General features: G+C 45.3%; 3 protein-coding genes across 4 annotated transcripts; 1 reads left to right on the top strand and 2 right to left on the bottom strand.

The window, feature by feature from the left end:
• Positions 1 to 13,901: 13,901 nt before the first annotated feature.
• LOC128399500 (keratin, type I cytoskeletal 10-like) lies at positions 13,902 to 22,554 on the bottom strand. 2 transcript variants are annotated; one of them, XM_053361033.1, is made up of 8 exons: positions 21,787 to 22,554; positions 20,225 to 20,307; positions 19,423 to 19,579; positions 18,552 to 18,713; positions 17,662 to 17,787; positions 16,405 to 16,628; positions 15,058 to 15,416; positions 13,902 to 14,162 (listed from the first exon to the last, which is right to left on the bottom strand). In XM_053361033.1, exons 1-8 carry the CDS (start codon positions 22,456 to 22,458, stop codon positions 14,137 to 14,139), a joined length of 1,809 nt encoding a protein of 602 aa, XP_053217008.1. In that variant the 5' UTR covers positions 22,459 to 22,554; the 3' UTR covers positions 13,902 to 14,136. The 2 variants fall into 2 exon arrangements, with proteins under 2 accessions (XP_053217008.1, XP_053217009.1); XM_053361034.1 differs by having other exon boundaries at positions 15,058 to 15,413.
• A 16,073-nt stretch (positions 22,555 to 38,627) lies between these two features.
• Positions 38,628 to 50,961, bottom strand: LOC128399505 (keratin, type I cytoskeletal 10-like). Its single transcript, XM_053361038.1, has 9 exons — positions 50,437 to 50,961; positions 48,651 to 48,733; positions 46,868 to 47,024; positions 45,435 to 45,596; positions 43,376 to 43,501; positions 42,529 to 42,752; positions 40,637 to 40,923; positions 39,761 to 40,318; positions 38,628 to 39,047 (listed from the first exon to the last, which is right to left on the bottom strand). Exons 1-9 carry the CDS (start codon positions 50,905 to 50,907, stop codon positions 39,028 to 39,030), a joined length of 2,088 nt encoding a protein of 695 aa, XP_053217013.1. The 5' UTR covers positions 50,908 to 50,961; the 3' UTR covers positions 38,628 to 39,027.
• Positions 50,962 to 58,469: 7,508 nt separating this feature from the next.
• On the top strand, positions 58,470 to 68,423 carry LOC128399501 (interleukin-13 receptor subunit alpha-1-like). Its single transcript, XM_053361035.1, has 2 exons — positions 58,470 to 58,880; positions 67,055 to 68,423. The coding sequence occupies exons 1-2, from the start codon at positions 58,620 to 58,622 to the stop codon at positions 68,282 to 68,284; spliced, it is 1,491 nt and encodes a 496-aa protein (XP_053217010.1). The 5' UTR covers positions 58,470 to 58,619; the 3' UTR covers positions 68,285 to 68,423.
• The last annotated feature ends 2,626 nt before the right edge of the window (positions 68,424 to 71,049 follow it).

Genomic DNA, 71,049 nt, shown 5'->3' with positions numbered 1-71,049 from the left:
CCCTTGCCCTCTGGGCAAAAGATATAGATGTAACCCAAGGAAGGGGGAGCACCTATGGAGGTATGGCAGCAACTGCAGAGCACAGTGGTCAGTTGGGCATGGAGGGCATAAGGAGGTGATCTTGTAGGTATTCTGATTCCAAGCTTTATACACCAATACTTTGTGCCTCCTGAACCTGGCTGTTACATGGGACACAGGTGGCGCTGTGGTCTAAACCACTGAGCCTCTTGGGCTTGCCGATCAGAAGGTTGGTGGTTTGAATCCTGACGACGGGGTGAGCTCCCGTTGCTCTGTCCCAGCTCCTGCCAACCTAGAAGTTTGAAAGCACACCAGTGCAAGTAGATAAATAGGTACCGCTGTGACGAGAAGGTTAACGGCGTTTCCGTGCACTCTGGTTTCCGTCATGGTGTCCCGTTGTGCCAGAAGTGGTTTAGTCATGCTGGCCACATGACCCAGAAAGCTGTCAGTGGACAAACACCGGCTCCCTTGGCCTGAAAGTAAGATGAGCGCCGCAACCCCATAGCTGCCTTTGACTGGACTTAACCGTCCAGAGGTCCTTTACCTTTTCCTTTATTACTTGATTAAAAATGGAAAATAGATTAAGCTTGCAAAGTGTGATGAGGCAGAAAGACAAAAGCGAGCATGCTTTGAAACCCAGCCGGATGGATGGGGTATAAATAATAAACTTACTATTCTGATTATTAGAGCTGCTGGGGGACAGGAGGACAGCCTGATCCCTGCAGCACCTGCATAGCTCCAGATCAGATATGTGCCCTGTAAAATCCCAAAAGGGATATGTTGAGACTAGTGATCATAATTAGGTGCCAAATTTTGAAAACAAGGGAACTATTCTGTCCCACACAGTCATGTTTGAACAAGCTCCTTGCAGAGGGGCACCGGTTGCCAAAGAGGTTTTTTCCCGCCTGTCTCACGCTACAGGGAATCCAGTAACACCTTTGCATATTGCTGGGGACAGATATAGATCAGCTCTGAATCAATTAGCAGCCAAAGCTAGAAGTCAGGTAACTTGGGAAACAGCCTGTGGGGCATTTTCCTCTCTGGCTCTCTGTTATCAGCCCAAGGAGGCACCATGATAATTGCGTCCTTGCAACATTTGTCTTTTTGTAACCACAGCTACACCGAGTCTACAGCTGTAGGGTTCAAGCCCTCAAGGCCCAAGAACCTATGGCCTAACTCAGGAAGCAGTTGAGCCCATCTGCCACCGCCAACTACTGGCAAAAGGAAGGAACTGCACCCACCAGAACATGCTCAGCCACAGTTCAAAGCAGGCGGGGGCTGGTGCAAAACCCTGCAAACTTTTGCCAAAGTTTGGCACCAGTTTGGAGTGAATCGGACAAGGTTGGGTTTTTGGTTACCCTTTGACCTCCTGGTTTGAGTGGCTATTGCTCCATTTGTGGGGTGCTGCAAAACGCAGTGTTTTTGCTGCAAAACACTGCAAAACCATTGCCAAAAATATTGCATTTGGGGGCATTAACTATGAACCCGGGTTTGCTTTATCAATTACTCCATTTGTGGAGTGCTGCAAAATGACTGCAAAGTTTTGGCACCAGTTTTGAGGGGGGTCCCAGATTTTGGAGTTCATAGTTAATGAAGCCCATCTTTTGCACACATTCCTTGTTTGGAGAACTGCGTTGCAAAATTCAAAGAATCCAAATTATGAAGGATGGCTGTGTTTTAGACTGGGCATTGTTTCTGGAAATGCAAATCAGGTCCACCTTGAACAGTGAACGGAACTGAATTTCTCCCACATCCCATGTCTCACACTCTTGGAAAGTGAACAATTCGTAGAATGCAATCCCGCAATACTGTCAGAACCACCTATACAAAGTCAAGGGTGGGGGGGGGAGCCCAAGGAGTGAGAAATGGGGAATCCGAGACCTTAACCCCACTTACCGTTAGGAAGCCAGTGGCAGTTAGAGGCAAGTGAAACACACAACAGTTGTTTAAAAAAACCACAGTCAGAAACCCCCAAACTATAAAAAAAATGTAAAACATTAGACTTTAAAAATTTCCCGATACAGGGTTGCCTTCAGACATTTTCTGAAAGTCAGGTAGTTGTTTATTTCCTTGACATCTGATGGGAGGGCATTCTACAGGGCGGGTGCCACCACCGAGAAGGCCCTCTGCCTCGTTCCCTGTAACCTCACTTCTCACGATGAGGGAAGCGCCACAAGGCCCTCGGAGCTGGACCTCGGTGTCCGGGCTGAAGGATGCTTGTGCACCTTCCAAATGAATGAAAATAGCAAGAATCCATTCCAGATCTTTCACAAAAGTCAGGGTTTTTTATTTTTTGTTTTTAGCAGAAGAAAAAGCTGGGATTTTGTGGTACATTATTCCTTAATGCTAACCAAATAATAAAGGCATGCGAAGAATTCCTCGGAAAACCCCAGGAACTATGCCACGATAAACAGTGCCATAAATAGCCACTTGTGTATCTTCTTAACATGGCAATATTATTCTTGTTTAACTGTTTCACAGCCCACTCGAGTGCATCTTTCCTTGGAACTAATCCCCAGTGTCCCTGGGGCTTGCAACCCAAATTGATCATTGTTCTTCTCCTTAAAGCCTTTTCGAGGAAAGACAGGATAGCATTTCAAATAAATAAACAGGACATCTGTCTTGGAAGCTTGCTCTCAGATTTGCTCTCTTTCCAATGGTATTTATGGCTTCATTTTGGCAAACCTCCCTCCCCCCCACCGCGTCCTACTGTGCCACTGGAATAAAAGGAGGTTTCTATGGGAATCTTTTGAGCGTGCAGATTGATGCGACTCGAGGAGGTTTGCAAAGCACTGCTTTCTGACAACAGCTGGTACTATGCTACGTACAACTTGCAGTACATTCCAGGCGAAAGGTGTTCCCCGCAGCCAGCCACCCTTACGTGCCCCTGAGCACTGGTTCCTGAATTATGAGGTTTTAGAAATAATTGCAGAGCAATCAACACCTTAGCAGCATCAGGCCAGAATAATTAAACACAGAGACATCCCTGCAGTTTATAGCCCAGGGGTGAGGAAACTGAGGCCTGGGAGATGAATGTGGCCCTCCATCCTTTTCTATCCGGCCCTCAGACCTCTCCCCAGGCCACCCCCCGATGGTCCTGCTTTGCACCTCAAGTGGTGGGGTGGTTTTTTTTTGCCAGGCTGGAATGTGTTCTTGAACTCAGAGAATGCCTCCAGTTTGTCATGATGGAGGGCAGAGAGGAGCATGTGAGTGTGGGGAGAGACTAGCCTACTGCACAAAGGGGGAAATGTGCATATGTTGCCCCATCCACTTTTGACTCTGTCCCCTCGCACCACTGACACGTTGACTTCAGAAGGTTATCAAGAAGGAAATGTGCCCCAGGGACACGGGTGGTGCTGTGGGTTAAACCACAGAGCCTAGGACTTGCTGATCAGAAGGTCGGCGGTTCGAATCCCCGCAACGGAATGAGCTCCCGTTGCTTGGTCCCTGCTCCTGTCAACCTAGCAGTTCGAAAGCACGTCAAAGTGCAAGTAGATAAATAGCGGGAAGGTAAACAGTGTTTCTGTGTGCTGCTCTGGTTCGCCAGAAGCGGCTTAGTCATGCTGGCCACATGACCCGGAAGCTGTACGCCGGCTCCCTTGGCCAATAAAGCGAGATGAGTGCAGTGACCCCAGAGTCGGTCATGACTGGACCTAATGGTCAGGGGTCCCTTTACCTTTATGTGAGAAGCAGCCTCTAGAAGTGAACTTTAGTTGTCAGCATAGCATTGTGTTTAATTCCAGCAGAATAGTAAAACAACTGGAAAGGGGAATCCTTAGTCTATTTGGGGAACATTTATTACAAGGGAATTCGTACCAACCTCCAAAGCCATGCCCAATGAGGAGTCATTTGTCTCCCAAAGCTTATGTGTTAACTACAAATTTCCTTGCACTGACTCGCCACAGGGCCGCCTGCAGCTGGAAGTTCTGGGCTTCTCTGCCTTGCCTTTCTGATAAAATGTTGCATTGATGCCTGTGCCAAACCACCCCATTGCTAAATTTACCCAATTTCCCTCCTTCTGGCGCCGCCATCTGCAAAACTATTTCACTAATCCTAGAAGTCTCTGGCACCAAATACACTGCACACATATTAACAATCTTGGTCTATTGCCTAGATTTCAAACAACATTATATTTGCCATTTGTTTTGTTTAATCCTCCAGTCTTTTAAATATCTATTGAGCTGGATGGGGAAGGGGTTTTTATCGGACAAAAGAGCAGGTGTTACAAGCAGGAGCTGCAACAATATGTTGCAATGCCAGGTGCTCCTAGTGTTCCATTCCGTTAGACTAGACCTCCTTCATGACACTCCATTCAATTTCCCTTCACACCACTTTACCACCCTGCCCTCTCTTCCATGACCACGAAACACACTCAGGCAATATCCGCCCCATACATTTAAAGCAGTACCACGTGACTTCATGCAGTTATGGCTCCCCCCCCCAAAGAATTCTGGGAGCTGTAGTTCACTAAGTGTGCTGAGAGCTGTTAGGAGACCCCTGTTCCCCTCACAGAGCAACAATTCCCAGAGTTCCCTGGGAAGAGGGATTGAGTGTTCAAACACTCAGGGAATTGTAGCTCAGGGAGAGGAATAAAGGACCTCCTAATAACAGCCACCCTGTGAAATTCACAGGTCTCTAAATCTTGCAGCACAGTTCTCCAGCCAAGGAACATGTGCAAAATTGCACATACTAGGGCAAAGTGTGCATAAAATGGCGTATATTTTTTTTTAAAAAAGCATACACAACAAATGTGTATTAAAACTGTTCTGTGATATGTCTGTATTGGAGAAAACGGCAAACAAGCATGGGTATCTTAGGAGAATTTTTCCCTCAGATGCTGATGATTTTCTTGAGGACATTTTTAGATATCGCAAACTGATGTGGAAATATGGAGATCGGAAAAAATGAGACACTGAGTGAAACAAAAAAAAAAAAGACAGGTTCACCCACTCTGCCCTGTAAACCACCTAAGGTACAATCATGGTGGCAGACAAATGCAAAGTAGTCTTTCCATCCATCCCCCCAACCCACTAGTCCTGCGGTTCTCAACCTGTGGGTCCCCAGATGTTGTTGGACTACAACTCCCATCATCCCTAGCTAGCAAGGCCAGAGCTCAGGGATGATGGGAGTTGTAGTCCAACAACATCTGGGGACCCAGGATGAGAACCGCTGTGCTAGTCCCTCTTGATGGGTGGATGGTCTAACCATCTCTAATTGGTTGCTGGGTCAGCAAGAGGCTGGTCATAACATGCTCTGGCCCAGGATTTGTTTGGTTTTCTTTGGTTATGGTATTGTACTTCCACCGGCCATGCCATGGGACCCAACCATTGGAAGCTACCCATTGGCCTATCTAGATCAATATTGCCTATACTGATCGGAAGTGCCTGTCCAGGGTTTCAAGCAGGGAATACTTCCAGCCCTAACTGGGAGATGCCGGGGATTGAACCTGGGACCTTTCGTCTGCAAGGCGGAAGCTCTACAACTGAGCCACCACCCCTCCCTGTAACAGTACTGCTCTTATTAGTGGGAGTGGTTTCAGCCCTGCAGAACAGGTTAGCAGAACTCTTTCCCCTATTTTCTCCTGCCCATTCCCCATCTTTGACCTTTACATCTCTAGGAAGAAAAAAAAAATAGCTTCTATTTTACTATTAGTGACCAAACAGTCATATTAATTTTATTTTACCTTCTTCCTGCTTCTCAGTGCCCAACAGAACCCCCACACCTCTCCAGTGTATTAAGAAAATCCTTATTCAAACGTCTGAATAGTTCTGGACTCACCTGTCAGAGGGACAGGGAAATCAGGGGTGGGGAGGGAGAGAGGAAGTGTGGTGGGTGCAAGGGAGAGCAAAGAAACTTTCGGAAATGTAAATGTCAGGGAACTCAATGCCCAGAAGAAGGGGGACTTCTTTAAACTTCTAATGTTTGATCTTGGGTGTTTGGTTGCATTGTAGCATTGGGTGTGATTTATGATATTCAGAGTACAAAAGAGAATCTAACAAAATTCTGCAGCTTGCTTTTTTTATTTTAGGAAAGCAATAATTTGTGACTGCGGGACGCGGGTGGCGCTGTGGGTTAAACCACAGAGCCTAGGACTTGCCACTCAGAAGGTCGGCGGTTCAAATATCCCCAGACGGGGTGAGCTCCTGTTGCTCGGTCCGTGCTCCTGCCGACCTAGCAGTTCAAAAGCACATGAAAAAGTGCAAGTAGATAAATAGGTACCACTCTGGCGGGAAGGTAAACGGCGTTTCCGTACGTTGCTCTGGTTCGCCAGAAGCGGATTAGTCATGCTGGCCACATGACCCAGAAGCTGTACGCCGGCTCCCTCGGCCAATAAAGCGAGATGAGCGCCGCAACCCCAGAGTCAGTCATGACTGGACCTAATGGTCAGGGGTCCCTTTACCTTTACCTAATTTGTGACTGCATAATGCTCTGTATGAGATGCTGAGATGTTTCTTTGCCTAAACAGCAGGGGAAATCATGCTGACGAGTTTTCTAGTAGACTGCTAGGTGGAGATTTCTCCAGATCAGACATTTGTGGGTTAAATTCATGGCCCTTACAGCTAGGGATGGGAGAGAAAACAGATTAGGCAACCTCAGCTAATTCACCCTTTGTGAAAGAATGCATGAACCAAACCTCAGCCATTCTTTGAAATTTGCACTTTTCCGAATTTTGCAACACAGTTCTCCAGCCCTGGGATGTGAGCAAAGAGAGGCATATACTAGGTAAAGTGTGTGTAACGATGTATACGTTATTGCAAATATCAGGAAAAAATGCATTCTATCAAGGAAAATTGCTTTGCAAAAAAAATGTGTAAACTGGGGGCAGGGATTGAGCCAAAATGCAAACAAAGTTTCATGAGCGCTTTTAAACTTGCAAACTGGTGTGGAAATGTGGAGAAATGAAGTTAAGGATTTAAAATGAGAGAGAGATAAATGGAGGGAGGTGGGGGTTGACAGATCTGCCCATCCCTGCTGGAAACCAATTCCTGGGGTTAAGTTCTCTCATTCCTGAAACTATTTCCTTCGATAGCAGTTTGCCAGCAGCACTTCATTAAATTCCGTGCTGCGAAGGAGGAGCAGCCTAGCCTTGGACTGAACTCTGTTTGAACCTCAGGATGGGCTCTTTGCTAGAGCTCATTGTGTTCCCAGCCTGCCCAGTATGCCCCAGTAGGTGATGGGTGATCGCATTCCACATGAGTGGCTTCATCAACTTCTCCGCATACCTCCCTGGCACAAGCTTAAGTTATTAATTCCCTGATTTAAGAGAAAACAAACATGCCTATGGACTTAAGCTGCAGGCTGTTGCTCTTAGAGATGGAATCAATCACACGACGGCAGAGCAAAAGTTTCTCCCTCCCCACCCGGAGAAGAATCACAACCCCATCTGTGCACAGCCCTTATGACTCACAGTCCTTTAGGTCAGTGCCAACCCAAGTTGTTTTGCAACTTAAGGAGAAGGGCAAGGTGGCCGCTAAATCTGCTCTGTATATTTAAAGCAGTACCACTTTAAATATTCATGGCCTCCCCTGAAGAATCTTGGGAACTGTAGTTTTAAAAGGGTACTGGGAGTTGTAAGGAGACCTCTATCATCCTTACAGAGCTACAGGTCCCAGAGTTCCCCACGAAGAGGGATTGAATATTAAACCAATCTGTGAAAGGAATGTTGTTGTTGTTGTTTAGTCGTTTAGTCGTGCCCAACTCTTCGTGACCCCCTGGACCAGAGCACGCCAGGCACTCCTGTCTTCCACTGCCTCCCGCAGTTTGGTCAAACTCATGCTGGTAACTTCGAGAACACCATCCAACCATCTCGTCCTCTGTCGTCCCCTTCTCCTTGTGCCCTCCATCTTTCCCAACATCAGGGTCTTTTCCAGGGAGTCTTCTCTTCTCATGAGGTGGCCAAAGTATTGGAGCCTCAGCTTCACAATCTGTCCTTCCAGTGAGCACTCAGGGCTGATTTCCTTAAGAATGGATAGGTTTGATCTTCTTGCAGTCCATGGGACTCTCAAGAGTGAAAGGAATAGGGTTCTCCTAACAACTCTCCGCATCCATAGCAAGCTACAGCTCCCAGAACCCTTTTTCTAAAAGTTTTTATTTATACTTTTCAAGTTTATACATCTCATTAGTTTTACCATTAATTTAACATTTCAAAGCCTGACTTCCTTCCCCCTCTTTCTGCGGTTCCTTCAATTTATTTTTTAATATCTTCTGCATATCCAGATTCATTTAATTTGCTCATTTCATTATCTACTTTCAGTATATACTCTTATGAAACTGCAGGTTATTTCAACAATCTTGCTAATGTTTTTATCCGTTTGCAATTTATCTGTAAATATTCAGTAAACCATTTCCATTCTTTTGTTTAAAAGTTTGTTATCTTGGTTTCTTATTCTTCCGGTAAGTTTCGCCATTTCTGCCTATTCCATAAGTTTTTGTATCCATTCTTCCTTTGCTGGCACTTCTGCTTCTTTCCACTTTACTGCTGTGGTAGCATACATAAATAAATTTCTATACAATTTAGGTAGTTCTGTCCCTTTAATTCCTCCTAGAATTCTTTGGGGGAAAGCCATGACTATTTAAAATGGCATCATAGTGTTTTTAAATGTAAGGTGTGGATGTGGCCCTGGATGAAAACCATTCCCCCAAACAATGGGCCATAAGAGGCCAAACTCTTTTGAGGCTAGGACTCTCATCTCACTCCACGCTACAGATGCCAAGCCCAGGCAGTTTGAGGGTAGCACGACTGGTTTGGCCATGCTGGGCACCGCACTGCAGCGGTTGCTGAAATAATGCTCCAGAATGAACTACAAGCGGCAGGGGGCATCCAATGTTAGCGTTGCACAGAGCAGTGCTGAAATTTGATAGCCCAAAGTCTGCCACTCTTCTTCCCATAAGGCCCCTCATTCATTTGCCACCATTTGCCTAACTTGGAGACAACAGAGAGGTGAAAGATCATCATCACGGTGCTCGTCTTTGGAAGCAGAGGAGGAGAGAATAATAATAATAATAATAATTTATAATAATTTGTTATTTCTACCTTGCCCATCTGGCTGGGTTTCCCCAGCCACTATGGGCAGCTTTCAACAGAACATTAAAAACAGAATACAGTGGTACCTCGGGTTAAGTACTTAATTCGTTCCAGAGCTCCGTTCTTAACCTGAAACTGTTCTTAACCTGAAGCACCACTTTAGCTAATGGGGCCTCCTGCTGCCACCGCGCCACCGGAGCACGATTTCTGTTCTCATCCTGAAGCAAAGTTCTTAACCTGAAGCACTATTTCTGGGTTAGCGGAGTTTGTAACCTGAAGTGTATGTAACCTGAGGTACCACTGTAAAGCTTCAAACATTAAAAACTTCCCTAAACAGGGCTGCCTTCAGATGTCTTCTAAAAGTGGGATAGTTGTTTATTTCCTTGACATCTGATGGGAAGGTGTTCCACAGGGTGGGCGCCACTACTGAGAAGGCCTTCTGCCTGGCTCCCTGTAAGCTCACTTCTTGCAGTGAGGGAACCACCAGAAGGCCCTCGGAGCTGGACCTCAGTGTCCAGGCTGAACGATGGGGGTGGAGATGCTCTTTCAGGTATACTGGACCGAGGCTGTTTAGGGCTTTAAAGGTCAGCGCCAACACTTTGAATTGTGCTCAGAAATGTACTGGGAGCCAATGTAGGTCTTTCAAGACCGGTGATATATGGTCTCGGCAGCCACTCCCAGTCACCAGTCTAGCTGCCGCATTCTGGGTTAGTTGCTGTTTCCGGGTCACCTTCAAAGGTAGCCCCACGTAGAACACATTGCAATAGTCCAGACAGGAGATAACGAGATCATTCACCACTCTGGTGAGACAGTCTGCACACAGGTAGGGTCTCAGCCTGTGTACCAGATGGAGCTGATGGACAGTTGCCCTGGACACAGAATTGACCTGTGCCTCCATAGATAGTCCAAAATAACTCCTAGGCTGCACCCTGCTACTTCAGGGGCACAGTTGCCCCATTCAGGACCAGGGAGTCCCCACACCCGACTGCCCCCTATCCCCCAAAAACAGTACTTCTGCCTTGTCAGGATTCAGCCTCAACCTGTTAGCCGCCATCCATCCTCCAACTGCCTCCAGGCACTCACACAGAACCTTCACAACATTCACTGGTTCTGATTATAAAGAGAGGTAGAGCTGGGTATCATATGCATACTGATGAACAACCAGCCCAAACCCCCTGATGATCTCTCCCAGTGGCTGCATGTAGATGTTGAAAAGCATTGGGGAGAGGACGGAACCCTGAGGCACCGCGCAAGTGAGAGCCCAGGGGTCTGAACACTCATCCTCCAACACTACTTTCTAGACACAGGCCAAGAGAGAAGAGGAAGTTGGAGAGATGGTCCTGGATCCAGAGTCAGATTCACACCGGTGTTGGCTCCAGGTTTTGGGGGAGTGGACCCCCTTTTCTTCCAACCCCCCTATTCCTCTCCAAGGCATTGCTGCCCTAGTCTTCTCCCTCTGTGCCCAGTCTGCCCAGGTGTTGCCAAGTCTCTTCACTCTTGCCACTCCATACAGGAGAAGAAGCAGGACTGGGCTGCTGTGAGTAAAGGGATGGGGGGCGTCAAATGTGGGCCAGTTTGGTCCTCCAAGCATCTCTATCCAACCCTCAAAACTCTCCCATCATTATTCTGACTCCACACATCCATTAAGGGCTTTTGCCTGACTGAGAAGTATTCTTGAACTGTGATAACTTGAATTTTGCTCATCTGGATGGAGGGATATACGTACATGGTGTGTACATGTGTATAAGGGGAAAAAACCTCTGCCTTTTGCATGGCTGGAATGTTCCCTCTTAATTGTTGCATATGTTGCCCCTCCCATTATTTGCCTCTGGCCCCGCCCACCCGAGTTGCATACATTGCCCCTCCCATTATTTGCCTCTGGCCCCGCCCACCCGAGTTGCATACATTGCCCCTCCCATTAATTGCTTCTGGCCCTGCCCACCCGAGTTGCATGCATTGCCCCGCCCATTAATTGCCTCTAGCCCTGCCCAACTGTGGCATACAGCCCTTGGGAAGGTAGCCCATGAGATAATGCAGCCCTCAGAATTAAAACGGTTCCACACCTCTGCTCAAAAGGACAAGTGGTCCCTCTGTAGGTCTATCGATCTTGGTAGAAGCCCAGCAATGGCTGCGCTTGCACAACCGTTTGTTCCATGTTCATGCTGTTTCCCTGGCTGTTAATTTCCACATTATATTTGAACCTTCACAAAATGTAAATGCCACTTCTAGAAATATAGCGGAATACAGCGCATGTTTTGCACATATTTCCATATTATTTGCAAACGGGCTTTGTCTGGAAGCAAACAACACAGAAATGAGAGCTAAAATTGCACCGTATTCCCCCTATATTTCTGAAAGCAGCTTTCACGTCGTGTGAAAGCTCAAATATAATGCAGGAATTAACAGTTAGGGAAACGTTGGGGAAACAGAATAAACTGCCTCGTGAATGTAGTAAATTCAGTGCCTTCCTTTGTGGGCGCCCTTTGCGGGGCCGCGCTAAGCACCTAGGCCCACTTGGGACCCACCAACTGGTTGGGCTGGCCCACCTCCTTGTGCTACTCATTGGAGGTTCCTGCCAAACCTCAGTTAGCCAATCAGCCCTGCAGGGAGGTGGGGCCAGACTGCTTAAATAGGAGGCGCTGTTCAGCAGGCGCTGCTACGGTCTTTTGATGGTTGCTGTTGAAGAGTCGGGAAGGAATTTCCCTGCACTGGCAGGTTTTGCCTTCCCCGTGGCAATTCGTCACAACTTTGGTGGTTTTAAGCCTCGGGCTAAAGGTTTTAAGCCTTTAGTCTATCTTCCCTAAATGGGGGCATGGGGTGTGAAGTGGTGACTCACCCCCCCACCCCCCCGCGGTGGTGATTCCAGGGTCCCCTCTTAAAGGGGCTTGTATATGGGAGTCACTGGCCATACACTGAAAGGTTGTGGGGATATAGGGTGGGCTGCCAGTGCACACAAGCGTCTTGCTGTGCACCCTCCTATATCCCATTCACCCTGAGGAGCCCCAGTTCCCCCCAGCTTTGGGGCTGGGAGGGATACACACCCAATGCCTAAGCCAAGGTCTTCCTGCATCTGAAAGGTTTAATAAAGTTGTCGCCAATTTTAAATTCCATAACATGTAGGCACGAGTCCTTATTCCTTCTGGTGGGTCTCTCGGGGCTGGGCTTTCCCCCCCGGTTCCAGCCCTATCACATGCCGATGATATTTTGAACTCGCTGACAAGCTGCCGCCACTTTGTTTCCAAAGCATTGAGAGATTATTGCTGCTTTCATTAGTATATGAAGTGATAAACTCGGGGTTGTAGCCAGCTTGATCATACTCAGAGGAGACACACTGAAATACAGTGGAACCTCGGGTTAAGTACTTAATTTGTTTCGGAGGTCCGTTCTTAACCTGAAACTGTTCTTAACCTGAAACTGTTCTTAACCTGAAGCACCACTTTAGCTAATGGGGCCTCCCGCTGCCGCTGCGTCACCACCACACGATTTCTGTTCTCATCCTGAAGCAAAGTTCTTAACCTGAGGTAATATTTCTGGGTTAGTGGAGTCTGTAACCTGAAGTGTATTTAACCTGAAGTGTATGTAACCCGAGGTACTACTGTACATGGGCTCAAGTTAGACATGGCTAACTGAAGTCCACTGACTTCCATGGGTCTGCTGTAAAGATGACTTAGTAGGGATGAGACCCACAGTGTACATGCTTATGTGAAACGAGCCAACCAGAAGCAGTGTGTTTGAATGCAGACGGGAATAAACAGAACATTCAAGCAAGACCAGCAGTGACAAAATGTTGCACACCAGTCCAGATTTTAGCCACTCCCATTGGCCCGCCCCTCCTGTTTTCCATCGTGTCCAGGAACCAATCATCATTCTGTAGCCACTGTGTGTGTGTGTGTACACAAATGGCACGATGCGAGAGTGCATGCCATGCCACCTGGTGGAGAACTACTTCATGCGCAGCTCTAAATCGTCACTGGGCACTTGTACATATGGAAGAGAAGTTTCGTGCCCGCCTCGTCCGCCTGACAACCAGCAGAAAGAAACTTCCTTCGCTACATGCCACGGGGTTTATGAAAGAGGCTTTACCTGCTAAGTCCTGAAGGTGTCACTCTTTATGTGTTTTTTGTATTATCTACCATATGCTGCGGCTCCAGCTGAGCTGGATGAACTGTCCCACTATTATTTCTTTACTTACAGTATTTATATCCCACCTCAAGTACAGGGTTCACATGCTCCTCATTTAATCCCCACAACAACCCTGTTAAGTAGGCCAAGTTGAGGGGTGGTGACTGGCCCAGGGTCACTCAATGAGCTTCATGGCTGAGTGGGGATTTGAACCCTGGTCTCCCAGGCCCTAGTCCAACACTCTTGCCTACCCTTCCTTTACATATCAGTTAAGTACCATCTTTATTGTCTTTTTGGTACCTGTTGACAACCAACCTCTCCCAGCAAGCCTTCCGAGCGGAGATTTTTATCCCACCCTTTATCTGTACAGTGGAACCTCGGGTTAAGAACTTAATTCATTCTGGAGGTCCATTCTTAACCCGAAACTGTTCTTAACCTGAAGCACCAATTTAGCTAATAGGGCCTCCTGCTGCCACCGCGCCATCGGAGCACGTTTTCTGTTCTCATCCTGAAGCAAAGTTCTTAACCCAAGGTAATATTTCTGGGTTAGCGGAGTCTGTAACCTGAAGCATATGTAACCTGAAGCGTATGTAACCCGAGGTACCACTATATAAGAAATGGACTATTTCAAATGTCACCATGTAAGCCTGGTATAATCGACCATTAGCTAAGACTGTGTACATTTGGAGGCACACATCAAATGCTTGCTTGGCGCAATTAACAAGGAGACACAAAGTTGTTGTTTTTTCTGATTGCATCAAGCAGCAATGGAGCTTTATTAGACAACCCTCATCAATGACACAAGTCACGTATTGGCCACTAACAAGCTAAAGCAAGACACATCCTGCAAGGAAGACCTCTGAAGAACGGAACAAGCAAGCAGAAAGGGGCACAGGGGCAGGTGTGCGCTTCCTATATCAGCGGGACCAGTTGGTGGGTTTGAAGTTGGAGCGACGACAAAGGACAAATGGTTAGTCATAGGATTTCCTGCCGTGTACTGTTGAGAGAGAAAAGGGAAAAGGTGAGTCTTTAGGGGCACAGGAATGAATAAATGACAAAGAATGAGGTGTAAGTTACATTCAACACCAACATGTGAAACTTGCTTTCTTACTTCCTAAATGCAGCGCGGTCTGCACAGATTTGGCCTTTTGTTCTAATAGAATGAAAATGCCTGCGGTCACATCCACACCATCCATTTAAAGCACCCTTATGCCAAGCTTAACAGCCATGGCTTCCCCCAAAGAATCATGGGAACTGTAGTTTTTTAAGTGTGTCCTAACAACTTATAATAGATCAAAGTTCCTGGGATTGTTTGGGAGAAGATTTGATCATTAAAAAGTGGTATAATCATGCTTGAGATGGATGATGTGGAAGTGACCTGTGAGACGAATATAGGGAATTATTTTGCCGCCCCCTCCCCTGATGTCTTCTGGACAAGATTATTCCCTCTAATTCAGTTTGGAGCATACTGAGAAATGGAGCATGCAAGGTCTAATTGTAGGGTAATTGAAGGTTCCCTCATGAGAAGAGGCTACACAGCTCTAGATTAAATCCCAGTGTGGTTTCCATCATCTCCCACAGGCTACCCTAAGACAAGGATAAGGCACATTGCCTAGAAAGATAGTGGGCAAACTGCCCACAGATTCTGATGCATGATCATTGCCTCTGCCTCTCATTTGCTACACGTCTGGCGGGCAAGGGCTGCTTTGTGACCGCTTAACGCCTGCATGTGCAACACTCCCCAAGGTTGGCACATGTTTTTCTTATAAAGCTAAATGGACCTTATGGCATTTGGAGCAGCCCTTCCTGGTTAAATATTCCAACTGCCTGATGCAACGAGGAAGGAAAGGGAAGGCATAGAGGATCAAAATCCCCCTTCTGAGGGTTTTTACCTGGTTTGCAGGGCTGTACAGGCATGGGGTAGCTCTGGCCACCTCCTCCCATTTGTCCACCGCCACCGCCGCTTCCTCCGCCGATACAGGAACCGCCGCCACCACCGATACTTCCGCCGCCAATACTTCCGCCACCAATACTTCCTCCGCCGATACAGGTACCGCCGCCGCTTCCGCCGCCCATGCCTCCGCCGCCCATGCTTCCTCCTCCAATACCGGAACCACCGCCGCCGCCAATGCTTCCGCCACCAATGCTTCCGCCGCCCATGCCTCCTCCGCCAATTCTGCCGATGCTTCCCCTTCTACCACCTCCGTAGCCACCTCCGTATCCTCCTCCTCCTCCTCCTCCTGATGAGCTACTGGGAAACAGAAACATAACCATAAAGAACACTGCAAACCACTTCACAAAGCAAAAATATATATAACGTGGACTATGCCTTGTAGATGGAACGTTGACGCTCATGCCAAATACCCTCATTTGGTCTGGGAGAAGCCTCTGCCTTGGAGGCTGTGCAGTCGGGATAGATAGGATTGGGCTTGATAAGGGTTGGGGCCCTCCAAGTGTTCTTTGGTTCCCGTTACGTCCAACCCGCATGGCCAATGGTCAAAGATGGATGGGAGCAGGCAGTTCAATGACATCTGCGAGGCCACAGATGGGCTAGTGGTCCGACTAGTTTTATACTTTTAACTCGTCACACCTATCCACCCCTGATTTCCCTCCTTGGTACAGAATGTTCTAGGACAGTGTTTCTCATCCTGTGGGTCCCCAGCTGTTTTTGGACTACAAGTCCCATCATTCCTAGCCAGCATGATCAGTGGTCAGGGATGATGGGAGTTGTAGTCCAACAACATCTGGGGACCCATGGGGTTGAGAACCGCTGTTCTAGGATATTCTAAGAAGTCAGTGGCCCCTGGATGCTCTAGAACAGAGTTTCCCAAACTTTGGTCTCCAGCGCTTTTTGGACTACAACTCCCATCATCCCTAGCTAGCAGGGCTAGTGGTCAGGGATGATGGGAATCGTAGTCCCAAAACAGCTGGGGACCCAAATTTGGGGAACACTGCTCTAGAAGGCCTCCGAGTCCCTTCTTGGCAAAATTTTGCTGCAAGTGGGTTCACAGAGATACACGGTTCTTTTATTTATAGTACTGGGATGTTTGCAATGAAGAAGTGATTCAGTGATTCTGGAGTGCTCTAGAGCCTGGAAGCATCCTTTGTAGATGGTCCCTCCTTCCCTCCCTTATTTGTTCCTGGCATGTAGGGCCTTCCCTCTTTGGCTATCTCTTGTTTGTGGGCGAGTTTTCACAGCAGTGGACTAATATCCCCAATATGGCCTACAGTCAACATACATTTCTTGCTGTCCTTCCTCAAGCAGCCGGCGGTACTGGCAGATCTCCTGTTCCAGGCGAGTCTTGATGCCAAGGAGCAGCTGGTACTCCTGGCTCTGGCTCTCGATCTCGCATCGGATGCTGCCGAGCTCTGATTCGATTGGTTCAATCATGACCTGAATCTGTTGCAGCTGCATGTTGTACCGACGCTCTGTGTCGGCCAAGTTGCTTTGCAGAGACTGGATCTGATAAGAGGGAAGGAAAACAGTGAGATGACCTTCAGGAATGGTCTACCTCCTTCCCATTTTTCAGGTTCTGGTAATTCCCACCCTCGCCCCACTTTAGCAGTCATGAAGAACAGGTGATGGTGCAAATAGAGATGGGAAAGAAATTCAATCCAGGTCTCCTTTAGAAGCAAATCTATCAAATCTGCACTTTCTGAAACAAGATGTATCCTTCAAAATCCACACTTTTCCACATATTGCAATGCAGTACTCAATTAGTGGTTTTTTTTTATAAATGCATGTATTAGGGCCAAGTGTGCATAAAAATGAAGATATTCATCAAAATAACATACAAAAAAAGCATTATATTCGGGTAAATGCAAAAATGTGTATATACAAAAATGTGCTCATTGGGGAAAAATTGCCATTGAAATGCTGGTGAATTTTCATGAGGATTTTTTTTAAAGCGTAGAGTGCTGTAGAAATTACTGAAAAGCAGAGAAATGGGGAGAACCAACACTGACAGGTCCTTCCACCCCTAGGTGCAAACCAAGAAATTGTCTGACCAAGCCATCCCAGCTCATTGGCAAGGAGAGCTCTCCTTGGAGTTGGGCAACTTCATCATAACTTGGGGATATCTAGCCATGGTAGCATGGGGCAGCCAGGTGTCTTCTCAAGACACCCTGTGGATGATCAGGCAAAGGCAAGCACGGACCAGCCAGCTGATTCACCTGTCGCTTAGAGCCAGGGTGGAATTGTCTGATCTGGCTATGCCAGGTCGACTGTGGGAGAATTATTTCCCTAGCTTGCAGGGAACCACACAGCTGTTAACTTATATAGCTAATATGTTTACTCTTTTTGCATATCTCATTATGTTAATAAAGCTGCCATCCATTCATCCTGTTTACACCTTGCTTTTTCATTCCTCTGCTCGGGCGGGGTGTGGGGAGGGTAAGGGTAAGAAACAACTATACCTTGATGCAATACCATGTTTTTAGCGGATGTAATAAAGAAAACACCCAGACATATCACTTTTGCACATGTAACCACATACCATGCTGAGTTGGGATTGCAGCTCAATCTCCAGGGTCTGATATTCTCGTCTCAGTTCTGAGACTTGCTGGTTGCCGGTATTTATCTCCTGCCCACTTGAATTGACCTGCTGGCGAACCTCCTCCATCTAGTAGACAAAAAGGAAGATATTCTGACTGGCTGGACCATTTGCTTCTTACTGGGAGGCACACATCAAACTTGGGAATGTCAATAAGATGAGAGGACAAGCCAAGGATTGTACTACACAGGTCTACACATAATATTGGGCAATGTTGTCAACTATACTTTCCACCCCTGTGTCTAGAACATGGCTGATTCTCATGTCTCTGTGTCCTATCAACACCAAAGCGCACTATCACCAGTAGGAATTGTGTGTCAGGCTTTTTCCATGACCCCTCTTGAGTAATTTATCTTCCTTCTCTTTTGGGTCATCTCCACCCCACCTCTTAGAAAGCACCAAGCATTGGGCATCCTTCATGACAGCTATATGGGGCAGTATGCCATGGAAAGCCAGTTTCTGGTAGCAACAAACTTTCCCATTGGCCTTCGTCTCTTGCTTATAGGCTTCCCAGAAGTTGCTGGCTGTGGGAAATGGGATGTGAGGAACATCTGAACCTGCAGGACTCTCATTACCTTTTAAACCTGCTCCCCTTATTTCAGCTCACATTTTTCATACACTCTTCAGATCGCTTCCATTGGCCCTAGAGTGGTCTTCTTAACTATGACAAGAGCTGTGGACAGTTGGGGAGCAATCTACTAAACGCACCCCAGCTACTAGCATCAACCCCCTTCCCCCCCTTAGATTAAGCCTGTCACCCAGGTTCCTCTCAGTATGGTGGATATAGTTCATCTGCTGTCATCTATCTTCTAATCACTGGAAAGACCACTTGCCTTGGATTCGTACCACTGTTCCACCTCTCTGCGGTTGTCTGCGATGATTCTTTCATATTCAGCCCTGAGCTGATCAAGACGTTGTTTCAGGTCCGCACCAGGGGCAGAGTCCACCTCAACGTTCACATCGCCACCACGCTGGTTTCTCAGGCCTCTCAGGGTCTGCAAGGGGAGGGGGAAGGAAAACACATCATGAAATGAAATCTGCCTCTTCCCCCCCAAAATCCCCCACAATTCTTTTTTAAAACAATAATAATAATCATGAAATTCTGCTAATGTGTCTTGAGAATGGCTCTATGAAACATCAGATAGAGGAGGGGTGGGGAAAGAATTGGGCCACCTTCAGCCAAGGCATCAGCAGGTCCCTGAAGCTAGGACTTGAGGGGTGTCAGTAAGGGATTCAACCCAGTTACTATTATTGTTTATTAAATCTGTATCCCTTCATCCCTAGATCTCAGGGCAGTTCACAACATTCAGTTGCTAACACTCAGCACTGGCCAACGAAAGGAACTGCAGGGAACCTTCCTGCATGGGGATCCTTAAATCAAGCTAAGCCAGGGTTGGTCAGTTGAATCTCCCTCAGAGCTGAAAAGTGGGCGTGGGGGACCACTGGCCTTCCAGAAATATTTCTGGACTACAATTCCCATCATCTCTGAGCGTTGGCTGTGGTGGGTGGGGCTGATGAGAGTTGGAGTCCAACAATATCTGTAGGGACACAGATATCAAGTATTTCTGGTACCATACAATGCATTCATCACATTTTGCACCCCAAACTAAATTGTTGGTTGCTACCTTTTACCCCCTGAAAAACCCTCATAGGAAGCTCAGAAGGTTGACTTTTTGTTCGTTGTTTGTTTGATCTCTGTATTACCTCCTCATGGTTCTTCTTGAGGCAGATCAGCTCCTCTCTCAGAGACTCAAACTGCATCTCCAGGTCAGACTTGGCAAGAGTCAGCTGATCCAAGAGGGGGCGCAGCCCATTGATATCAGCCTCCACGTTCTGATGGAGACCTAATTCAGTCTGGTACCTAATGCACAGGAAAGGGAGTAGGGTGGAGAACAGTGACTGGCAGGCTTCACAAACGTTATTTTTCTTATCACATGTCTCATAATTACATGCCTGGGTTAATTGCATGTCTATGGATTAAACATGATTTTTTTCTTCCCATGCAGAAGGTCATGCAGAAGAAGATCTCAAGTCCAATGCCTGAGATGCTGGACAGCTGCTGCCAATCGAAACAGTTGCATTGTAAAAGATGGCCAAAGGTAAACAGCAGCTTCCAATGTTGCTACCTGGGTCTGAACTCCACCTGTTTGGTTAGATTTATGTTTTGATGATTTTGTAGGATGGATTGAAATCTGCTCTGGGCACATGGAAATCCAGGTTAATACATCCACTGAGGTGCTGTCAAGCTTTTTTCAAAGAGAAAGCCCTCTGGGGTGGGACAGATAACGCTCATTGGCCATGGAATGCTGTTCAAATATTGGAGAAGGGAATGGAAAACCTGGGGTCTTGGAATAGAAGAAAAGGCGTTCTGTGACCTGTAATCATTTTGTCACAGGTTCCATTTCCCATTTGCACTATCATTAGCCACTTTAAGTTTCTTTGAAGAAAAAAGGGATATAGATTTCAGCTACGTCTGAGGAAAGTAGGTGAGAAGAGTTATACTCACTTCATTTTAAAATCTTCAGCAGTCATCCTGGTGTTATCAATATTCAGAAGGATTTTGTTGTAATCATCTGTTTCACCAATAAGCTGGAAAAAGAGGGGAATGTACATGTTTATGCTTAATTCCTTCAGACTGTCGGAGATGACAATGTAATAAAACACCATGCTGATTGTGTTGTGTTGTGTTGTGTTGTGTTGTATCATTAGCATACTGCTCTTCATAAGAAAGCACAGACTGGTTTGCAAGTCAAGTCGCAACATTCACAACAGCAATAATTAATAAAGGCAATATTAATTATAATCTCAAAGCCCATTTTATAAACTCCATGCAACAGTGAGACAGGACAACATGTTCTATAGATCAGAGGTCTCAAAGGTCTCTGGAAGGCAATATCTCAAGGCCCAGCGTCCTGTCTACCTAGAACTGACTTAGATTGGCTTGTCTACTAGAACTGGGCCCAGTCTGCACTCTGCATTCAAAGCAATATCATACCTCTTCAAACTGTAGTACGTAAAGGAATTTGGAAATTGTTAGGAGGCTCAATTGTCACAAGGCTCAATTTCCCAGAGTTCCTTGGGATGAAATATTGGCTGTTAAACCACTCTGGGAACTGTAGTTCTCTGAGGAGAATGGCGGGCCCCTTAACAGCCCTCAACGCCCTTGCAAACTTCAGTTCTTCATGGGGAGCCATGGCTGTTGAAGTGGTATGATACTGCTTTGAAGGTCTACTGCAGATGGGGCTGTAGTTTCTGGGCAGATCTTGATATGTTTGCTGTGCATTCATTTGAAATGATGAGAGGGGCAGTGGGTATAGACTGGGTATGCATTGTTGCTGAGAGTAATTGGTGAATACTCAAGCTTGCTTGAATTAGCAAAGGTTATACAATGGGGTGGCCAGCATGGTGCCTTCCAGGTATGGTAGAAGTCCAACTCCCATCATCCCCAGCCACTACGGCCAATGGCCAGGGATGATGGATGCATATTGAGAACACCATGTTGGCTGCCCATGATGCACATGGCTTTTTAGAACAGCAGGTGCCTCATCCCAGGCAGTAATCGTGACCATGTCATTTACAAGGCGTTTAAGTTATACCTAGTCAGTAACTCTCATTTTGGTGACAGGATGAAACATTTTTTAAAAAGAAATCCAAGGCCTTGTAGGTAAAAAGGTAAAGGACCCCTGGATGGTTACATCAATGAGGGTTGTGACGCTCATCTTGCTTTCAGGCCAAGAGAGCCAGCGTTTGTCCACGGACAGTTTTCTGGGTCATGTGGCCAGCATGACTAGACTGCTTCTGGCACAACAGAACACCATAATGGAAACCAGAGCGCACAGAAATAACATTTACCTTCCCGCAACAGTGGTACCTGTTTATCTACTTGCACTGGAGTGCTTTCGAACTGCTAGGTTGGCAAGAGTTTAGAGAAAGCAACAGGAACTCACTCCATTGTAGGGAGTCGAACCACCAACCTTCCAGCAATCCCAAGAGGCTCAGTGGTTTAGACCACAGCGCCACCCGCATCCCTAAAGCCTTGTAGTACTTGTTCAAAACAAAATAGCATACCTCATTGTAGAGCTGGTCAATTTGCTGGTAATATTGGCTGTAGTCCCTTGGTCCAGCTACGGTTCCATGCTTCTGGTACCACTCTCTGATCAAGACCTCAAGCTGATCATTTTCATCTTCCAGGCGTTTCACCTGATCTATGTAATTAGCCAGGCGGTCATTAAGGTGTTGCATGGTGGACTTTTCGTTGGTGTTGAAGAGGCCTCCCTCACCACCGCCGATACCGAAGCTGCCACTGCTGAATGGGTAGCTGCCTCCGCCATAGCCTCCACCGCCATAGCCCATGCCGCCATAGCTTCCACCACCATAGCTTCCACCGCCATAGCTTCCACCACCATAACTTCCACCACCATAACTTCCGCCACCATAGCTTCCACCGCCATAACCACCACCATAGCCACCGCCATAGCTGCTGCCGGCATAGCTTATTCTCCCTCTGCTTATCCTTCCACAGCTGCCACTGCTGAAACCTCCTCCTCCATAGCCACTTCTAGATCCTCCTCCGCCATAACTACCACCAGAAAACCCTCTGGAGGACCTGGAGGATGAGCTTGTGATTTTGATACTTCTACCGCCGCCGCCGCTGCTGCCCCCGCTACCTCCACCACCAATGATTTTGCAGCTTCCGCCACCGCTGCCTCCACCGCCACCACCCTTAACACCGCAACTCATAGTGAAAGATATGGAGAATCTAAGCCCTACAAAAGCCCCAGTTCAGCTGCACAGCCTGTTTTGAGATTGAGACTGCAAATGATTCTTCCCAGCGGATCCCTACTTATACTTCCCATTTGGGTGTTGCCACAATGGGTGTTCCTTGCCCCTCCCAGGGCATTTGCCAATCTCATTGTTTATGCCAAAAAAATTATCTGCCAAAGGGAGGGGTTTTTGAAGGCTATCTATGGCAATCAAGTGCATGCCTGGGGTTTTGTCACTCTCTGGTGATGTGTTGCTGGGATGGAGATGGAGATGCATCATCATCAGATTTTCCTTTCATCCTGCACCTTGAAGCTGCAGTCTGCTCTGTTTCCAACCCATCAACCATCATGAACACATCAGTAGTGAAGAACATGCAGCCACAAATTTTCTGTGTTGATCTGAAAAGAAAAAAAGTCTTGTTCTTCCTTAGCACTCAGAAGTAGGGATGCTCAAAGATTTCAGCCAGTCCATTTTTGTTTGGTTTTTTTTTTGGGGGGGGTGTTTAGCAAACTGAATTCAATCTGCACTTCCTGGATCAATGCATGTATCAGAACACACTTATCCTTTGGTTTGCTCATTTCTCCAGATTTTGCATTCAGGTTCTCAGCTCCAAAGTGATGCAGGTTGTAAGTTAAAATACATTCCACAAAATTCAGATTTTTAGATTAAAATGCAAACCAAAAAAAAGTGCATTGAGGGGGAGGGAAATGCAAAATAATATAATAATATTGATGCTGTTTTGAAGGAAAACCCACAGATTGAGGGAGAAGGATGACAGAACAGATTTACGAAAGAGCACAAGAGAAACTGACATGAACTGGAAACAGATTAATTGATCCCTCACTACTCAGCAGGGAACACAATGAAGAAATGCCAAATGGAAAGCTAATGGGAATTTAAAATTAGCCTTCTGCATTTTAAACTTTGAGAAGTATATACAGTGGTACCTTGGTTTAAAGAACAGCTCTGTTTACGAACTATTTGGTTTATGAACTCCGCAAAACCGGAAGTAGTGTCCCGGTTTGTGAACTTTACCTTGGTCTAAGAACGGAATCCGAACTGTGGACGGGCACTGGTGGCGGGAGGCCTCATTAGGGAAAGCACACCTCGGTTTAAGAATGGTTTCGTTTTAAGTATGGACTTCCGGAATGGATTAAGTTCATAAACTGAGGTACCACTGTATGCATGTTTTGCCTCACCACCCTGCTCTTCAGAGTAGAATTAAATGTTGTGCCAAGACAATTGTTCCATCATTGCAAGCACAGGAACCAACTTGTGGGGGCTCAGGTCCCTTCTGCCCCCACAAAAAAATATTTGAGGGGACTGCTCCCCACGACCCAAGTTGATGGACATTGGTGCCTCCCCCACCCCATGCTTGGACAACAAGCCCTTTTCCCTATCCACACACGCACACTTTTTCTAAGCCTGCAAAACAGCATCCTTTTTCCTCCAAGTTTTTTCTGTTGGCATTTAATTTTCTTTCAAAGGCGAGAACTCAATCCTGAAAATACAGTTACCATTGCCCAGTTAATTACGTACCCACAATGTTGCATACCCACAAATTGTGGTTGGTTCAGACCAACCTCCCAAAGCCAACATGCCAATATTCAAAAATATACCAGTAAGCTTTTTCCCTCTCTAAAACGTGGACCTACAAACAGTTGTGATTGAAGCAACTATCAGACAGGCTTACTGGGCGTTAACTTATTTGTGGGGGGGGGGAGGTGCAAGGGGAACAGTGTCGTGCCTCTTTTGTTCTTTGGGTTGTGCCGCTGTTTGTCAGATTTAAACAACTGATGAAAGGAGACTCATTTTCACCCTATGTGCCAACCACAGGGAGCACACCCAGAGTTTCCTCATCAATTAGCTCTTTACTAAGACGACCCATTTGGTAACTGAGCAGATTTCTAAACAACCCAGTGTATGATTTGCAAATACCATCTTCAGAGATTTAACCAATACAGTTACTCTAAGCTGCATGGCCAAGCTTATTCTTAAACATAGTTTCCCTGCCTGTCTTTTTTTCATTTGTTTTGGCTAGCCAGTATGAAGGCAAACACTTCCTGTGCCTAAACCTCTTTGGTTCCAGCTCAGGAGGTGCCTAATCAAATATGGATCTCCTTGGGTGCTGGTGATGCAAGCACACTTTGAAGATGTTCCCTCTCTGCGATGATTATCTTGTCACTTGCTATGCTTAATCACTTTGGAAATACTTCCAACTCCTTGATGATTTGGTGAGCACTCATCTCCATTCCACAGTCCGGTGGTTTGGGTAGATATTATCACTAAATGCAAGGTGAATGTAGGGCAGACTAGATCCCAAACTGAAGTTCCACTTTAATAGTATACAGATACACACACATAAATTTGCTCTGCTTCTCAATTTGTCTCCTAAGGGCTGCTTCACATGTTACGTTGAGTGCATATAGCCTCAGTAGCGGGGCTGATCTTCTGGGAACTGTGCTACATCATAGCCCATGGACAGCAACCTGGCTTTTCCTGTTTAGAACTTCTGGAGATACCCTCCAACAAGACAAGAACAATGGTGGCCTTAAACCACACCCTCACCCCTTGCCTTTCAGGAAAAGAGAATCCCAGCTGAGTTATGCTGTTCACCCCTTGTGTTGTTATCTCTGATACAGCTCATTTTGCCAAGCAGCTGGTGGAGGGCAGGCAGAAAATATTAACTTTGAGAAGTAATGTGTAGCCTGGCCTTGCATATGGAATGTTCAATAGTTTATGCTCTGCACCGTGAAGGAGTACTTTCTCAGGGTAGATAAAATAATAATAATAATAATAATAATAATAATAATAATAATAATAATAATAATAATAATAATAATTTATACTCCGCTCTCTCCAGCCAAGACTGGGCTCAGGGCGGCTAACACCAAATATAAAAACAGTTGATTAGAATACAGCTTAAAAAACAAGATTGAAATACAACATTAAAATGCAGCCTCATTTCAGTGGAACTCAATCAAAAACTTTTGGGGGGATAAAAAGTCAAGTCGTCACCAAGGCTAACTATCCAGACTACATGGGCCAGAAAAAAGCCAGGGAAGTCCCCAAATAGGAGTTCCAAAACAGAAGGAGAAAGGAAAAAAGAAAGAGAGGGAGGTATTCAAATTGATTCCAAGCCAAAGGCCAGGTGGAACAACACTATCTTACAGGCCCTGGGGAAAGAAATCAGATCCTGCAGGGCCCTGGTCTCATGAGACAGAGCGTTCCAAGAGCGTTCCACAAAAGAAATGCTTCTTCATGGAGTGCATAGTTAAAATATGGAACTCACTTCCACAAGAGGCACTGATGGCCCCCAAATTAGATGGCTTTAAAAGAGGATTGGACATTTTCCAAACCCATGCGCAGATCTTTCTCATGCTCTAGTGGCAGCCTCAACAAGAGTACCTGACAGGCATCCAGAAAATTGATGGTGTCATATCCTATAGGGGTCCTCATTTTGTTTTCATTCTCCTAATGTTGTGGCAGGCACTATACATGTGCAAGTAATGTCAGAAGTGATGGAGCAGAGGATTATACGGCAGGTTTCAGCAATTCTTAAGGATGGTGGCGTTAATCATTTAACTGTCCAAGTGGAAAAAGAAGCCTATTTTCAGCCTATGTATGGCCTCAGTACAGAAATTTCAAGATGTCCTTGCGATGACAAAACAAATGGAATCCATGAAACGCTACAAAGATGGCGCTTACATCATGTTACCGGAAGCTGAATCTGTAGGGTTCACTGTCTGTATTTCATCAGGTGAATTTGCACATAAATGTACAGAAACAAATGCCATATATATTTGGATTTTTAGAAAATGTTACAGACCTTTAAAATAAGATCAAGAGATTTCAGAAGTGGTGGGACAAGTAGAACATATGCTGTATATGTGGAAATACTGGCAATGTAAAAAATACTGTTATTTGGTGTCTATTAAAGAATTTTTGCTATAAAAAAAGAGAGGATTGGACAAATCCATGGAGGAAAAAGACTATCAATGGCTACTGAATACCAGTTGCTGGAGACCCTTTTTCTAATACCCAACAGTTATGTTTTCCTGTCTGTTCCAGATCTTCCTAGGAAATGTTCTGTAGCCTTTGACAAATTACTTATTCTTTAAAAGCACTGCAATTAATTATAAGCTACCTTGGGCAAATTGAAATTTGATTGTAAAAAAATTAATTCATTCTCTTAGCCGGTCTTATAAATGAGCCTTCCCCCTTTGAGTTGCAGGATGTGTAGCAGCAACTGGGCGAGGTTCCCGTTTTGCCCAGGGACATTCCAGCCACCTTGTACCAACCTGCGCATTTGTGAGCAACCCGGAAAATTAATGGAAACCTGCGATAGAATCTGAGGGGTTGCAACATGTGATGCTCATTAAAGAATGGAGGAAAAAGCTGATGGAGCACATTAGAGCAGTGCATGGCAACAGGACACGGCGTGCAATGACGAGGAGTGGAGCATTGGCTTTCCCACAGCGGGGTCTGTTGATATTGAAATGGAGCTGGCCTCTAGCAGCATTGTGGTCCTGGAATTCTTGTTGAAATACAGTGGTACCTCGGGTTACAGATGCTTCAGGTTACAGACTCCACTAACCCAGAAATAGCACCTCGGGTTAAGAACTTTGCTTCAGGATGAGAACAGAAATCGCACAGTGGCTGCGGGAGGCCCCATTAGCTAAAGTGGTACCTCAGGTTAAGAACAGTTTCGGGTTAAGAATGGACCTCCAGAACAAATTAAGTTCTTAACCCGTGGTACAACTGTATGGAAATATTGGCTCAGTTTGCTTGCAAATAGCTTCAACAAGCCTCACTGTGCCAGACCAATGACTTCTTGAGCCCAATATCCAAGCTTTAGCTAGGACAATATCACCTACCATGTGGTTTCTGACTGGCACTTGACACTCCAATGTATGTCGCAACTTCCAAGGTATTTGAGCTGCTTAAATATGGGGTAGAGGCACTGTTGAAATCAATGAGCTCGGTGGCTTTCAAAGCGTTCTAGACATACTTAGGGCTCCTTGGAAGCTCGTTAGGTAGACCTTGTTCCATAATGGGAGATGAACATCCTGAAAATATGCATTGACTCCTGGTAGCTATTCTACCCAGCCAAAAGGAAGTCTTGGGATGACTTCTAGAAGGCACACTTGGTTTATGAAGGACCCAATAGGTTCTGTCTGAACTGACTATGCTTCATTGAACACTGTTCTCTAATGCTGGGTCTCCAGATGGGGCTGGACTTCAGCTCCCAACATCTTCAGCCAGTGCTCAAGGCTGGTGGAAGCTGTGGTCCAAACAAGATCAGAGTAGCTCAGTTGGTTAAATCATGGTGATGATAATGCTAAGGTCGCAGGTTTGCTTCTCATATGGGACAGCTGCATATTCCTACATTGCAGGGGCTTGGACTAGGTGATCCTCGGGGTCCCTTCCAACTCTACAGTTCTGTGATTCTAATTATGAAACATCTGGGGACCCAAAGGTGGGGGCCACTATCCAAGAACATGCTCCCCAAACATCTGCAACACATACAGACTTTTCAGTAAAGAAGCTGGTGTGGAAATGGTTCCCTGAAGATAGAAGCTCTGAAAAACAGAAAGAAAGGGCATGGGGGGTTTTGGGGACAGTACACTCACTTTTTTCTTAAGGCTGTTTTGGTTCAAGTATATTACCTTAACAGAGAATGGAAAGGAAAATATGGCAATGGCCATTCCTTTTAACAACAGCAGGCTATTGGGTGCATGGGTATAGCTATATACAACACATACCTACTAACCTGCAATATGGCAATCATAAACTAGGACCTGCAGCCCTCCAGATGCGTGGACTGCCACTCCCACCTTCCCTAATCATTGGCTATGCTGGCTGGGCTGAAGTCCAGCAACATCTGGAGGACCTACAAGTCCCCATTTGCGGTATGAATAAATAAAAACTTTAGAACTATAAAGAAGACCCAGTAGGAGCATCCCCTTCTTTTAAAGAAGAAAAGGGGGAGCACTTTCTACCTTCATCCTTCTCTCACCCACCCAACAAGCCTTCCAAAAATTATTAACCGCACTATACTTTGGGCTAGATCCAATCTAATTTAGTTTAAGATGGATCCCACTGAAATCAATGGGTTGTGTAAGTCATGATGTAGATCTCATTTATTTAGATGAGAGCGAAGTGCAACACAGACTGGATTACAACCCATTGACTTGCCTATTGTGGCTTTCATGGTTAGTTCAACTACACAACCTAATTTTCATGAAACTTATTAAGGGTTATTGTTAGGTAATTCTCAGGGTGATGTTGTCCTGAAGACGTCTGCTGGGCTGTCTTAATTATGGCTGGCTCTTAACTGGTGAGTCAGCTGTCTTTTAAAATGGCAATTTATCCCACATTGCATTTAATATCTCAAGAGGTTTTCAGTAACGAGATGATATTATGCAAATTACTTCAGATGTATTGCTCAATCTGGTGTGTGTTTGTTTGTGTATAGTTGGACAGCCTTAGCAAAAGACAATTTAGGAAGTATAGTGAAAACAAATGTCAGTGTGCCTAATGTATATTTTGGCATTAAGCAGCATATAAATTACTATAAATAGATGGACGGGTACCCTGAATATAAATAGATGAATGAATGCATGAGCAACCACCTTTTTAATATCTGTGCCCCATTGTGAGGCTGACATTTCTGGTATAGCCCTTGAACCTAATCCCAAAATTTTTGGTATCTGTTCAGGCTCTGTATCCCCCTCCCCCCGGTCTTAAGATTTTTATTAGATTTTCATAACTTTAACCAATTATTTTCTGGTTTGTTACACATTTCTCCTATGATTTGACTTCCCATCTTTCCTTCCATGCTGTTTTTATACCCATCCCTTTTACATACTGCATAATATCACTCCTTCTTCTTCTTCTTCTTCTTCTTCTTCTTCTTCTTCTTCTTCTTCTTCTTCTTCTTCTTCAGATTTCACCATAAAAGCTCAACAACTTTGGACAAAACTTAAAAAGAAAAAAGAGAAGCTCAACAACTTTTGCGTCCGGTTTTTCACTTTTTGAAATATGGCCACCCTATCTAATACATATCACATATTTCATCTGATACATCTTCCTCTAGTTCATATCCTATCCTTTTCTTTTTGCTGCTCAAATTTCAAATCCTGCCTGCGATTTCATTTGATTATGATATTTTTTCAAATAATCAGAAAAAGGCTTCCGCTTTTCTGTAAACTGACTATCGTATTGATCTCTTATTTTCGCCGTTAACTTTGCTCATTTCGAATACAGTCATACCTTGACTCCCAAACGCCTTGGGAGTCGAACATTTCAGCTCCGATCAAAAACCAGAAGGGAGATTGAAAACCTGCAGCCAATCAGAAGCCACGCTTTGGAAGTCAGACGTTTTGGAAGTTGGGTGGACTCCCAGAACAGATTCTTTTCGACTTCTGAGGTACGACTGTAGTCCATATATTTTTGGATGAAATGGAGAGAGAGACACAGTCATTTAAACTTGATCTCATTTTATTCCCTGCACTATGGAGATGAAAGAGTTTGCTGGAAAGAGGGGCTGGTTATGAATCTCCTCTGAAAATTGTCGCTCCATGGTTTGAAAAGGGATCTACATAGTTCTCAGGATTTTTTTAAGGGGAAGCAATGACTCTTAAAGTGGCAGTTATGGGTAGGTAGCCGTGTTGGTCTGCCGTAGTCGAAACAAAATAAAAAAATTCCTTCCAGTAGCATCTTAGACTTAGAGACCAACTAAGTTTGTTATAGGGATGCGGGTGGCGCTGTGGGTAAAACCTCAGCGCCTAGGACTTGCCGATCGCATGGTCGGCAGTTTGAATCCCCGTGGTGGGGTGAGCTCCCGTCGTTCGGTCCCAGTGCCTGCCCACCTAGCAGCTCGAAAGCACCCTTAAGTGCAAGTAGATAAATAGGTACCGCTCTGGCGGGAAGGTAAACGGCATTTCCGTGTGCTGCGCTGGTGCTGGCTCGCCAGAGGAGCTTCGTCACACTGGCCACGTGACCCGGAAGTGTCTGCGGACAGCGCTGGCTCCGGGCCTCTAGAGTGAGATGAGCGCACAACCCTAGAGTCTGTCAAGACTGGCCCATACGGGCAGGGGTACCTTTACCTTTACCTTTAAGTTTGTTATTGGTATGAGCTTTCGTGTGCATGCACACTTCTTCAGATGGGCATGCACATGAAAGCTCATACCAATAACAAACTTAGTTGGTCTCTAAGGTGCTACTGGAAGGAATTTTTTATTTTGATTCTTAAAGTGGCGCAAGGGTGCTTCAAATGTATGGTGCTGATGTGGTCACAGTTGGAGCTGCAAGCAGAGAACAACACTTTGTTTACGATTTTATCTTGATCTGCTGATTGATTTAGGTGAGTATGGGCGTGGAACAGAGCACCTTGAGAAAGCTGTGTGACTCTCACAGCGCAGGTAACCTTGCCTACGAAGATGCCTACTCAGCTCCCCGAGAGGGATTCCTCCCAGGTGGGGTCATGTTCAGGCTCAAAGCAGAGGGTGCTCTTGAGCAATTGAGCCAAGTGAGTCATAGCAAGCTTATATTCCAAGATGGAATTGAGGGGTATGTGAGAGACCACAGACAATTATGCCTTCCTTCAAAACAAAGCAGATAGCTAAGTTCCTTCCTCTCCATTCAGCCTTGATCAACTCTCCAGGGACTAAGGAACTCACCTGCTCCCCCAGCCGAACCAATCCATGCAGATCAGCTTTCCTCGGGCTTGCGCTAGACGAAATAAATTTAACCCTTCCGCCTACTTTGAGGCTGTGTCTTCTTTAATTTTTCTGCCTTTTGCCACTGTGCCCGAAATTAGTGGGGCAGAAGAATGTGCATAGGGGTCTGGGATCAGGTCCCCCACCTGGGCAGGGGGTTAGCCAATTCTAAACCAAAGGCATTCTCTGCCCCCCACACACAAAGGGCTACCTCTGGCAGAAGTATTTGGAGCAAAATGAAATTAAGATGAACCAACCACACTTGTTTCCCTGATCAGGCTGGGCGCCTTCTTCTTCCAGGTGTCTTCTGAGACAAATGTTTTATAGTTGCGCCCAACACAATAGCTGGTGTTCCTAGGCTCCACATTTTATTGAGGCATAACATCTGTACAATACAAAAATTAAAACAGTTATTATAAATACAGCTCATAATAATAAGCAACACATAGCAATAAACAGTACAGGATGGTACACAGTTCATAATAAGCCTAATGAATGTGTACTAAATTGCAGTATCAAATTATGCACAATCTCATCCCAGCAATAAACGCTGCCACCTCAGGAAAATACAGAGTCTCTTAACCTCAGTCTTGTTGCGTACTTTACTTGAATTCTCCATCCATGCCTGGCCTGGCATGACCTGCTGTAATATTCTGTAGCGGTCCAACTCTTGTAAAGTAATAGCAGTAATAATAAGTTATAAAGTTAACCTGTGTTATAAATGATAGCAGTAAAAAAAAAATTATGTCCAGAAGACAGAAAATGAAGGCCTACAGGTACAACTGTTTGCGTTCAGAGTATTCATTTGCAAGTATGAAGCTCTGCATCCTCAAATGAAATAAGGTCATTACTCTTTCGTGAAAAAAGAAAATCAAGTTTCATGTAACAGCTTGAAAAGACGTGAGCAGCCTAAGGTTGCCATGTGTCCTCTTTTTCCGGACACATCCTCTTTTTCGGGGGTAAAATTTCTGTCCGAGTGGATTTTTTAAATTTGCCAAAATGTCTGTGGCTATACTTTCTGGATGAGAGATAGACGTAACTGGTGGTTGAAGACTTGCTTTCCTCTTCTCTTCTCCTGCCCCCTCAGCAATATATCACAGCTTCTATAGCCTACATATAATAAGAGTATTTAAAATGAGAGTCGTCATAGCGTTCTCTTTTTTGATCTTCAGAATATGGCAACCCTAGTAGTACCTGACATCTCAGGTGCTGAGAAATGGCTGGTCAGAGGGTGGGAATTCAATATCCCACCTTCCCTTGGATTATTTTCTTTACTCTGCACCAAGGTCCAGTTTCCCCTCCTTCCATTCCCCAGTCCAGCCTTCCAAATATTTTAGATTACATCTCCTATCAGCCGCAACCAACATGGCCAATAGTCAGCGATGATGGGAGCTATAGTCCCAAAACATTTCGAGGGCACCAGGTTGGGGAGGTCCTGGCTGAGTTCTTGCCAATGCTTTTAAAACCTTTAATTTTGGAGAGAGGGAGTTGACATTTACGCACATCCCTTAATACGCATTTGCTTATAGGATTGTTGTTTTGCACATGTCTGTAAATCTTGCTTCCTTTGGTTACTCTGCCATGCCAAAGGACAAGGACATAAGAACAGCCCCGCTGGATCAAACTGTTGGTTCGTCTAGTTGGGGGGGCAGTGTGGCCCTCAAAGACTCACTGTGTGGCCCTTGGGACTCTCTTCAGGCCGTATCTCCTCTCTAGTCACACTCACTACCCCAAGTTCACACCCCTCACCAGCCCTGCTTTGCACCTTTCTCGAATGTGCCCATGACATCTAAAAATGCCTCCAGCTTGCCTGTATGGACAGCAGAAAGGGGTGTGGATTTGTAGAATATAATATAAATATAAATTATCGAGGTGTGGAGGAAGGGTAAAAAATTGTGCTCAGGCACTACACCCTACGTGAAAGGATCAAAGGAGCGCTTTGCTAACTGCAGTCATAGTATAATAGATAATATTATGGGTGGCATGTAATCCTTTGAATATTCATGACAAATATCTGCAGTGCAGGTGGAAAATTGCTGTGTATGTGTGTATCAGTGTGTGTGTGTGTGTGTGTGCGCGCGCGTGTGTGTGTGCGTGTGTATGTGACAGAGAGGCCACAGATGTTGCAGATTCTTGCTCCAAAATTTCACAGCATGTGGTGGAGGCTGTGTGTTCTTCCATCCTTTCAGAATATCTCCAGTGGCAGGACGGCAAGGGTCTTTTGCAAGCAACTTTGACATCAGCTGGAAGCTTTATGCAAAGTAGGGGTGGTTTTGGTTCCCGATGTTTTTAACAAGTGTTGAAGACCTGAAGCAGGGAGACTGAAAGGATTAGCAACGTTTCATTTCAAAAGCATCATCCTCCTGGATGGAGCCAGGAAGTGGGTGGGGAGGGGCAGGGACATCCCAATGAATCAGGTAGAAGCTAAGTTTTGGTGGGTCCTGTGCAAAGCCAGGAAGAATCTCTTGGGTTCAAGGTGGAGATGGAGAGAATCTGAAGTTTGCTGGCTTTTCATATTCTAGCACTGGTTATCTAATTAAATGTGGTTTTATCAGTAATTGGTTGGCAACCTTTCTTTCGACTAGGGGAAGTCAACGTAATGCTCTCCAGATGTTGTTGAGTTGCTACTTCCATAAACCCCAGCTAACAAGATCTAGGGTCAGGGTTAGTAGGAGTCCAACATCTGGAGAGCATCAGCATATCCTCCAACATTTATATATAGAAATATAGGGACGTCCTATTCCATCATCATCATCATCATTATTATTATTATTATTATTATTATTATTATTATTATTATTATTATTTCTGCTGCTGCTGCTGTTGTTGTTGTTAATACCCCTACCACCAGACTTGGTTGCACCAGCCACTCTGGGTGGCTTCCAACATGTATGTATATAGATATACATTAAAAATACCTCTATACAGGGCTGCCTTCAGATGTCTTCTACAGGTTGTATAGTTACTTATCTCCTTGACTCAGGGGCTGCATAACTCTATACCCTCCAACATTTATCCAATAAAAATAGGGATATCCTATCATACCATCCAACATTTTTCTGATGAAAATAGGGGTGTCCTAAGGAAAGGGATGTGGGTGGCGTTGTGGTCTAAACCAGAGAGCCTAGGGCTTGCCGATCAGAAGGTTGGCGGTTCGAATCCCCGCGACGGGGTGAGCTCCCGTTGCTTGGTCCCTGCTCCTGCCAACCTAGCAGTTCGAAAGGACATCAAAGTGCAAGTAGATAAATAGGTACCGCTCCGGCAGGAAGGTAAACGGTGTTTCCGTGTGCTGCTCTGGTTCGCCAGAAGCGGCTTAGCCATGCTGGCCACATGACCCGGAAGCTGTATGCCGGCTCCCTCGGCCAATAAAGCGAGATGAGCACCACAACCCCAGAGTTGTCCGTGACTGGACCTAACAGTCAGGGGTCCCTTTACCTTTTTAAGGAGAAGCAGGGCATTTGGGATCAAATCAGAAACCAGGAAGGCTTCTGTAAATCCAGATCTGCCCCTGGAAAATAGGGACACTTGGAGGGTCTGCATCAGGTTTGCAACCTTTGTTCTAGATTGAAGGAGCTGGTGTAGATCTTGCCTTGAAGCGGTGGGAGGTGGGATTTGAACAAACAGAAGCAGATTTTTTTCCCCATCCTAAGCATTGGCTCAGCAAAGAAACCTGTTCAGCCTCACAGGCACACTAGCTCAGCCTAGTTAGGTCAAAATCAGGCCTGTGATGGCCATAGGCAGGAGCTCTGGAATGTTGGAACCAGTCAGTCAGTTCACGTATGTGTTGTTTGCAACATAGCTTAGCCAGCTAATGTGGAATCCACACACACTGGCCAGGCATGTAGGTCTTCCCACTCCTTGCCCTGACTCAAGGCAGGGGCAGCTGCAGGCATGATCCATGGTGCTGCTCAGTGACAGGAGTGTTGCAGAACTTGTTGCATTGAAGTTAAATGAAGTTGTTGGCCATGGTTAACCTTGTCATTGCAGGAGTAGAGAGAAACCACTAGAGAAGGACATACCTGGGCAAAAAAACCACACACCATCAAACCATGAAGCAAATGGCATCCTGAGTCGGCAGAGCAAAGCAGAGGCCGATGTTGATCGTGAAGGCAGATAAAGGTGGAGTCAAAGGGATGGGCAAGGGAAGGATTCAGCAGACAGGGTGTGTGTCATTAGTGTTAATAAGATAAACTTGATTGCAAAATGATGCGTCCTCATTCTCACTCTTTGTTCCTTTATTTCTGCATTCTGGAGCATCCTCCGGAGTTTCTGCTGTGGCTGCGTCTCAGCCTGATCATTCTCCAGTCATAGAGGTGTGTTTGGAGGAAAGAACTGGAGGTGTTCTCTGACACTGCCTTATAAAAGATCCTGACTGTTGGCTTTCAAGCCCACAACTGGAGGGAGAGAAGCAGGAAGGCAGCTGGAAAATGTGGCTTGAACACTGGGTTTAAATTAGAATTAATGTGTGGCGAGGAAAGGAGAGAGTGTATGAGCTCAAGACTCACAGTCACAACACACCTGGACGTAGGGTTGCAAGGTCAGGAGCATCCCAGACCCTGAAATTTCAGGGCCCAAACTTGAGACCTAGGGGCAGTTCCTGAAGGTGTCATGGAGGTGGGCCCTGGAGATGGGAGTTAATTGGGAGAGGGGAGTGGAGGAAGCCAGCTCCCAACAGAGTGTCTGTGCTACAATTTGGAGCTAGCTGTTGCTAAGCTGAATCTTGCAAGTTGTATGCACAATCTTCTTAATTATTTTTAATTATTCTTAAAGGCACTCTCACCCACCTGGAGTGGGACAGGCAAACCTGGAGACTTCAGGTCAGAGCTGGAGGTTTGGCAACACTACCTAGAGTCTGTGGCAACTGGCCCTAAGAGGCATTTTCCTAGGGAGATTCTGGGATTTCCTTCTGATGAAACAGAGATGCTTTCAGTATAAAATGTCTGTGTTAGGCTCTGGGGGGAGGCTGTGGCTCAGTAGCAGAGCACATGCTTTGCATGCAGAAGGCATCGGGTTCAAACCCAGGTGTCTCCAGATGGGGCTGGGGAAGACGTTTGCCCGAATCCCTGGGGTGCTGCTGCCTGTCAGCATCAAGAGTGCCAAGCTAGATGGAGCAGTGACTTGACTTGGTATAAGACAGTTCCTTATGTTCCTAGGATATAGGTGATTTTAAGGTGATGTAGCATATTCGCAAGTGACATGACAAAATTATTTAGGGGACTCAAATCTCACTGGGGTAACCTCCCTGAACCCCTTTCAAAAAAATTGGATCGCATTGATACATGGACTAGATGATCCTCTAGGTCTCTTTCAACTCTACAATTCTCTGATTCTGTGTTTGGACACCTCTACCACAAGGCCTCTCCAACATCCATCTTAGTTTACGGGGGGCAGCAGCAAGGAAGGTTTGTGGCAACTGCAGTCTTCAAGCATACATGGCCATGCCGACTGGTGCAAGGAAGCAAAGGGACCGCTGGGTGGAACGCTCATCAGCTGCAACTTCATATAAGGACAACCCAGCAACGTGCTCCATCTCAAGTTTCTCCAGATATGCATGATGCCATTTTAATTTTGGGTGGGGCTATTGGCGGGGCTGCAAAAGAGATCAGGCTGCCAGTATCCATTGCACCATCAGAGGATTAAGCTACGTGGCAATCACCAGCTTCATGACTCGGCAACTCCCACACTGCTTCACTCTAAAAGGGGGGGCAATGTTTCCTTGTTGCTGGTGGACCTTACAACTGGATCCTGGACACAATCCTTGGTCAATTAAAAAAGTATTGGAAAGGTTCGAAGGAATTATGTGCATGCTCCTTCTGCTGCTGTGATGTAGGCAACCCTCCCCTATTCCTTAGGGCTAGTCTGTGCTCCTCACACATGACAATTTTGGGTGGGGCCAGTGCTGGACTTAGGTATAAGCTAAACAAGCTATAGATTAGGGTCCCACTCTCTTGGGGCCCCCCAAAAAAATTAAAGGAAAAAAACTGGATGTACATTTCCAAAATATAAGATAAAAAACATGAAATAAAACCTACATACAGCAACAGTGTTTTGTGTTGTGTAGACTCCTATGATGTAAGTCATGGGCCCCGCCTGCTAGCCTGCTCCCTAAAATATCACTGGTTTGCTCATTTCTATATATAGGGTGCCTACATTCTGCGTGGACTGGATGCATGGCAACATGCGCAAATGGCTTTAGATACCTATTAGGTCCATAAATTACCATATAGCATATATTCAACACAAAAAACAGTGATAATTTGTTGTTGATGACAAAGGACAGCTGGACATATAAAGGACCCCATTTCATTCAGTAGCTTAGGGCCTCATCAAACCTAAATACGGCCCTGGGTGTGACATTTTTAAATGCTTCTGTATGGGAGGCAGAATGCTCCTAAGCAGAGGACTAGCAGAGCAGGAAATGAGTACTGCTAAAATGGTTCTCCGTATTTTAGCACGAGAAGATATTCTGCCATCTGAAGATGCGCAGCCTACAACTTCTTTCAAATCAGATCTAAATCCAGCCCAGGGTGGGGCCAAAGCTAGTGATGGGTGGGGCCAGAGCCCAAAGTGGGAGGAGTCACTCCTTTTCACTCTCTGCCACCCCCCTCCCTCAAGCTCTCTCTTTCTGACAAGCCCTGCCAGTTCTGTCACCGTTCCTAAGGATATATCCACCTGATAGGTTTCTGCACCACTGATAGTGTCAGGGCATGAGTGATCCCAGCTTCTGGTTGCCCAGGAGCCAAAGATCTGAAACCATTATTCTACCCCTCTACCCCTGTGTGCCTAGGCTTGTTTGTCACAAGGGGGGTGTGGGTGTGGGTGATATCAGCTTGGTGGCAACACCTCCACTCCCAGATGCTGCGAGACTTCGAGAAGGAGCACACTTCTGAAACTGCCTTTCCAACTCTGTACCTCATGGTTACAAAACAGCCAGGCAGCCAGAAGCAACATTTGTGAGACAGAATCACTTTGGAAACCCAGATTCCCGATTGCTTTATGCAGAAGTAAACTTTTATTAGAGGTGCAAGCACAGAGAAGATTGCAGAGAATGGGAAAAGCAGGTGTACATCAGAGGCAGGAAGGGAATCCATCATTTACACACCCTTTATGTCCTTGCCACCTACACAAGAGAGGTTAGACGCTGCGGGACTCCAATTTGTTTATGAAAATCCAAATGTATATTCACCTAAATTTCCTGAACTTTCTTGATCACATATGCTGTGATGGCAGATATAGGTTGGGGCAAGTTAATCTACTTAAGGGTTTACCGTATTTTTTGCTCTATAAGACTCACTTTTTCCCTCCTAAAAAGTAAGGGGAAATGTGTGTGCGTCCTATGGAGCGAATGCAGGCTGTGCAGCTATCACAGAAGCCAGAACAGCAAGAGGGATTGCTGCTTTCGCTGGCTTCTGAGATTCTGCTTAATTCCAAAGGCATGTGCCATTTCATCTCAGGCATGTTATAGCGCACATTTTGTTATGCATATTGGCTTCCGTTGCAGCGCTGTTTTGGACAATATTTGGACACAGCCTTGTATATGCCGATTTAACTGGTAGAACGTCCCTTTTCTTGCTTTGCAGCTCAGTCTAAAGATGGTACCCAACAAGGCTGCAGCAACTAAGTAGATCTGGAAAATGTTATAGAATCATATAGTTTTGGAAGGGACGCCAAGGGTTGCAGGGGGAGGGGCATGCATTTGGGACCGGCCCCACTGACTTCATGCTATCAGCAGTATCGGTCAAATGGAAGAAGAATTGTTTCTTGCTCTTTGCTCTTGCTTCAATCCGTTCTTTTATTTGGAAGAGGGAGATGTCGTCATGCCTTAATACATCGGTGAATAGTCTATTGAAAGAGAGAGGAACATGTTTCTGCATTTTAAAGGCTCAGTGGTTACCAACGAACCACTCAGGAACAAGACCGAGATAGAGTCAGAGAAACCATGCATAGCCCGAAACCTTAGCAGACTTTCTGGCCTTTCTGGCTTCTCCCATTTCTTCCATTGTTACTCCTCTTTCTAACATTCTGCCCCACTCAAGTATCTCTAGAAAACAAAGGATGGGAGATCAGGGCTCCTGAGGGTTGCGCAGAGCTTCCTGAAGCTTGGAGAGCGAGAGGGGTCGGTGCTCACCGACCCCTCTCGCTCTCCAGGCTTCAGCGAAAGCCTGTATTCGCTCCATAGGACGCACACACATTTCCCCTTCATTTTTGGAGGGGGGAAAAGTGCGTCCTATAGGGCGAAAAATACGGTATGTATACACACAGTTGTATACATCCTGTTACAGAAATGCATAGATTGAGAAAGGTTAAATCAATGTTTCCAAGACAAGAAAGACTGGTTACAGGAAGTTCAGAACCTTTAAACACCTTTAAACAAAAACTTTTCTTTCTGCAAAGATTATGCAGGCATGAGATTTTTAGTTGATGGTGTCTGATTTTTAATTATTTTATTGTTTTTATTATATATAGTTACTATTGTAAACTGCTTTGATCATTTTTGGTGTTTTTTTTTTTTTAAATTAATAAATAAATAATAAACATGGTATGGTTCTTCTTACCTTGCTCTTCGTAAGAGCCAGACTGGGATTGGGTGGATGAATGGCTGTGACATAATGAAGGCCTGCTTTGAGATGAGGGAGAAGATTGATAATGGCCACCACTTCCTCCTCCTCTTCCTCCAGAACTTCCTCCTTGTGAAATTCCACCAGGAGATTGCTGACCTCCACTTCCTCCTCCTCTAGAACTTCCTCCTTGTGAAATTCCACCGGGCGATTGTTGTCCTCCACTAGAACTTCCTCCATATGACATTCCACCAGGAGATTGCTGGCCTCCACTTCCTCCTCCTCTAGAACTTCCTCCTTGAGAAATTCCACCAGGCGATTGTCCTCCTCCACTTCCTCCTCCTCTAGAACTTCCTCCTTGTGAAATTCCACCGGGCGATTGTCGTCCTCCACTAGAACTTCCTCCATATGACATTCCACCAGGAGATTGCTGGCCTCCACTTCCTCCTCCTCTAGAACTTCCTCCTTGTGAAATTCCACCAGGCGATTGTCCTCCTCCACTTCCTCCTCCTCTAGAACTTCCTCCTTGAGAAATTCCACCAGGAGATTGTCGTCCTCCATATGACATTCCACCAGGAGATTGCTGGCCTCCACTTCCTCCTCCTCTAGAACTTCCTCCTTGTGAAATTCCACCCGGTGATTGTCCTCCTCCACTTCCTCCTCTAGAACTTCCTCCTTGTGAAATTCCACCAGGAGATTGCTGGCCTCCACTTCCTCCTCCTCTAGAACTTCCTCCTTGAGAAATTCCACCAGGCGATTGTCGTCCTCCACTAGAACTTCCTCCATATGACATTCCACCAGGAGATTGCTGGCCTCCACTTCCTCCTCCTCTAGAGCTTCCTCCATATGACATTCCACCAGGAGATTGCTGGCCTCCACTTCCTCCTCCTCTAGAACTTCCTCCATATGACATTCCACCAGGAGATTGCTGGCCTCCACTTCCTCCTCCTCTAGAACTTCCTCCTTGTGAAATTCCACCCGGTGATTGTCCTCCTCCACTTCCTCCTCTAGAACTTCCTCCTTGTGAAATTCCACCAGGAGATTGCTGGCCTCCACTTCCTCCTCCTCTAGAACTTCCTCCATATGACATTCCACCAGATGATCGTCCTCCTCCTGAACTTCCACCAGATGATCCACCTCCTCCTTGCCCTATATCAGCCCTTTGATAAATAAAAAGAGGTGTTATTTTAGATGGGGGAAGAGAGATATCAGCTGCATGATTTGACAGAAGCTACTCTTTTGTATTTATATCATTTTTTTGCTCTATCATTGTGCCCCAGCCTGAATCAAATAACGTGGGTGATAAAGAGTACAGTGATATTTTGAGCAGATTGCCCAAGTTCATATTTGTTTGCCAAAATTTAAACACACTGGGATGGCTGCGACTAAGTAGGTCAACTTGCCTCTCCTTGATATCAATGTGAAAAGTTAGCCATGGCTTATTTTATTCAAAACATAACTATGCTTCATCAAAAGATTCCAGGGTAGTCCACAAAAGTGGGGAAACAATTCACACAATATATATACAACTATAAACAAAACAGCAACAAACTTAAGCTTCATTGATTTCGGTGGGATCTAAGCAGAACAGTCTGGATCGAAATCAAATCTTCTAATTTAGAGTTCCCGCTACCCAACATCCCTCATTACGGATGCTGTTGAATGCAGAAGGTTTGTGGTGTGAGGGATGGGAAGTTTAAAAGTAAAATATTTGACAGGCTAATGATATTTAGCGCAGTTGCCTTCTATGACACCAAGAAACGTACAATTTAACGTCTACCCCACAAAACAGAATCCCAAGGCTACCTGTAATTTATGGCATCAATTTATCTCACCAGGCACAAAAGTGCAGGAAAGTCTCTTATTTGAGGAAGAAGTGTATATTTAGATATTCAAAAGGATTTCAGGAAGCAGAAGAGCAAAAATTGTTCAAGTTTGCCAGTGACTAAAGATTCACTGGATCAAAATTTGGCATGGACCTGGGGTCAAAACTGGGATTGGGTAGAAATTATAGAGCAGGAGAAGTGCCCACCCTCCTCTCTGGCCCTGGAACCAGTAAAGGGCATGTCTACTGGAGCATGGCATTTTTAGCTGGATTTACCACTGAGTACCAACCAGTCTGGGATGCGGGTGGCACTGTGGTCTAAACCACAGAGCCTAGGGCTTGCCGATCAGAAGGTCGGCGGTTCGAATCCCCGCAACAGGGTGAGCTCCCATTGTTCGGTCCCTGCTCCTGCCAACCTAGCAGTTCAAAAGCATGTCAAAGTGAAGTAGATAAATAGGTACTGCTCCAGCGGGAAGGTAAACGGTGTTTCTGTGCGCTGCTCTGGTTCACCAGAAGCGGCTTAGTCATGCTGGAAACATGACCCAGAAGCTGTACGCCGGCTCCCTCAGCCAATAAAGCAAGATGAGCGCTGCAACCCCAGAGTCGTCCATGACTGGACCTAACGATCAGGGGCCCCTTTACTTTTACCAACCAGTCTGGTCCAGTGAATAGGGTTGTAGAGTGGGGTCTGAAAATTTCAATTGTCAGTTGCACTTCCTCAATCTATCATCCAGTTTCAAAGGTTTGTTGTGAAAGTGAATCAAGAGGTCATAAAGAGCCTTGCAGGAGAATAAGCGCTCAAGAGGTTTAATGCGTAAAAATTGCAAGTTTTTGGGAGAAATGTTCTCCAGGAGAAGCTTCTCAGGGGCCATTTCTCCCACAATCCTATAAATAGCAACGGGCGTAGTATTTGACTCATTCCTGTGTGAATTCGACATACGCGAGGTGCTTCCCTTCCTCAAGCAGTTGACGGTACTGGTTGATCTCCCCCTCCAGATGGGTCTTGATGCCAAGGAGTGTCTGGTACTCCTGGCTTTGATTCTGGATCTCATACTTAATACTGGCCAGCTCATGTTCCAGGGGCTCAACAAGGCTCACGATCTGCTGCAGCTGCATGTTGTAGCGTCCTTCTGTGTCGTTCAGGTTGTTTTGCAGAGACTGGAGCTGCAAAGCAAATACAAAGCCTTCAAGAGCAGGGGCAAAACATAGGCCTAGCTTTGTTCATTCATTCCTGCATATCAGGTGTGGGGACCATTTGACCCTTCAGATGTTGCTGAACAACTTCCATCAGCCCTAGCAAGCATGGCCAATGGCCAGGGCTGATGGAAGACTTAGAACAGCAACATTGGGGGGGGGGGCAAAGTGTCCCCACTCCTGTTCCACATTAGGTGTCAGGTCTAGTGTTATGTACTGAAGTTCTCACCCTGGGCCAGCAGGGGGATACTGTAGATAAATTTTACACAGGTCCACATATGCAAATAAGGCATCAAAAGTGACGTTCAGTGATTGGATAGTTACAGAAAGTTGTTACAGTTATGTTGTACTGGAGCTCTATATAAGCAGGCTGACTGAGCCCTTCAGTTCAGGTCTGTTCTGGCCTGTGAATAAACAAGAGCTGTTTGAAAAATCGTGGTGTCGTCTGATATGTTCACCCACGACTTAACATCTAGCATAGCCTTCTTTCTGGTATGGTGTGAAGCTGCATTGCACCAAAAAATCCCAACGGCTTCAAGCAACTGAGACTAGTTCTACAGAACGATGACACAGAATTGGAAGCTGTGACTCACTAAACTGATCTGCGACTGCAGCTCAATTTCCAGGGTTTGATATTGCTGACTGAGCTCCATCACTTCTTTGCTACCGGTCCCAATCTCCTGGTCGCTCGACTTTTCTTGCTGGCGAGATTCCTCCATCTGGAAAAAACAAACAGAGGGCCATGAATCGGGCCTTCCGCAAGTATATGCATTCCAAAACAGAGTGGGGGGAAATGAGGAGAATGTGTTGTGCAAAACAGAGGAATGGCAACTTTGGTCGCTTTTCATAGTTGTTCCTATGCAGACACTTGAAATAATGGACAATTTGTTTATTTCCCCCTGCCCAAACTTAATAAATATCATTAATTTAAAAGATGGGAATATTTGTGTTTTTCACACTTCGGTGACAACAGTAATGATGTATTTTTTTCAATAATATTTCTAAACATGCAATGCATATGTTACTAGCCTTGTCTCAAATCTTAATGCAGTGGTACCTCGAAAGTCGAACATAATCTGCTTCGGAAGTCCATTCGACTTCCAAAATGTTTGGAAACCAAGGTGCAGGGAAGTTTTTAACATTTGATGAATTATTGTATTTTAATCTTTGATTGGAAGCCACCCAGAGTGACTGGGGAAACCCAGCTGGATGGGCGGGCTATAATCAATAAATTAGTAGTAGTAGTAGTAGTAGTAGTAGTAGTAGTAGTAGTAGTAGTATTACGATTGGCTTCAGGAAGCTCCTGCATCCAATTGGAAGCTGTGGAAGCCCCATCGGACATTCGGGTTCCAAAGAACGTTCGCAAACCAGAACACTCACTTCCAGATTTGCGGCATTCAGGAGCCAACATGTTTGACTTGTAAGGCATTCAGGATTCAAGGTGTATAAGAAGCCTGCCAGGTCAGAACAGAGGCCCATCTAATTCAGGTTCCAGTTTCCTACACTGGCCAAACAGATCCCTATAGGAAGCCCACAAGTAAGCCATGTGCACAATGGCACTCTCCCCTCCTGTGGTTTCAGAGTCATATAGTATTCAGTGTCACATGACCTCCAACAGAGGAAGTAGAATCTAGCCATCAGGGTTATTAGCATTCTCCTCTTGCTGATAGCCTCGTCCTCTGTGACTTTGTCAAATCCTCTTTCAAAGCCACCCAAACTGGTTTGCCATCCCTGCCTGCTGTGGGAGCCTGTTCCATAATTCAATTATGCACTGGGTTTTCAACGGGTGAAGTGAGGGCACTTGGGGAAAGCACTGGGAAGGTATTGTTTTATACTCTGAGTGCTAAAGGCATGTTTACACTCTAAAGCTACATTGATTTGATTCAGTTTTCTAAAGAACTTGGGAACTGTAGCTCAGCCAGGGCACTGAACATCTTCTGATAATGATCCCTAGTGTCAGATGGCTGTTGCGGTTGCTCGAGAGTAACCAGGCAGGACTCCAACCTGTGTTTTACAGGCTTTATTTTGGTGCAAACTATTTACAGTGAAGAACCCCACAGCTCATGTCTGGCTCAATCGCTAGCAGAATCTAGGAGTGGTCTTTTATTGGACCTCCCCCAACATAAGAGTTTCGTTACCCCCAACCTTCTCCTCCCCTCTTTGCGCTTTAGGCTACTGCGCAGGATGGGTGATGGCAAGGGCGTGTTTCCCTCCTGTCTGGCTTACTCAGGCGTGGTGTTAAGGCTCTTACTAGCATCCTCTGGTCCTTGCACCTCTTCCCGACTGGAGGTGGGGCTTTCCTCCTCCACGGAAGAGGAACTGCTTCGCAAGATTTTCAGAGGCTCCCTGTAACGCAACTGTCCTTCTATTTCTCGCCTCTGAGCTGACGGCAGTTCCCTGTGACACTTAGCCTCCTGTGTACAATTTGATTTCTCAAGACTTCCAGGGCGGCAAGCTGGGAAATGACGATTGAATCAATTTATGACTGTGCTACAGATTCCAGTGTTTGCTCCCCACACAGCTACCTACAAGTAGGCAAGCAATTGGGTACCTTTTCCTTGTGATTTCAAATTCTTTCTTTCTTTTAGAGCTGGGGTAGGCTGCGAAGAAGCATCGTTTGACCCTGTTCCTTGCTCTCCCGGGGTTACTCACCTTAGCCTCATACCATTGTTCGACCTCTCTGCGGTTTTGCTGAATGATCTGTTCATATTCATGTCTCAGATCATCCAGTCTCTTTTTCAGATCCTCTCCAGGCTTGGAATCAACCTCAACAGTGACATCCCCACCGGACTGGTGTTGCATACTGTTCTTTACCTGCATGTCCAAAACAAATAAAACATTGAGACCCTCCCGGCACACACAGTGGGCACACTTCCTTAGGCAAACTAATGTGTAAATGGCTTTTTGAGTCGCGGATTGCGGGTGCATTTGTACCCCACCCTTCAGCCAAAAAGACTTCCAGAGTGACTCACATACAGTCAGTTAAAGCAAGATAGTCCCTGTCCACAGGCTTACAATAAATAAATAAAAGACACACGAGAAAATAGACAGGGAGGGAAGAGGGGGAAACAAAACTCAGGCACCAATTCTCAAACAGCTTTTCTTATAATGACCAGCTGGCACAGTTCTAAATATTAAAGAATATTTAGAAAACTATGGAATAAAAGGAAACAACTTGGCAGAATTAGACTGATTCCAGTATTGTATAAATATAAGTTCGTAGGGAGGTAAAAAGAAACTATATAAGAAATATGTAACTGTGCGGTATAAAGTAATGGATAGAGAAATTAATGGATAGATGAGATTAATTGGAAGTCAGTTTTAAATTTCTTCTCTATAAGTTTTATAATTGTGTTCAGTATCAGGAGTATATATGATGATAATTATATTAATTTTCTTATATCTTATAGTGTGGTGGTTTGTTTGATTTTTCTGTTACTTGATTGATTGATTGATTGATTGATTGATTGCATGTTAGTTTACTTGTCTGTACATCTGTTTTCTCATAAATGTATTTATTTTAAATTAATAAAGATTAAAAAAAACAGTTCCAGGGCAAGAGGTATGTGATGCAGCTGGGCTGTTACAGCAGAGGTGATGGACTAAACTCTGCTTCCCATCTCTCCCACTGACATAGTCACATTCAAAGTGATGGAGCGTATCTCATTCAAAGCAATGGAGTGTGCTTAGACTGCATCCTTCTTTGAGCTCATGTTTGGGCATTGAAATGTGCAGCAATTTCACACCCACAATTCCCAATTCTGCCAAAGCTATGCACACACTATGTGCAAAATTGATGGGTTTCTGGGGAGCCGGGGGGGGGGGAATCCTTTGTGAGCAGGATCCTGAACCTTGCCTAGGAGTTAGCAGTTCTCTCCTCCATTTTAAAGTTCCCAAGAGTTACCACCAGGCCAGAGCCGCTGTGTGGGAAATAAGCTGCTGGTATATTCTGGGATTTCACAAAAATATTGGAAGATCCCAGCACAGGGAGGAAGAAGATGTAAACTTCCTTTCTGAAATTTAACACGTGTCTTCCAAAGGCCTTGGATTTCATTCCAGGCAAGAGGGGGGTGCGCGGCTCTTACTTCATTGTGGTTTTTCTTAAGATGGCTCAGTTCTTCCTGCAGGGATTCATACTCCATCTCCAGGTCAGACTTTTCCAAAGTCAGCTTATCCAAAAGGGGACGTAAACCTTGCAGATCAGCCTCTACGCTTTGAAGAAGACCAGCCTCTGTCTCATACCTAAGAAAGCCAAGGAAGTTAGTCTGAAAGGCAACAAAGGCGCAATCTGCAGCGATCCATTTTGTTTGTGACAAAACTATTTGGTTGCTGTTGTTTTAAACGTCTCTCAGGGACCAATCCTAAATTCCAGGCATGCCAACAGGATTTCCAGAGGCTGGTACAATGGATGTGGATTGAGCTACCTGCATCTTCTTGCCCCCCCCGCAACCTCACTACCATCAACTGATAGGAACTTCTGTTTCTGTACATGTGTCCAGCTTAGCCTAGTCTACCTTACTGGGTTGTTGTAAAGAGAAAAGGGGATAGGAAGGGTAATTTATACAACCTTGGGCCCCTGAGAGGAAAAGCAAGGCAGGAATGCAAGCTTCTTGTATTAATTTCCAAGGCCCTAAGTATTTAAGGTCCAGGATACCTCAAGCACTGCCTAATTCCTTACGTCTCTGCCCAATCACAGAGGTCTTTGGGAGAGTCACTTGAACGGCCGGGAGGAAAAGCAAGATAGAAATATACAACTGCACACAGCAAATACTCAAAGCTAAACACTCACACATATTTTGTCATCCTGATAAAGTATCATTGTGTTGAAGTATAGTCTATGGGAATTTTAATCTGCTGTAGCTGTAAAGATATTTAATGATTTTATGGTTTCATTTGCTGATATTGTTTATGGAACCAGAGTGGTTTAACCATCAGTCCCTCTTCCCAGGGATTATACATACAGTGGTACCTCGGATTAAGTACTTAATTCGTTCTGGAGGTCCATTCTTAACCTGAAACTGTTCTTAACCTGAAGCACCATTTTAGCTAATGGGGTCTCCTGCTGCCGCCGCGCCACCAGAGCACGATTTCTGTTCTCATCCTGAAGCAAAGTTCTTAACCTGAAGCACTATTTCTGGGTTAGCGGAGTCTGTAACCTGAAGCATATGTAACCTGAAGCATATGTAACCTGAGGTACCACTATACATACATACATACATACATACATACATACATACAAACATACATACCCCGCCCATCTGGCTGTTTCCCCAGCCACCCTGGGCAGCTCCCAATAGAATATCAATATTATTAACAACAACAACAACAACAACAACAACAACAACAACAACAACAACAGTGATAAAAGATCAAACATTTAAAAATTCCCCAAACAGGGCTACCTTCAGATGTCTTCTAAAAGTCAGATAGCTATTTATTCCCTCTGCCTGGTTCCCTGCAACCTCACTTCTCGTGGTGAGGGAACCGCCAGAAGGCCCTCGGAGCGGGACCTCAGTGTCCAGGGTGAACGATGGGGAGCTCTGGGAATAATAGCTTCATGCAGTGCTTTTTTCCTATATATAAAAAACGTTTAGCGGTACTCTCATTTTCCTACTCATATGGAAATACTGCCCCTCAATGAGGCCAAACTTAGATTCACAAAATGTTAAGGGGTATGCGTGCCTCTGTGTACCCCCAGGAAAAAAAGCACTGGCTTTATGAGATGAATAGGGGTCTCCTAAGAGCTCACAGCACCCTTAATAAACTACAGTTCCCAGGATTCTTTGCGAGAAGCCACGGCTGTTTAAAGTGGTATAAGAGCATGGGTGTGGATGTGGCCTAATAGGAAGCATCTCTGTATGGTCTTACTTCATCTTGAAGTCATTAGCAGCCATCTTTGTGTTATCGATGTCCAGGAGCATCTTGTTACTCTCGGCCACCGCATCGACCAGCTGCACGAAGGGGAAAGGGCACATTTGGTTGCTAAGGATTCGGGACTACCATATTTCCCACAGTGATACAAAGGGAAGAAATACCTGACACAAAACATCACTTAAAAAAAAAAATCATGTATGGAAAGCTGACATTCTGATTGACATTCTGATTATTGCAATTAGTGCTTAAGTAGATGTTATTTAAAACTTGTGGCCGCCATCGAGCCACAGCTCTTCCCCACATTCCCCACATTTCATTGAAGCAGTCGTGCTTTCCTCTAGGATACTACAAGCTGGTGGGACCTCAAGCAAGCAAATTCATTCTCCTTCTCATTCTGTAGGGTGACATCCAACAAAGTAGATCTGCAGGCATAAGAATTTCCACTTTTGCTATGGAGCTTCCTCTCCCTCTCCTCTCCCACGCGCCCCGCACCCTCCCCAAATCTGCTCCAGAGGAAAACTCCAGAACAGATTTAAGGATATACAGGGAGGGGAGAGGTAGAGGAATTGCTTAGACAGCAGAGGCAATTTTTATCTCTTTTAGTATTTAAACTTTTGTATGTTTCAAAGTAGGGTTGTTATTTTTTCTTAATGTTTTATCTTTTGTAAACCACTCTGAGGTGTGTTCCCCCCCCCCCAGTCAAGCGGTGCATAAATTTTATGGAAAAATACATACAATAAAGTAAAATACTAGCTGCTGGAAACTGCAGAATGGGAGAATGTCATTGCACTCGTGGTTTTTCCACTGGCATCTATGAGAACAGGATGCTGCACGAGGTGAGCCTTTTGCCTGTTCCAGCAAGGCCTTTATTATATTCTTATGTCCCTCCCCATTGTGATCTGAACAAAACAGACATGTCACTAGGGGTGGATCTACACACAGGGAAAAAACCTCTATAAAAAGTAAGAAATTAAATCGTTATAACAAAAGAAAAAAAACGCTATAGAAAAGCGCTTAGATTTTTTTTTGCTCTCCAGCACCATCTGGTGCTGCATGTTTATAACGCATCCAAAACTCTGTTTCTTGACTAATGTAGCTGAGTCCTAGGTTCCTTAAGGAAAAAGTATTCACTGGCACCAGTGAGGGTTGGTATGTGACAATAACCTTCTTAAAAAAGAACCAATGGAAACTTTTCCCCAAGGCTCTATTCTAGTCATAGATCTGTTCCCTGATTTTTTCTTTTTGTGAATTGTTTTTAAACACACACACAACTCACATCAAAATTGTGCACATTTTATATGCATTCTACCCCTAAAGTAACACAAGTAAAAAAACACTTTCCCTAAAATACACATTTCTCCATATGTATAAATCTGGAATAAGTTAATCTGGTTTGGTTCTCTTTAAAATGTAGACCATCTGGATTCCTCCTCCATCCTTGCTGTTGAGCAGTTCTCACAATCCATTCATCATAATCCCCATTCTACTGGATTTGAGAAGATGTTGCCTGCTTTTTGCAGCGTTCCACAAACGGCCTTCTTAGTCGGAGCCCAAAGAGAAGCCCCTCTCCAAGATTCAAAACAGACGGGGAAGGGCGAATGAAACTTTATTTGCGTCAGCCATCGACCATAGCAACCAAAGAACATTGGGATGTACGCAGAACAAAATAAAAAGTCGATTATATAAAACACTTTTAGGGTCCTGAATCAGCAATCAAATAGTGGACCTTACTCAGATTGCCCCAGCTAGAAACTCTGACGGGGAAGAGCGATTACGCTACCTCGTGGGAGAGCTTGTCAATCTCATCGTAGTAAGAGCTGTAGTCTTTCGGTGTGCCGCTCTGCCCATGCTTCCGATGCCACTCTTCGATCAGGTGCTCCAGCTGGTTGTTCTCTGCTTCCAGGTTCCGCACCTGGTCCAGGTAAGAGGCCAGGCGGTCGTTGAGGTTCTGCATGGTGCTCTTCTCGTTGTTGGAGAGGAACCCAGCATCATCGCCGCCACCAAACCCAAACCCCCCAGAGCCGCCTCCGAAACCGCCGCCACTAAAGCCACCGCCACCAAAGCCACCGCCACCAAAGCCACCACCACCAAAGCCACCGCCACCAAAGCCACTCCCACCACTGAAGCCATTCCCACCCCCATAGCTATGCCCACCACCAAACCCTCCAGGCATGCTATGGCATATCCCCCCTCCAGAGCCAGATCTTCCTCCACTATAACTTCCACCAGAAAACCCTTGACTTTTTCTCATGGAGGAAGCGTTTCTCCTAGAGGAGACTGAGGAAGACCCTCCTCCTCCACTGCCACCACCACCACCACCACCACCACAGGTAGAAGTCTGCTTGAAGCTAGAGATACAGCTCATCATGACGGCTATGTGGGGATTCTGTCCAAAGCGATCTTTATTTATACCTTCTACTCCAGGTGTTTCTCCATCCTATGTGGGTTTGTCTGGCTTTATTTGTTGATCCCCGGCATGATTTGCCAAAAGAGACTGTCATTATTTCGAACAATCCCAGTCTGTGTGAGTTTGTTTGTTTGTTTAAAATTCCTACGGTGTAATTTTCACCTGGGTGGCTCCGTGTTTCGTTCTGATCACTTCCACGATTTTACACCCTAAATGTCTCCTGCAAGTTTGGACTTAGCCTCCTTCAGCCCTGCAATAACATGAAAATTGCAACAAGGATTATTTGAGATCTATGGGTAGAATTGCAATTGCATACAGCCTCCTTGGCCCACATAAGTGACCTCCTAGAGAGGGACTTGAAAGTTGAAACGGAAGAGTCATAGAATTGTGCAGGTAAGCCTTCGCATACCTGTGTTCTTCAGATGCTGTTGGACTCCAACTCCCATCAGCACCAGTTAATCTGGCAACTGTCAGACGTGGTGGTAGTTTTAGTCCCAACGACATCCAGAGAAAGAGAGAGAGCTTAATATATTTAATATTTTATTGTTTAATATATTTATACCCCACCTTTCTCCAAAGCTGGAATTCGGGTTGGCTTACAATATTTAAAAACATCATTATAAAAAACAAACTACAGTGGTACCTCAGGTTAAGTACTTAATTTGTTCCAGAGGTCTGTTCTTAACCTGAAACTGTTCTTAACCTGAAGCACCACTTTAGCTAATGGGGCCTCCTGCTGCTGCTGCACTGCCGGAGCACGATTTCTGTTCTCATCCTGAAGCAAAGTTCTTACCCTGAAGTACTATTTCTGGGTTAGCGGAGTCTGTAACCTGAAGCGTATGTAACCTGAAGCGTATGTTACCCGAGGTACCACTGTAGTTAAAAACAGTAAGTAAACTAGGGCTGCCATACGTTCAGAATTTCCTGGGCATAGCTGGGATTCATTCATCAGAAATGGCGTCAGGGCGGAATTTTTGAAAATGGCTGCCCATATTGGAAGTGTTGCTCAACAACTTTTGAGTCCAGATTTTCACTTTTCAAAATATGACAACCCTGAAGGAAGCTACGTCAAAGCTCATTTAAAGCGAGCAATTAAAAAACAGTTTGCCCTGATAGTGGCCCAGTTGTCAGCATCATCTGCACCTTAATTTTCAAAGGCCTGTTTGAAAAGGAAAGTCTTAGCCGGCTGGTGGAAGGACAGCAAAGAGGAGCCAGTCTGACTTCTCTTGGGAGGAAATTCCACAATATGGGAGCAGCCACTGAAAAGACCCTCTCTCTCTCTCTCTCTCTCTCTCTCTCTCTCAAACAGAGGTGCTGAGTTCCGCCCAACATTGGGTGGAGCTTGTCGCATACGCATGATGCCACACATGTGAGACACATGTACGATGTCACACACAGTGGGAGGAGGCCATGAGACCTGCTGAGGAGGCCTTGCCACCATGAGGAGGTCTGACCTCACCACCACTGGGGGTGCCCGCCAAGGCCCGCCACCACCATAGGGAGGCCAGTAGGGCCCAGTTTCCACAGGAAGGCCTGCCAATACCTGGCCCCTCAAGATGGGGGGGAGCTCAACCCCATCCCCCATACTTTGGGGGGCCAACATGTCCTCAGCCCCAGAGTTGGCACCTATGCTCTCATGCCACCACCAACCATGCCACTAATGTTGATGGGACGGAGAGAAGGTGCTCACTTGAGAATGTTAGTACCTGGGCAGGGTCATATAGGGACATATGATTTTTCAGGTAGCCTGGGCCCAAACTATTACAGTGGTACCTTGGTTCTCAAACGCCTTGGTATTCAAACGCCTTGGTCCTCAAATGCCGAAAACCCAGAAGTAAGTGTTCTGCTTTTTGAATGTTTTTCAGAAGCCGAATATCCGATGTGGCTGTCGGCTATTGTCTGCCGGGTGCCTACATCAATCAGAAGCTGCACCTTGGTTTTTGAACATTTCAGAAGTCAAACAAACTTCCAGAATGAATTAAGTTTGGCGTTTTTGTTTTTGCTATTTATTTTGCATTTTTTGTTTTTAAGGCTTTTTCGGTTAATTTGTTTTTGCGACTGCGTGGAACTCAGTTCAGCTACTGATTGATTGATTGATTGATTGATTGTGTGACTGTGGAAATGGATACCCCCCCCCCATCCACACAATGACTATCATCAGCACAGGTAAGGGGGGGAAATAATTTTAATTTTTATCACCTACAATACTGTCTTATTTATTTCATAGTACAGTACATAGTACAGTACATAGTACAGGGACGCGGGTGGCGCTGTGGGTAAAAGCCTCAGCGCCTAGGGCTTGCTGATCGAAAGGTCGGCGGTTCGAATCCCCGCGGCGGGGTGCGCTCCCGTTGCTCGATCCCAGCGCCTGCCAACCTAGCAGTTCGAAAGCACCCCCGGGTGCAAGTATATAAATAGGGACCGCTTACTAGCGGGAAGGTAAACGGCGTTTCCGTGTGTGGCTCTGGCTCGCCAGAGCAGCGATGTCACGCTGGCCACGTGACCCGGAAGTGTCTCCGGACAGCGCTGGCCCCCGGCCTCTTGAGTGAGATGGGCGCACAACCCCAGAGTCCGGCAAGACTGGCCCGTACGGGCAGGGGTACCTTTACCTTTACCTTACAGTACATTGATTATTGCTTTCATTTTATGTATCAGTGGTCTGGTTAGATACTAAAATTCATGTTAAATTGCTGTTTTAGGGGTTGTTTTTAAAAGTCTAGAACGGATTAATTTGTTTTGCATTACTTTCTATGGGAAAGCGCGCTGTGGTTTTGGAAAGCTTCAGTTTTGGAATGGACTTCCAGAACGGATTAAGTTTGAGAACCAAGGTACCCAGCTTTTCGGATAAGATTGGCTCCCTGAGTGAGTTACAATTAAAAGTCCCCATGAGATACAATGTAAATAAACAAGTGTGGTTTTGCAAGTGGTGGAGAAAAGAGGAGGGGAGCTGAGGTTTAGATGTTCTCCAAGCCTATTATGCATTGCTGATTGACAGAATGATTGCGAGCTTGGATACTCTTTGGGTGGCCTGTTCCATAAGGCTGGGGCCATGACAGCAAAATGAAAGTCCTGCTCTGAAGCAACTTCCTTGGCTAATGTGATGCTGAAACTAAGCACCCACATGAAATTCTTGAGGAGGAGGGTTCTGGATTCCCAATCGTTTCTCCTGTCAGGATTCTTTCTGAGAGAGCCACGTGGGTGCCTAGTTTCTGCTTGCATAGGAATCACTCCAAAAGCATTATTGTGCAAATTGCATCTTTTGTGAGAAATGACCCCCAGCCTCAGGTTCCCCATTTGGAAAATGTGCTTGAAAGTATTTATCTTCTCCTCAGAGCTACCATGGGTGTGAATGAGCTGAAGCGTGCTCAGCATTATATATTAATATAAGAATGGTGTTGTCAAATACAAGGCATGATGGAAAGCCTGAAAAGGGCAATGGAAAAGTTTCATGTTACAGTGGTACCTCAGGTTAAGAACTTAATTTGTTCCGGAGGTCCGTTCTTAACCTGAAGCTGTTCTTAACCCGAAGCACCACTTTAGCTAGTGGGGCCTCCCGCTGCGCTGCCAGAGCATGATTTCTGTTCTCATACTGAAGCAAAGTTCTCATCCTGAAGCAAAGTTCTTAACCCGAGGTACTATTTCTGGGTTAGTGGAGTCTGTAACCTGAAGCATCTGTAACCTGAAGCGTCTGTAACCTGAGGTACCACTGTATTGAGCACATGTGAAGTTTTTCCAGTTAAGTGGGCGACATGTGCTTCCTGGAAGCAGCCCACTTTTTCTGCTAGATGAAGACTGGGGGAGAGTGGGAGACTCAGCCTTCCTTAACTTGCTGCCTTCCCAGTGCTGCTGGACTATGGCTCCCATCATCCCTGGCCATTGGCCATGTTGACTGTGACTGAAGGGAGTTGGAGTCCAATACAACTGAGTCCTCTGCAATGGAGGGATTCTTATTTTGTCTGGGGGCTCTCGGGAAGACCAGTGCTCTCCCTCAGGAAGTAAGATGACTACTAACTTGGATGACTTTAAAAGAGGATTAGGAAAATTCATGGAGAAGACAATCAATTGCTAGTTGCCATGATGGCAGTCCTCTGCTTCCAAGGTCTGAGGCAGTAATGCTTCTAAAAGCTGGTTGGTGGAAGCTGCAGAAGGGCAGAGTGTTTTTGTGCTCAAGTCCTGACTGCTGATTTTCTGTGGGTACCTGGTTGGCCACTGGATGCTGGACTAGATGGGCCATTGGCCTGGTCCACCAGGGGCCTTCTTGTGTTCTCCTGTGGTTCTTCTAACCTTCCCAAGAACAGAGGAATCTATGGAGCAGAGGTGAAACTGAAGGCTGGAGTTGCTGTTGTAGTTGATGATGATCATCTTGCTGTTATTGTAGGTGTTACAGTGGTACCTCGGGTTACATACGCTTCAGGTTACATACTCTTCAGGTTACAGACTCCGCTAACCCAGAAATAGTACCTCGGGTTAAGAACTTTGCTTCAGGATGAGAACAGAAATCGTGCTCCGGCAGCAGGAGGCCCCATTAGCTAAAGTGGTGCTTCAGGTTAAGAACAGTTTCAGGTTAAGAACGGACCTCTGGAACGAATTAAGTACTTAACCCGAGGTACCACTGTACTTGCCTTTCTTCACTGCTCATCAATTTTAGGGATAGGGCAGTCACACTTGTTCTCAATAGCCCTCAAAATCATGGAACTGTCCAGTGATCATAAGGAGAGTCTTGATCAGAAGAGTCTTTGAGCTGGTTAGTTGACATGAAATGGTCATTATGGCTTTAAATGACACACAGCAGCCACTGTTTGTCCTCAAGTGGCTGGAACTTGTGACACCTACCATCGCTGTGGCTTTCACCTTCAGTTTGTGTATATTTTTAACCTTTGGAATGACAAAAGTAGCTTCAGCAAGTCTGTATATGCTCCACTTGAGATCTTGATCACATTCCTGCAGGACTGCCCCCCTGTTCCCCCATGGGGACACTCAACAACCTGTATTAAGTTTTAGCATTTGGACAGATACCGTATTTTTCACTCTATAAGATGCACCAGACCACAAGATGCACCTAGTTTTTGGAGGAGGAAAACAAGAAAAAAAATATTCTGAATCTCAGAAGCCAGAACAGCAAGAGGGATCGCTAAGCAGTGAAAGCAGCAATCCCTCTTGCTGTTCTGGCTTCTGGGATAGCTGCACAGCCTGCATCCACTCCATAAGACGCACACACATTTCCCCTTACTTTTTAGGAGGGAAAAAGTGAGTCTTATAGAGCAAAAAATACGGTAATAGCCAGGGAATAACAATCTGGCTCTTTTAAAGACTTGTGTTTTGTATACTCCTGTACAGTGCATCACCTGAAGCAGCTGGTTTTAAATCAATAAATGACTTCAGCAGTGCCTTCACCTGTCTAGGCGTTGTGTTTAGAAAAGCTGTCATAATTATATTTTGGAAGCGTGCTGCAGATGATTTGTGGTCATGCTTCATTGTCATTGGGTGTCTGCCTAGCACTGAGTGGCAAGATTTACCTGTTGCTACTACAAGAAACTTCCTGGCTGCACAAGACTTGGTTTGTGTTTCCAGGCTGTGGTTAGACTAAAATAGTTTGAGAAGTTTTGGTGAGCACATACTTGAAAAGTGCACTCCAGCTAATTGGTCAAAGAAAACCCAGGCAAGTGCTGCAACCTTTCACATCCATGTTTCAAAATGCAAGGGAACACGGAAATGTTTCCTACTCTAAAGTAAGGTCGCCTCTAGACTGTCAATGCTTTGAAAGAGGGATTCAAGAGGATGCCAGGGTTTTAGGTTTGTGCAATTAAAGTGGATTAAAGAGTCCTTGGTGCAACAAATCAACTTCTCAGGTGTTTTGTTTGCAGTTAGGAAACTGATGAGGGCATGTACTGAAATATGTGGGATGAGCAAACAATTAACGAGAAGATGTGCAAACACTTTGCAGGCAAACCAGGAGGGATGTGTGATGGATGTTCATTGCGGTACAACCTCATTGCAAACAGATTGGAACAAATGCTCAGTAAAGACTGGAGAGAGAGAGAGAGAGAGAGAGAGAGAGAGAGAGAGAGAGAGAGAGATGGAATAATAGAATCCTTGAGCTGGAAGGAACCCTGAGGATCATTTAGTCCAGTGTTTCCCAAACTTGGGTCTCCAGCTGCTTTTGGACTACAATTCCCATCCCAATGACTTTAAAAGGGATTGGAAACCTTTTAAGATATATATACAGAAGCAATACAATGAAATGAACTCACTTGCAGGATTTGAGTAATACACTTACAATGAACAAATACAAACAGTAAATACAAATAGGGACTAAGAGGTTAAGAACTGATTAGGAAATGAATTTATTTTAGAATAGAAGGTACGCAAAATTATATGCAGAACGGAAATAATATACTCTAAACCAGAAAGGGAAGTTGGGGGGAGTCATGGGGGGGGGGTTAAACTGAAAATGTAAAATGTAATCTAATTTTTCTGAATATGTTAAAATTTGGCGAAAAACCTCAATAAAAAATATTTACACACACACACAAAAACCACAATTCCCACCATCCCTGACTGTTGGTCTTGTCAGCTAGAGATGGTGGGAGTTGTAGCCCAAAACCAGCTGGCGACCCGAGTTTGGGAAACACTGATCTACCGTATTTTTCACTCTATAAGACACACCAGACCATAAGACACATCTAGTTTTTGGAGGAGGAAAACAAGAAAAAAAATATTCTGAATCCCAGAAGCCAGAACAGCAAGAGGGATCACTGCGCAGCGAAAGCAGCAATCCTTCTTGCTGTTCTGGCTCCTGGGATAGCTGCACAGCCTGCATTCGCTCCACAAGACGCACACACATTTACCCTTACTTTTTAGGAGGGAAAAAGTGAGTCTTATAGAGCAAAAAATACGGTACTTGATTACCTTCTGTTTGTAAACACAAATGTTCTGTATCTGAGGGGTTGTGTAGGGCTGCTTCTGCCTGTTGTTCCAGGCCATATGGCGTGATTGGCTTTATATGTTTTGGGTATTTCCTTCCATTCTTCTTCTTGTTGTTTTCTTTTCCTAGCGCCGCTTTCATAGCGCTTACTCGTTTTAATTTTTGCAAAAAGTCAAAATTAAGTATTACTGCGATTCACAGCGACATGTCAATGAGTCCTCACTTGCTCTCAGAATGTGTGCTGTAATGATAGGCAGCGATCGGAGCCCTTGTATTGCTTCATAGCTGACTTTACCATTTGATTCTGAGGAGCTTTAAAGCTTCCATGAACTTTACTAAACAGTAAGCTAGCACTTGTGTGACTGTTACACGTCACGGGCATCACATTACTGCACAACTGGGCTCTGACAGAAAACTCTGCCTGTTTTCTTAAGAAAAGAAAATGGCAAGAAGCCAAGCCCCCCCCCCACCAACACATACCTCATTTATGCTCAGCCCATATGTAAATCTGCTCATATGCCTGCTCAGCCCATATGTAAATCTGCTGCTGCTGCCAGCCTTAGTATAATAGGGTCTTAAAAGCAGAACCAGCCCCTCACCCATGAAGTAAGATGAAACAATTGCCGCCTCTATGACCCCACAGCTGCTGTGGCCTGAGCCCCTGAAGCTTTTCCTCCAGCTGTGTTTCCCCTGCCTCGGGGTGGAGAGAGATGAGCAAGCAAAGTCTTGCATGCACTTCCCTTTTACTAAGAATCCCAGCAACAGGCACGGCTTCCTCTCCAGCCTTGCTTCCTGGTTTCCCCTCCCCGACTCCACTCCTTACGGCAAGGAGAAACCAGCAAGCAAAGTCTTCCATTCCCGCGTGTGTTTAAACGGTGGGGCTAACTTACAAGTAAGTCTCCTGCTTCCCTCTACTCTCCTGCTCTTGATTCCTTCCACCCTTCGTATATAAACCTCCTGCGTTTCAGTTGATCTGCTTTTAAGTGCAACATGTGCTTCTCTCCCAGATGTTGAGCGTTCACAGCTCCCTGGGTCTGCTGCTGATGTTGGCTGCTTTCCCTCCCCTGCAAAAACAAAAAACAAAAACCCTTAGTTTTCTGGGTTTTTTGGGGGGGTTGTTTGTTTGTTTTTGCTGCCACTGCTGTGCAAAATACAGAAAACTAAGTTGGAGGGCAGCCAGTACTCCCTCCTGTCCCCTTCCTGAACTGTATTTTGTTTTAAATTGTATATTGAGTGAGAGAAGTCCCATATGCAACAGCAATGCAGTTTATGCAAGTCCGCTCACTCCTCTTGGTGCGGCGGCGTTGCGGGACGGCAGAAGCTTCCCTAGGGCCCCGATGTTAGAATTGGAACTGCCATGCCCTTCCTGATAGGCAGTGGGCAGCAGAAGCCCTCACCGCCTATCAGGAATCAGATTCTAGCCTGCACCCTGCTTTGGCCAATGGGGGTGCAGGCTGGGACTTGGGCTGTGACAGGGCGAAGCTGACAGAGCTGATGTTGGGCTTCCCTCGGATCCGCCCCTTGCCCAATTAAGCAGCCCACACCTGGGGCACTACCTGCTCCTTCCCTTGCCAGTTTTTCCCACCCACCTACCCTCGGTTTAAGCTGATAGTCAACGACGTTGTTGTGGCTACGGTGGTTGCCGTCCTTTAAGGGGCCGGGTAGGAATTTGCCCACCGGGCTAATTGGCACTGACCTGGTGGTTTTGCCTGCCTCATAGAAATTGTCACAACTGGTTGGGCATTGGGGCAATCCTTTGTTTTGGATGGAGGGGAGGTTGTATGCTGGGGTATCCCATTAAAGAGATCTGGGGGGAGTGGCCATGTCCGCATGCCCAGGTAGAGCCAGGGCTGAAAGCACTCCCGCAGATGGCGGTCCCTGCGGGGGTCACCCTATTGGATGGTCACCTTAGGAACCCCCACCTGGATTGACCACGTGTCACTTTCAGCCAGCGGGCCGGAAGTATTTACTGTATTTCCCTGTGTATAAGATGATTTTTTTTATTTTAAAAAATGTTTAAAATTGTGGGTCGTCTTATACACAGATAGTGCAGAGGAGGGACGGGCGATTGGTGGCAGCCATGAGCAGGAGATTGTCAGCGGCGATTAGGCAGTTGATTGGTGGCTGAGTCAAGGCCTGCTGATGATTAGCTGCTGCTGTGGCAATTGGGCAGGTGATTGGTGGCTATGGCGAAGCATGTGATTGGCAGTGGTGGTCAGGTAGGTGAGCGATTGGCGGCAACCCCCCCCCAAAAAAAGCTTAACAACTCTGAGCAATCACTACCCATTTCCTTAATTTGGGGTCTTATACACGGGGGTGGTGTTATACATGGAAAAATACGGTAGATTGCCCCATGTCCAAGCCAAACCTCTTTCATCTGTATTTGATAAAGTTGTGGCTTGTTTTGACCCCAAACCAGTCTTATTGGTCTCTTATTTATATGGGTTGGGATATGGGGAGCCTGTTACCTGGTCCCACAGTAGTAGGCCCTGTAACCCTCCAATGCTAACCTCCAAAGATGCACTCCTTCACTGTCTCCCAAGACAGGCAGATGCCATCAACAGTTGTTTGCTATAAGAAATAAGCTTGACTCTGACGTCTGTGTGTAGGACGCTTAACAAACTACAATCCTTGGAGCACAATTTTCAAATTCACTTCGGGTGCCACAATGACCTAAACACACCCACATACCCTTGCTTACAAGGACTGACCAAGCTCAGCATTTGAGAATGCTTTCAGTTTGAATCAGGAAGAGTTGTATTCAAATCCTCTGTCGGTCATGAAGTTCACTGTGCTTCGAATTCACAGGACAGAGGTGAGGATAAAGTGGTTGAAAACTACCCAGTTTGGCATGGAAAGCTTAGAGGACCCACCAGTCAGGAAGTGAGACAATAATTTTTATCTTGAGAACAGAATAACCACAGGAAACCCCCGACTCCAGCCAGATGAAACCAAGCCTAGTGATTAAACATCATAATGAAACAATCTACACAGAATTTACGTTGCCCTGAGCTCTTCATGGAGAATCCTGGGAACTGTAGCTCAGTGAGGTGAGCACCTCTGACAAACTACAGTTCTCAGGATGACTGTTAAAATGGTATAAGAGTGATTTAAAAGTATGGTGTGGATGTAATCAGACTGGAAATTCCTGCAATGTGTTTTTGACACATTATGTTAGAGCTCACTCTGTCCTGGTGAAGCGAGGTCAAACCACATGCGGTGGTGGAGATTAGTGATCTGATCCGCAGCTCCTTTTAATGTTAACCAGATGAAAGGAACACCAAACTTGATCTGGAGAGAGGGGTGTTTCGCTTTTCACCATGCTGTTTTCCTGATTTATTTATTTATTTTTAAACCATGCAGTTAATCAAGATAACAGTGATAGGATGAGGGAATTGCACAAGCCTACATTTCCCTGCCGTGGGGCAACCAGGAGGCAGGCTATTTTCAAATCAGGGAAATGGCAAGGGGGGAAGAGTTAAAGCACATATTCTCCCAGGGCTGCAGCTGTGCATACGCACAGAGCTGTTTTAAAGTAAAAAGTAAACAAATGGGGAGATCTTATCACTGTTCTCCAGCAACATGTGCAGTTTGTCTCATAAGATATGTAAAAATGTGTTGCTGAGGGTGGTATGCAAAAACACAGCGTCAATCAGCTGCTGTCTGTCACCCAATACCTGCTCAAACAGAAAGGTTTCTTGACGCTTTGTACCTCTGTCAGAGGAGAACTGTGGACCTGTTATAGGTAATACAGTGGTACCTTGGTTTACAGATGCTTCAGGTTACAGACTCTGCTAACCCAGAAATAGTACCTCGGGTTAAGAACTTTGCTTCAGGATGAGAACAGAAATCGTGCAGTGACAGCGAGAGGCCCCATTAGCTAAAGTGGTACCTCAAGTTAAGAACAGTTTCAGGTTAAGAATGGACCTCCAGAACGAATTAAGTTCTTCACCCGAGGTACCATTGTATTCCTTGATATTTGAGCTTAGTGTCCTTTCTCTTTTGATATTCTGCCATTATTTAAAAGATGCTCTTCAATAGTCTTAAGAATTTCAATGTGCATACAGGGATAGTATCTTTCTCTAGAGCAGAGGTGGGCAAATCAGGATCTACTCTTTGTACACACATTTCATTTTCATTTTCATTTTTATTCTAGAACCAATGGAGACTGAGCACTTGTCTCCCCCCCCACACAGACATAGTCCACACGCTGTCTAGATCTATTGCATATTTTTTGCCCGCGAAAAGTGTGTCTTCAGAAGCTCATTGCATTCTGGAAATAAAAGCTGATTGCAGATTCATTCTGTATTACCCCACAGCCTGTCCATTTAAAAACAGGTGAATGTATCCACAACTGCTCAATGATGTGGGCATATATCAATATCACATCCTCCACATCCTTCTTCTGGGGCATTTGCAGGGAGGAAAAGGGTTTTTTCAAAAGCACACAAACACCCCTGTGGGCAGCAGGATCTAGTATCACTCTTGACTGAAAGCAGCATACTGGATGGAGAAAAACTACATTTTTTGTGCTACATACAAATTGGTGTGTATCAGTCAAAGAGATTCTGGAAGATGCCTTATTGGTATTGCAGAAAACCAGTAAGGTTTCTGTCTCTCAATTGCTGAACCACCGCAATGACAAAATGACTTGTTCTTAGGCTGCCAAAATGGGGGGCTTGTAACCAGGGTGGACTTCTGTGTCGGAAAGGACTGTGAACTTAGTTCAGTTCTGGAAGTGAAATCAAATTCCTAGGCTCAGGATATGATCAAAGGCATCCTGTTCTATAATTCCAGCTGCTGTGTTTTGCATTTGGTTGGTTGGTATAGCTGGCATTTTAGCAAAAGATGGAGTAGATCTGGCAAGCCTGAAATTTGTGCATCCATGTTACATTTTATAATGTGTGTGTGTTTAACATTTGCATCTGCTATATAACGTGTACTAGAATCCTTGGGCTCCTCCAGGCATCCTTTTTATTGCAGATTCATGTTGATTTGTGTTCATGACGCTATTGGAGCTGTCATATGCGATCCCACTTTTAATACTGTTTGCACCTGTAAAAGTGTTGTGGGTGGTCACACAGCTTCATTTCTAGTAGTACATAGCATGTAGTTTCTTGCTAACACCCCGTAACCCTTTAAACCACAAATATTCTGGTTTATTTTTGTCCTGCTCTTGTTGCGCTACAGCTCCACCAGACCCTAATAATGTGTTAGCATTGGAGACACATTGCAGAATGAACCCCCCACTAATGGGCTATTATTGTGTCAATAACATCTTACAGAATACACTCACAATAAAACACCAGTCTGGAGGGCCGCCTTATGTGGCGGTATCAGCAGACAGGCCCAGCTATTGGACAGAAGGGATATTTGTCCAAATTGTTGAGTTTGCAAGAGGCACACCTGATATCTCAAATGTATTTGTTTTTCCCAGCCTAGAACATCTTGAGTTTTGCCTGCTGATTCTCTATTGGACTACACCATATCAACAGCTCCTCATGTCTGTCAATGAACCCAGCAGCACCCATTGGCCTCGTTTGTTGTGGCGTGTTGAATATCTCTCATGCACTACCTTCCCAATCTGCCTCCCTTCGTGATTTTGACTGATGCTCATTTAGATGGCTGCGTTATTGCAGCAAGATTTAGCAACTTTCACAGAGGTTTGTCCCCTTCCACCTCATTGCTCAACACAAACCATGACGTCAGTCTCTCACCCACACAGCCAGCCAACACCCAAAGTGCCATCTCCCGTCACTGCAGTTGAAAGCTGGGATAAGTGAAGCCAAGTACGAATAATGTATGGTTTGATTCTGCTGAAGTCACTTCCAAGGAAATGGCTTTGAAAGTAATGGCTTCCATCAAACTGTTATATATGATTTCATATATATATATTGTCAGGGAACTGCCATCGGAGCCTAGAGTGGAGGTAAGGCTCCCCAACGATGCAGGAGAAGGGACCAGCAGGGAGAGAGAGAACACATCCTTTGAGGAAGGTAATAGGAGTGACACCAGGAAGCAAGGGGGGACTGCGGAGAGAGGGCTCCAAGACTCTTCCACAGAGACCAGCGGGGAGAGCCCAGGACCTCCGTTGGGCACGCCCACTCTGCGCAGGAGACTTCCACGCAGGGAGGCTAGGCGGAGACTTGGCGTCAAAGAGCTTCTATGTTGGAAGAAGTTCAGGAAACGCCCACTGACGGATTCTGCCAGTGACTGACACAGCCATGGAGAAAGGGCTGTCCAGCCAGGGAAAGGTTCAGCCAGGCAAATTAAATCAAATGTTTATTCAGCTTTACGCCCATCATGAAACACAACACAACAAAACAAATAAAATAAAACAGCGGACTCATACAAACCACAAGTAGTATAACACAGTTCACAACTCACAAGGACAGATATTAGCCGTTCATAAAAAAAGTTTAAGACTAAGATTAAAAATTTTAGGCACTACACTAAAATCAATGTCTGATGTCATTATAGAAAATTCTTATAACCATCAATAATCAGCTAACATTCCATTCCGTCTCTTGTACAAGAGGACGGCTGTTAGGAATTTAGCAACCTGTAGGGTAATATAAGGATCCACATCTTGAAGAACCCAGGCAAGCTGTAGGTCTACTGGTTTGTCAGCCATAGGCTGGATTATGAAGTTTAGTATACTAGCACGGGCTGAACTGTACAAAGGGCAGATAAACATAACATGATGTAGAGATTCAGATGTTTTCATTTCACAAGCACACATTGAAGGGACTTGGCCCTTAGTGAATCTATGTCTCAGCACGTTTGTTGGAAAGACATTGAACCTAGCTCTAATGAAGGCATATCGATGAGACGCGGTCATAAGCGAAGTTAAGTAGGACGGAGCACGGTAGATAGGGGTTATGCCGAAATTTAACGGCAAGCAGGCTCCACCACCAGCTACGAAATTTTGGTATAGCTCCACATCATCCAGCCTTTGATTTATACACCTTTTTGCCACATTTAGATCCAGTTTGAGCAATTCAGTGGGCGAGATCTCATAGGACAGCAATTTGGCATGGATTTTTCCTGACCACAAATTTGTGAAGTCATCTCGCCACATGCATTGAATGAAATAGTGGTTCGGGAGTTTATGCCATAGGGATATCCAATAAATCAAGACTCTCCTCCATATAACTAGCTCCACTGAGGGGATCTTCATTTCTAAGCGAATAGCCGCATTACTTACGCATGTTGGTAATTTTAGAAGTCGGCGTAAGAATTGGCTTTGAAGTGACTCTAAAGGTGAGAGGTTTGCAAAGGCAGCCCATAAAGGTGCAGCATAGGCCATTGTGGCCATCACTTTGATGCTAAACACTTTCAAGGCCGCAGGGATGAATAAGGCCCCCTCAGAGTAGAAAAAACGGAGGAGGGAGTGTGAAAGGGCTTTTGTCTTGTTTTGCAGATATTCAACGTGCGCTTTCCACCCTAAATTATATTGAAAATAAATTCCTAAATATTTAAATTTATGTACTTGTTTAATTTTCGTGCCCTCCAGTTTCCATGAATAAAGTTTTCGACTCCTTGAAAATATCAGTACTTTGGACTTGGTGTGGTTGATAGACAGATAATTAGAATGGCAATATGTCGCGAAAATCTTTAGTGCCCTCCTTAAACCCACTCTGGAGTAAGAGAGTAGTACCGCATCATCTGCATAGAGAAGTAAAGGACAACGGTAATCTGCTATACGAGGGGTGTGGATAAATTTTTGTGAGACGGCTAATGGGTTCCTCATGGACCCGGCATGAAGTTGGGAGATAAACCACAGGAGCCTTCTATCTATTCCCCAACAGGCAAGTTTATCCCATAGTAATTTCCTCGGAATACTATCAAACGCAGCTTTCAAATCTATGAAAGCTGTGCAAAGTTGGCCCCGTCGAGGTGTCGAGTATTTCCGGGCTAAGTGATAAAGAATAATTGCCTGGTCTCTTGTGGATCGATTTAATCTAAATCCAGCTTGCTCATGTCCAATCAGGTCAGCCTCAACTGACCACTTCATCAACCTTGCCAGCAAAAAACGGGCATATATTTTCCCAATGGACGATAGCAGACTGATATTCGGATAATTCCCTGGGTCACCGGAAGGGCCTTTTTTGTAGATAGGAATTATAATGGCCTCCTTCCACGTTCCTGGTATTAAGCCCGTGGCATTTATTGCTTCGAACGTTTTAGCTAAAATCCCTGCCCACCATGCAGAATGAAGCTTTATAGCCTCAACAGGGACCAAATCTGGCCCAGGGGCCTTACCAGTTTTCAGCTCAGCTATCAATTCTAGGATTTCAGCAGGGTCGGTATTAGGCCAGACGGGAAGGGGATTAGAAGGTCTCCAATGAGTGGCCAGAGCTTCTGCCACTGAGAAATATTTTCTCAGGAACTGCTCCCATGTAAGGGCCAGGATCACCTGCAGCCCCCTTTACGCATAAGCAACCCCCAATTCCCTTTACATATATATATGTAAAAAAATTTATTAGTTTTTTTAACATATCATTTTCAACAGTAATTAAACATACTTTTACATCTTATTCAAATGTTTGACTTCCATCAATCCTGTATGAAAATTTTCCAATCTAATCTCTCAGTATGCATTTCTTATCTTCCCTATTACATTTCAAACTCATAACCAATATCTCTATCTTTTTCTACTTTGTAACACTTCGTATATTTCTCCTTACAAAACTTCTTGTAGTCCTACTAGCGTAATTTGTTGATTACAGTTGCTCTTCAAATAATTCATATACTTCTTCCAACCTTCCGTAAATCTCTGGTCCCGCAGGTTTCGAATCCTTCCTGTCATTTTGTCCAATTCTGCATAGTCCATTAATTTCATCTGCCATTCTTCTTTCGCCGGAATTTCTTCTTGTTTCCATTTCTGGGCTAATAATACTCTTGCCGCAGCTGTTGCATATAAAAACAATTTAAAATCTTGCCTATTAATGTCTGGACCTATAATACCAAGTAAAAATGCTTCTGGTTTTTTAAAAAATGTATATTTCAACAAATATACATTGTTATATATGATTTCCTGTCTTCCCTGTCTGTGTCTCTCAGGTGAGCAAACCGCAGCTGACGTGTCAATCAACGGAAGCCCTGCCAGCACTCCTTCCTATGAAAGCCAGCCCTCGGTCAAGATCAGGAGATGAGATGGGGCAGGGAAAATTCAGGGGGACACTGGTGCTGTTGTTTGTCACCCTCATTGGGGCTGTCAGAGGAGCCACGCTGACTCTTCCTCGCCCATCAAACGTGAGTTATACCCTCAATGAAACACGCTGCCAGTTGGATGTGGTGTGGACTCCTGTAAGAATGGAAGGGGCCTGCGATGTAAAGTATCGGAGTGCTATAAGGAGCGGTGGAGTTTGGGTCGTGGAGCGTATTCATAGAAACCACTCCCGGACAGTGCAGGTACCTCTGGGTAAAGAAGTTGTTTTCAGAGTCAGAACGGAATGTCAGCAAGAACAGAGCCAGAAAGGAGAGTGGCTTAATATCTCTGTTCCACAAAACGGTGTTCCAGGTACAGGAGCGGTTAATGTCAGCTGTGTCTGGCATATGGAGAGATCCCTGGAGTGCTCATGGCTTCGTGGAGAGAATGCAAGTCGCGACGCAAACTACAGCTTGACTTTGTGGATCCCAGAACTCAGAAGAGAGCAGCCATGCACCAATTACACAAAGCAAGGTGGTGCCTTTCGATGTGCATTTGACTTGAAATATGAATGGATAGAACTTAGCATTTCATTACAAGGCAATTCCAAGGACATTCAACCTGTGTGTATCCTTAGCAAAATGGCGGGAGAAGTTGGATTTGCAGTCAGACTGAAGACTCCATCGATTGTAAACATCACAAAGAACAATGGAGGTGTTTTTTTGAACTGGACTAAACCATCCCTATGGAACGGCATGAACTATGAAGTAGAAATTAATAACTCTGAATCAGAAATACAGCAAACTCACAATACTAATGTATCCATCAGTCTCAAGCCTAAGGCATGCCACACTTTTCGAGTGAGAGCAAAGTTCTACAATAGTGGGGAAATCTGGACCAGTGATTGGAGCGAGGTGGTGCACTGGGATGAGAGAGGCCACACATTATATATCCCATACATTCTTGCTCCGTTATGTGTGGCCGTCCTGACTGTCATTTTTCTCATTTACCGGAAACGGATTAAAGAGATGATTCTTCCTACAATTCCTGAGCCTAGAAACTTTCTGGAACAAATGTTTGACAGGGAAAGCGAAGACTATTCAAAAGTAAAATCTGTCCCAGAAGACCCCAAATTAAGCTGAGCAAATCCATTTGATGGTATTCATGCAGCCTTCTTAGGGGAGCCAACTTGAATAAAATATTGTGGGGGCTCAGGTAAGCCCCACCCTGCATAATCGATCACATGACATGGTGAGTGCACACCATTTGAATGGCAATGCCCATCAACTTGGGGGGAGTCCCTTCAAATATTTTATTTGGGGGCACTGAAGGGACCTTGGCCTCTTAAGAGTTGGCTCCTATGCTTCACATTATGGGATCTGAGGAGAGCCGATGACTCTCCTTGCCTGAAATGTTTTCTGATCTTTAGGGACAGGGACTGATGCTCCTAGCTGATGAACCATCTCAATCAGCTTGTGGACAATTTTGCTGCCCTGGGTTCCTTCAGGAGGAAAGGCGGGATATAAGTTCAATGAACAAAATAGTCTCCTAAATTGTTAGCCTGAGGGCGAGGGCATGTCCTCTAGTAATGGAAGGGAACGACTTGAAAGAAGGAGAGAAAGACTAGAGAGGAGAGCACTCCACCAGCAGTCCCTATCCTGATGCCCTTCTGATCTTGCTGGACTACAATTCCCATTATCCCTACCCAACAGCCACACACTAGTTGGGGCTGATGGGGGTTGTAGTCCAAAATACCTGGATGGCACCAGGTTGGGGAAAGACACACCATAGTTATGTACATCTTGTTGTGTGCATTGAAAGAAATTGAGGAGTGCTCCTTGGTGGCTAGGCAGGGTGTTCATGGGATGTCTCTAGCCCTCCAGATGTCAGGAGAACAAAGTGCACCTGCCTTGTTGCGTGGGTGGCAAGCAAGTGTTGCAGGTCAGCGTGGGCGATGTGATTCATGTCCACAAATGTGTCAATTAGCAAACTTGGGCAACTAATCTTTGCCTCCTCCAAGTGGTTGGAGTGGGTAGCTGCAGTTCTTCATCTTGTTTCTACCAGCCTCATCTTGAGGTTGTTAGAATGGGTTGGTCTTTTAAATGAAAGGACTGGTGTTCTGCTGTCCCTCAAGGCAGACGGTTTAAATACGCCTTCACCCTGGTATGACTCTCCTTCATCACATACACAGCTCAACAAGACAATGACAATAATCCACCAACAGCATACAAATCAATATGGCTAACCTGACTCAAAACACCCACCCACCACACTCACACATGAAAACAAAGATCACCACAGCCAATCACAAATGAACAACCACACCCTAGGCCAACCCCAACCTCTCTCAACACCAAAGGAACACAAGTGAATAGCAAAGAACCGGCAAGAGTAACGCTGACACAAAACCCCACATATATTAAGTAAAATAGAAACATTGCCACCTGACCCCACCGCCACCCATCTTTCTCCCCTCCCCCTTCCCCCTCTTCTTCCTAATGTCTCAACAAACAAAACTGATCTGTAAAAAAATGTTACTTGAAAGAGAGAGAGAGAGAGAGACATTGCACATACTTTTGTAAACCAAGAAAATCTTTAATAAAAATACATTTTTTTAAAAAATGAACTCTATATGCAATAGGTTTATGTGGACACCACCTAGTGGGCAAATGGGAAAAGTGATTCTTTAGAAAAGTTGGAAATGAGCATGCTCTATGCCTGTGATTATGGGAATAAAATCAAAATGGAAACCAGACTGAGAACTCTGTCAAAACAAACCAAGAAATAAAACCAGCTATTTTTCCATCTTCCTGGTGTGGTCTATGTACATTACACTCTCAGCTATGCTCTGTAGATCAGGGCCTAGTTTATAAACTAGGATGAGACTGTCTAGCAAAAAAAATCCCCGAACACATAAGAGTTTAAAAGAAAATGCCTGGGATGAAATTTGTAGAGTATTCGCTACAATTAGTATTTATGCATATGTGGAAGGTGGATGAGATTCTCAGGCCAGTTCTCATTTAAAATTCCATGCTGAGTTGGACACTCACGAGGCTGTTACCTTCAGGTATTTTTGAATCAGTTGTTTGGCGTAGTTCGCTCAGTTTTATTGTACAGAACTCCTTTACGAATTTTCAAAGTAGAATTTCTAATTCTGTTTCACCTCTAATCACAGCCTCTATATTCAGCTGATAGCACCTTCTGCAGATCATAATCTGTATGACAAAGCCCTGATACCAAAGGCATGTTCTAGGCAGGGCCATAGCTAGGCGGTGGCGAGGTGGGCCCCCGCCATGAGCACAGGCGGGGGGGGTGCAAAATGGGCTAAAAAATATGTCCATAAATATGTCTATAAATAAAAATATTGATTATTGCTTCATAAGAAAGGGTTTTTAATAGAGAGTGAATTGAATGGGGGGAGGGTTGGAAGAGAGGCGGAAAGAAGAGCTAATGTGTCATTGGTTAGGGGGCGCAATCTGGACAGTTCTGTCAGGGGTGCAAGATCACCTAGCTATGGCTCTGGTTCTAGGGCATTTTTTGCAGCAGGAAACTCGACACTAAGGGAAGTTTGCAAGATAGCACTGTGGCGATCCTTCTGTCAGCACAATAATTTCAGCTTGCCCGTTGGAACAATCCTGCCTCTCCATCCTCGCATGCTGTTCTGGGGTTCTCGTGAACCCCAACACAAGCCAATTTAGGGGGGCATGGGGGTTCACTGGGGGGGTAGATGGGGTGAAAAACCCCATTGCACTAGTGGAACTCCTTGCACTATCTTCCACTAGCAGAACTCATTAGCTGAATTCAGCCCTATGCATCTTACCACTAACTGCTTCTTCTCTTTTATGTGTCTCATTAAGGAACAAAAATGTTCTCAGGATCTTGATCTGGCAATCTTGGGTGGATATTA

The sequence above is a fragment of the Podarcis raffonei genome, chromosome 13, assembly GCF_027172205.1.
Source record: "Podarcis raffonei isolate rPodRaf1 chromosome 13, rPodRaf1.pri, whole genome shotgun sequence".
Taxonomy (NCBI): Eukaryota; Metazoa; Chordata; class Lepidosauria; order Squamata; family Lacertidae; genus Podarcis; species Podarcis raffonei.
The sequence above is the reverse complement of the archived record's forward strand: the minus strand, read 5'-3'. Positions and strand labels throughout refer to the sequence as shown.

Coding starts and splice junctions, on each gene's coding strand:
- LOC128399500 (XM_053361033.1), bottom strand. CDS start 22,458: ATGAGTTGCGGTGTTAAGGGTGGTGGCGGTGGAGGCAGCGGTGGCGGA. Junction 18,714..19,422: donor TCAAGAAGAACCATGAGGAG/GTAATACAGAGA, acceptor CTCCCCTTGCAG/ACCCTGAGAGGCCTGAGAAA. Junction 14,163..15,057: donor TGTACAGCCCTGCAAACCAG/GTAAAAACCCTC, acceptor CTCTCTCAACAG/TACACGGCAGGAAATCCTAT.
- LOC128399505 (XM_053361038.1), bottom strand. CDS start 50,907: ATGAGAAAAAGTCAAGGGTTTTCTGGTGGAAGTTATAGTGGAGGAAGA. Junction 45,597..46,867: donor TTAAGAAAAACCACAATGAA/GTAAGAGCCGCG, acceptor TTGGACATGCAG/GTAAAGAACAGTATGCAACA. Junction 43,502..45,434: donor AACAATGGTATGAGGCTAAG/GTGAGTAACCCC, acceptor TGTTTTTTCCAG/ATGGAGGAATCTCGCCAGCA.
- LOC128399501 (XM_053361035.1), top strand. CDS start 58,620: ATGACCCCACAGCTGCTGTGGCCTGAGCCCCTGAAGCTTTTCCTCCAG. Junction 58,881..67,054: donor ACGGTGGGGCTAACTTACAA/GTAAGTCTCCTG, acceptor TGTGTCTCTCAG/GTGAGCAAACCGCAGCTGAC.